The sequence below is a fragment of the Aquarana catesbeiana genome, linkage group LG03 (assembly GCF_042186555.1).
Source record: "Aquarana catesbeiana isolate 2022-GZ linkage group LG03, ASM4218655v1, whole genome shotgun sequence".
In the NCBI taxonomy this organism is placed as follows: Eukaryota; Metazoa; Chordata; class Amphibia; order Anura; family Ranidae; genus Aquarana; species Aquarana catesbeiana.
Window position 1 is genome coordinate 628361077 of NC_133326.1, and position 72089 is coordinate 628433165.

Consider the following 72089-nt stretch of genomic DNA (forward strand, 5'->3'; position numbering starts at 1 on the left):
CAGAAAAGCATCTGGAACACATCGGGACTGCGTTTCTATGGTGTGAACTACTCCTAATACCGCTTTAAGCTAGACTTTCAATCCAAAAGCATCCACCCGTATCCAGAATGTTCATTTTTGACCATGCTGACCCTTTAATCGCAGTAGGACGAGCCTCCTTGTAGGGTGAACGTAGCATTACTGCTCGATGGCGGTTTCAGGGTTCATTTTTCCATATATGTGTATATAGAGGAACACAATGCACACCCTGTATAACGCACTATAGTGCTGTGTAATGCGACTAGGAGGGAGGTGAGCCGCCTTTGTGCTGAGCTCTGAGGGTTTGAGCATTTTGGTTGCCAGGCAGAGAGTTTGCCCATGCTGTGTTCTCAGACGGCGTGTTCCTTTATCAGATGAGTCATGTCGGGGGCCGCTGTGAGAGGCTGGCATAGGAAATAATGCTGAGTGATTGCAAGCTCTTAGTTCACATGGAGTATATCATCAACATCCTAGGACGGGGTCTGGGGGGGAAGTTGCACAATCAGAGCTTAGTGGACTGACTCACTTGGGCCTCATTCACACCAGCACTGCCAAACCTGTGTTTCTATACAGGACATTTCTAAACGCATATGAATGCATGGAATGATTATCTGCCATTCACACTCAGAAAAGAGATTTCTGTGCATCCAGGTTTTGATTAGAAACTCTACATTACTTAGACCCCTTTCACACTGGAGGCGTTTTTATTCAGGGGCTTTAGCGCTAAAAAATAGCGCCTGAAAAAAGCGAGTGCTTTCACACTGGAGCGCTGCGCTGGCAGGAGGTCAAAAACAGTCCTTAAGTTTCTTAACCTCGACAGGCACTTTTAACCCTTTATTCAGCCGCTAGTGGGGGTTAAAAGTACCCCGCTTGCGTCCGAAAAGCGCTGCAAAAAGGACGGTAAATCGCCGCTAAAACTAGCAGCACTAGTACAATAGGTTGTCACCATTCCATGGGCGTGCGCAATTTTAAAGCGTGACACGTTTGCTATCTATTTACTTGGGATAAGATCATCTTTTATTAATTATTTTACCAATAAATGGGTATTACTTTAATTATTGTGTGCACTAAATTTCATTGAAGTGTATTTTGTGTTTGATAAACGGCTGCGTAAATATCATGCAACATTAAAAATTGCAACAGTGACCATTTTATTCTCCAGGGCCTCTGCTTTCAGAAAATATACAATGTTTGGGGATTCCAAGTAATTTTCTAGCAAAAAAAGTGCTATTTTTTATTTATTTATTTTTTTGTCAGAATTGCCATAGACGGCAAGTGGTTAATCATCATTATATTATTACAGTATTATTATTATTATTATTATTATACAGGATTTATATAGCAGCAACAGTTTGTGCAGCACTTTACAACATGAGGGCAGACATAACAGTTACAATACAATGCAATAAACTTTTATTATATTAATGAAAGGAATGTATTTCAGCTCGAAATGATCTCGTGAAACAAACGGGAACAGGGTTAACCTTACCGAGCTGGCTAATCACGGCACAGGCTGCAGACATACTGTAACACCCAACCAATCACCAGCGCCCCCAACATTCGATTCCTCTCTCATCTCCTGAGTATAAGCCAAATCCACTTATCAAATATTTGCAGGCAGTGCAGGCCCAATGACTGGGCCCGGGGCAGCTGCCCCTTTTGCCCCACATTAAAGATAGCCCTGTCTTTACTGCCATTGTATTAAAAAAATATTTAAAGAGCTGTTTTTTAATTACAGAGACCTGGGTGCGGATAAAACGTTTTTGCATGGATTGGGATCCTCTGAGATTGCCAAAGAAGGAATCATGCTGGAATCGGGTACCACTACCTGCTAAGGTGTGCGCTCCTAGACTACAAGTCCGATTGCATTGTAGTCATAATAGTAATAATATTCTGTTTTAACAAGCTGAATATTGCCAAATCATACTGGTTTAATCACGCTTCCCTTCATTCCGTTCAGTTGTCCTTGGAGCAAAAGCTTGGAACTCTAGGGCTGGTAGACAATGGCAGTCAATTTAATATCTTCCACCATCCCCGTCTTTGTATGTTTACTCTTCTAAAGTTCCTGCACCTGCACTGTGAATGAGCTCATTATAGACTGCTTTACATGTGTCCGCCATAACAGAGCGCGATAAGAAGGGTGATTTGCATAGCAGATCAAGGATTTGCAATGTAGCTTCCAAAGAACAAGTGTAAATCCTTCATCTTAAAGAGCCAGTAACATCGATATGAGTTCATCTTTTTAAAAGCATGAGAACTGAAGATCAGTAAAGTTCAGTAGTGGGTGGAAGTGCCACAGAATAAATACTGTTGTCTCAGGCAGGAAAAATAGCACTTGTTTGACTAGAAAATCATGGCTAGACTAATGCTAGCCATACACTATACGAAAAATCGGCCGAACCCATTTTCGAAAAAGAACGTTCCGTCGTGACCGCAAACGATTGTGCCATCATGTAATGACCGATAAATCGTTCAGTGGACATAAATAAATACAGTTTTGTTCATTTTTTTTACATATACCTAGCGCAGACAGTTCGGACGGGAAACATATTAACATTTCAATTTATTGTTCGTTCGGCATAAAATTTCCAACCTTGTCCTTAGTTTTTTCGTCTCAAAAACGTCTCAACGATTATCGATTTTGTGCCCATTAACTAGCCGAAAAAAAACGAACGAACGGTCTAAATGACCGATTTTCGGACGATTTTTCGTATAGTGTATGGCCAGCATAACTAGTCTAAAATGGAAGGAGACGTTTTAAAATGGCAAACAACTTATGCTGCAATTATATATTCTGTACAATTATCATACATCCGCTTAAAGCTGAAGTTTTAGGTATGGCATTTTTCCATTTGTCCATTCTGTATATACCATACTTGTGGGATCCCTCTAGAACAGGGATATGCAATTAGCGGACCTCCAACTGTTGCAAAACTACAAGTCCCATCGTGTCACTGCCTCTGGGTGTCATGCTTGTGGCTGTCAGAGACTTGCTATGCCTCATGGGACTTGTAGTTCTGCAACAGCTGGAGGTCTGCTAATTGCATATCCCTGCTCTAGAAGCTGGAAATCACTGTAGTAGACCCAGCTACTCCAGTGATCTCCATAGCACCCTCCTAGCAGGGTTCTGGGATGTTAGGTAAATTTAGTTCTTTTTGGGGCTCCTCTGTAATCAGTGAAGCAGTTGATTGTTTTGGTCGGATTTGGATTTTATTGGCTGCTGGTTTGATTGCTTCCCCCTGCCTTCTGGAAGGCTCCAGAACATAGAAGTGGAGCAAGTCAAGTGAGCAGCCTGAATATATATGGGGCATCAGCTAATCCCTGGGGAGGTGTGCCGAATAGGTGGCTGAAGAGCAAATAAATAGCCTGAGGTTTGGAGCAGTGGTGTCTTGTCCAGGAGGTCATAGCCTAAAGGGCTGCTGCCCTTCTGGGCAGCACAGCTGAAGTTATACATGTGTTCATTGAGGTCCCAGCTAGGACAGTACTGGGGGGGCTAACTTTTCTAAGAATCCTTGGAGCTGTTCGATGAATTACACTAATGCCGCGTACACATGAGTGGACTTCTCGTCGGACTGAACTCTGAAGGACTTTTTGTCGAAGTTCCGACGAAATGGACTTGCCTACACACAATCCCACCAAAGTCCGATCGTTTTGAACGTGATGACGTACGACCAGACTAGAATAAGGAAGTTCATAGCCAGTAGCCAATAGCTGCCCTTGTCATCTTCGGTCCGTCTGACTAGCACGCAGATGAACGTTTTTTTCGATAGGAATCAAGTCCGTCTGAAAGATTTGAAACATGTTCTATTTCTAGGTCCATCAGATTTTTTGACAGATTTTTCTGCCGGAAAGTCCGGTCATGTGTACGCGACATAAGAATCTGGTCTGGGGAAACTTATGGGTGAATGTCTGGCTGAAATTGAAAGGGGGCAACCAATAATCCAGGGGCATTGTGAGCACAGACCTGAGACTAGAGTACTAGTGACTGTTTTGCTGCTCTCCTGCATGAGTACCAGTGATTGCCTGGATTGAGACAAAGCTTACAACCAGGCCCGGATTTACTCCCTTTGCCGCCCCAAGGCCGGTCCTTCAATGCCGCCCCCCCCCACACACACACACAAACACATACACACACACCACCATTCTCGTCCTTTATCGATGATTGCTACAATAGATCAATTAAAAACATATCTCCACACACGAGAACACTGAAAATAACTGGCTTTAATTGTACAGACTGAAAATACTTCAGGGTAAGCGCGCGAGGGGGAAGGATTTTTTGCGAGCAATGGCTGGTGATAGTGCTTCAATCATCCCCGGCACCATTGTTGTTATGGTGTCAGGATGATTGAAACGCATTATTTCTATCATTACATTGTAATATAAAATGAAATAGTTCAACTCACCATAATGCAGAATCATTGGAAGCCCTGAGCGTGTCACCTGCCACCATCGCTTGTCACTTGCCACCATGCCTGCCACCAGATGGGGATGTCACTTGCCACCATGCCTGCCACCAGATGGGGATGTCACTTGCCACTCTGCCTGCCACCAGATGGGGATGTCACTTGCCACCATGCCTGCCACCAGATGGGGATGTCACTTGCCACTATGCCTGCCACCAGATGGGGATGTCACTTGCCTCTATGCCTCCCACTAGATGGGGATGTCACTTGCCACCATGCCTGCCACCAGATGGGGATGTCACTTGCCACCATGCCTGCCACCAGATGGGGATGTCACTTGCCACGCTGCCTGCCACCAGATGGGGGTGTCACTTGCCACCATGCCTGTCACCAGATGGGGGTGTCACTTGCCACCATGCCTGCCACCAGATGGGGGTGTCACTTGCCACCATGCCTGCCACCAGATGGGGGTGTCACTTGCCACCATGCCTGCCACCAGATGGGGGTGTCACTTGCCACCATGCCTGCCACCAGATGGGGGTGTCACTTGCCACCATGCCTGCCACCAGATGGGGGTGTCACTTGCCACCATGCCTGCCACCAGATGGGGTAATGTCACTTGCCATGCTGCCTTCTATCAGATGGAGGAGGGCGGAACAGCGGTGCGGGCAATGAGAGATGTCATCTCTCTCCCCCGCTGTCGCACCGCTGACATTACATTGATTTTTTCAAAAATGGCGCCGGGCTGCGCAATCACGCTACTGCGCATGCGCCGCCCGGCCGAGCGCGTACGAGCTTTCCCGAGCCCGGCCGGCTTCGGAACGGCGCATGCGCAGTTGCGTGGTTGGCTCGCGGGCCATCTTTTCTACGGGCACCGGTGCCCCTAATAGAGTTTAATGGGCAGCCCGAATAGGGGGGCGGCCACGAAGTCGCCGCAGGAGCGGCGCCGCCCCTGCACCACTGCCGCCCCGAGGCCTGGCCTCGGTGGCCTTGTGGCAAATCCAGCCCTGCTTACAACGCTTCGGTGTTGCCTCTGAGGATTCCTCCATCTACCTCGCTTGTGTGGATGGAAGAATCCTGCTGGCTGATCAAAAAAAAAAATGGAACTGTCTGTGGCAAGCTTAATAGTTTCTTTTAAAGCTGGCCTCACATCTATAGATTTATTTTGCTAATCTAAGGCTGCGTACACACAGGCGGACTTTTCGACCAGACTAGTCCGACAGACTTTCCAGCGGACTTTCGATGGACTTTTGACGGACTTCCGACGGACTTTTTAACGAACGGACTTGCCTACACACGATCACACCAAAGTCTCACGGATTCATACGTGATGACGTACACCGGAGTAAAATAAGGAAGTTGATAGCCAGTAGCCAATAGCTGCCCTAGCGTGGGTTTTTGTCCATTGGACTAGCATACAGACGAGTGGATTTCTGGGTCCGGCGGAGTTACGACGTAAAGATTTGAAGCATGTTCCAAATCTAAAGTCTGTCAGATTTGCGACTGGAAAAGCCCACACGCGATCGGATTGTCCGCCGGATTTGGTCCGTCGGCGTCCGTCGGACAACTCCGGTCAAAAAGTCCGACCGTGTGTACGCTACATAACAGGTTTCTCTATCCATCCTAAACAGCGTGGATGGATAAATCTTCCATTGTGGGCTATTGTATACTACAGCTGGTATTGTCGTCTGTCAAAATGCCCAAACAGTGCCCACATCTGAAATAATGCACACACTATTCAGCAGACAATTTTCTACTCGGCTACTTCAACAAAAGTTGAACGAAAAATGAAAATTGTTTTCATCCAGGTGTTGCCGGTGGAGCCTCCCATAGCGCAAATTAAAATTTGATGCTTGTAAGGCCAGCTTAAGACTACCCTGCTCAGGAAGAAAGTAAGGAATATACACTGTAGAACAGCGGTCGTCAACCTTTTGGACCTCACAGACCACTAAACTCCCAATTTTTGAAACGGGCGGACCACTAACATGAATTTTACATGCCTTATTATACACACAATGCTCAGGCTCTCTACCCCCGTCTACCCCCGTCGCACTCTGCATCACACTGCTGCCTTACACAGACTCATCATTGGATCTCACCTCCTTATCCAGCCATGTGCTGGAGCTCAGTGCTCCCTCCCATAGTCTGTGATGGGCTCTGCCATTGAAAGTCCCCTCCTTCACCTCCCGCTTGCTGTACTACTCCCGGCACCTCACTCTGAGTTCACAGGAGTCGGAACTACAGAGGAGGCATCGGGTATCAATGCGCACTGAAACAACACTGGTATTCTGTCAGCGAGCACTGTTTAGCATGAATGCAGGTATTTGCAGGTGGAACAAAAGAATTCTATACATGTATGGACAATTTTAGTATAAACCAGGGGGCTCCAAACTTTCTAAACAAAGGACTAGTTTATTGTCCTCCAGACTATAGGAGGGCCGGACTGTGGCCAGTAGGTGCAGAAAATGCCTTACGCTTGGGTGAAAGTAAAAACAATGACATAGTGCCCCATCTCGGGTGTCAGTGGTAGAGCGGGTGCCCCAATGTTTGCATTCATGGCACCCTTTGAGAATATGCAAGATCTGGAGGCACCTCAGTCTAAAATGGGGTCCCCTATCATATCAGAACCCTCACTCTCCACACCCCCTTCACATCAGAGCCCTCAGTCCTCTCATAGAGTCCTCGTTCCCTCTGCTTTCACGTCACGTCATAATACTCCCATCCCTCTTTTTCACGAGGGAGTCTTGGCCTACATAAAAAGAGTCCTTCTTCCCAATCTTTACCACAGTGTGCCTAAGGCAGCATGGCAGTGAGTGGGAGACGAAATAAGATAAATAAAGGTGGACATTCATCCCCTTCTGAATGCTGGGTCTGCCAGCGGCCTCCAAACTGCAGCCCGCGGACTTGATGCGGCCCTTTGTCTGCCTTTATACGGCCCTTGGGACACTATAACTTCCTGTCATTGATATGAGGCATTATTCCTTCAACTGACACCAACAACGAGGCACCATTCTTTCCATTGACACCAACAATAAGGCACTATTCCTTCCACCGACACCAAACATGGGGCACTATTTCTTCCACTTGCTTTTATCAAGCCGTTTATGGGTAGCTCAACTTTGTTGACAGATTAGAAGTCACAGGGGGCTTGGTATAAAGAGACAGCTGCTCCCCACCTCCCCACCCTGAGGACGCACAGAGGGCTTGTGTAGAACTGTCCAACATAAAAGAAAATGAAAGCTGCCACTGATAAACGCTGCTTCTATTTCACACTATTACATTCATCCTTCAAATCCTCTTATTTAAGACAGACCAGACACCGTTGCCAAGCAGCCGACCCAGGGAGGAGGGCTGTGTACGACTACCTACAGATGGAGGGTGGCTGCGTTCTCATTGCACACATAGCCCTGAAAACTCATGTAGAAATAACTTATCTCTGTATCATGCACACTGGACTCATTTAAAAAAAAAAATGTATTATGTTTAGAAAGTTAAAATAACCAGAATTAAAGTTGACCACTAAGCAAACAACTGAATATGCAGTTGAAAAATATATACAGTATGTGCATTTCCTTACCTGCTGAAAGATTTTTCTGTTCAGCCGGTCTTATGATCCAAGTACCCCTACTAGACAGTACAGACAGACCCAACCCTACTAACGGGACAAAAAATGCATGTTACCACAGTATGTTACCATTCTGCTCCTTGTATTGTGCTTGTGTATTGCAGTGAAGATTGTTGATGTCCCTCCCTGCTATGTAGGGATAACACAATTCTAATATAAAGACAGATATCAAGCAGGTACAATAGCAGTGTGATATGGTATTAAATACAAGGTTTTTTAAGACATGAAATGGTAATTGCGATTTCTGTCTGGAGTTCAGATTTAAATAAAAAAGACAAACTAAACATTACAGATAAAACATATCTTATGTTTTATTTATTATAGATATGAAGAATACCAGCAACAGAAAATAGCATCTAGTTTTTTTTCATATAAGGAAAGGCATAATATTACAATAAATAAAATAATACATTTCCATTTAAATACCGGTAATTAGAATAATACCAGCGCTAGCATGTCTTAGGGCAATCAAAGACAATCCGACATGGTTTTCTGGCCTGCCTAATCTCCGAACAGTTGCAGGAGACTGTTGGTGCTCCATAGATGTTAGACTGCTGTCTGGGTGTCTGAAACCATGAAATCAGACCAAGAGAGAAGTACAGTTAAATCGCACTTGTTTAATAGCAAAAGTAAATAGAACAAACGTAGTCAAAACAGAGCCAGAGTTCAGGAACCGGAACGGATAGTCAGACAAACCAAACGTCAGGGAGCCAGAGATGAGTGTAGAAAAACAGCAAGCAGGATCTGGAGCCAGTAGGGATGTCAGCCAAGTAAGTCTTTTAACAGGAATGCAGGCAAGCTCCTCTGGACTGGATGGCTTAAATAGGCAGGACTGATGAGCAGGATATCATCAACAGCTGAGTAACTGTGGAGAGATAGGAGCTGGCAATTAGCCGACAGCTGAGCAGCCAGCTCAGAGAAGGAAGGGCTGAACCCAGCCCTGACACTGGGTGAAAACAGCCAACCCAGAAGGCTATCACTCATTGCCTATGGAAACATACAAACATAGAAGAGAGACAACAGAAATAGACCAGGAGGTCAATTGAGTCCTCAAGTGGGGAATAGGGTTAAGCTTTTTGTCTGCGTGTAGATCTATAATTAGGCCAAGCAAGTGTAAATTCACTGGCAGGCGCAGTTTGCCCTCCCCACTGCGGGTGGCACTGTTTAGCTGGATGCTGTGCAGAAGGGAATGGGGGTTGAGAGGAGCTTTATTCCTCTGAAGCCTCCTTAGGTGTCATCAGGGTGTAGCGTCACATATGTCGACCCATCACATTTGGCTACCCGCTGGAGTGCGCATGCGCGATGCCGCCATATGCGTTCCAACACTTCTACGACAAAACACAGTTATTATGTGGCTCCACCCCTAAGTCCAGGTTCAAGCCCCACCATCCAAGTGGACATAGAGTTAGAATATAATAATGCCGAGTGAAGCAAGGCCGTGCCCAAAGTGTGGTGAGCGAAGCGAGCCCGCGAGGGGCCCTGTTGCACTATCTGACAGTTTTAGTGTGATGTTTTGTCCTTAAAGTGTTGGAACGCATATTGCGTTGTCGCGTATACACACTCCAGCGGGTAGCCAAATGTGATGGGTCGCCATATGTGATGGTACAGGGGCAGCAGTGGTCTGATTAGAGACTGCTGCCCTGGCCATCTTTTGTGAGGGCAATGCTAATATACAGCACTTTTTCACAGTGGTTGGTGCGCATTTGCGAAGTTGATAGTGTTGGACTTGGGACGGATCCCCACTGACTAGGGATAGTGCATTTAGCGCAAGGAGAGGTTTCAGTTAAGGAAGTATAGCATGCCTGGCTCCGCTATCTGGGATCTGCAGGGAGTTGGGTCAAGGACCTTCCTTTCAGTTTATTAATGCCGTGTACACACTGGTCCAATGGAACAAATCCGTCGGACAATCCGACCGTGTGGGGGCTTTATCGGACCTTCAGCTGACTTTTTCTGTCGAAAATCAGACGGACTTTAGATTTGGAACACACTTCAAATCTTTCCGACGGACTCGAGTCCAGTCGAAAAATACGTTCATCTGTATACTAGTCCGATGGGCAAAAAAGGACGCAAGAGCAGCTATTGGCTACTGGCTATGAACTTCCTTATTCTAGTCCCCTAATTCTAGTTCGTACGTCATCACGTTCATACCAACGGACTTTTGAATGGACTTTAGTCCATTCGTGTGTGGGCAGGTCCGGTCTTCCGAAAGTCCGTCGTAACTCCGTCAAAGGTCCGTCGGAAAGACCGTCGGACATTTGAAAAGTCCGCCCGTGTGTACATGGCTTAAGGATTCTGCACTGCTGTTTTTCCTATCAGTCACCCCCTTCATCATATGCTGCTCTTGTAACGTAAGCCTATCAAATTGCAGAGACTGTGTTAAAGTACCGCCAACATTGTTCAGAACTATTGTATCCAGGTTGCCTGTGATATTAAGGCTCCATTGTCACATTGTCTGGAACTGTAAAGTGAGTATCTTGCCACTGCCGTCCACGTGTCATTTGTTATCTCTACATATCCAAATAATTGTGCCACCTCCCTTGGTCTTGGCGTACCATTACTCTATCTTGGGTGCCAATCAACTGGCCCCGCCCACACACTTACTATTGACCGATGCAGTACCTCTACTGAAAGTCTATTACATGCATCCACTACTCTTTGTGTAAAGTAATATTTTCTCTTTTTCTGTAAAGTAATACTTTCTAAGATTAGTTGTGAACTTTCCTCCTGCTAGTTTGAGGTCATGTTCCCGTGTTCTTGATCTCAGCTACATATTGAAAATACTGCCCTCCTGAGCCTCATGCACACCTTCAATGTATTTGAAGGATTCAACCATGTCTCCCCTTTCCATTAATTTCCAGTGGTCTCTATTGATATGTTTTATCCCTTTCATCATTCTTGTTACCCGTCTCTGGACTTGTTCTATCTCATCAATATCTTTCTGTAAGTGAGGTCTCCAGAACTGGTATTCTAAATGAGGTCTCACTAAAGCTCTATTATACAGAAATCAGGACCTCCTTCCTCCTGCTGGTGACTCTTCTAGTGATAAGATAACTAAAGGTCTATATAGACTAGGAATCAGGAACTCCTTCGTCCTGTTGGTGACCCCTCTATTGATAACCAAAGATCTATGTAGGGAAATCAGGACCTCCTTCCTCATTCTGGCGACCCCTCTATTGATAACTAATAGTCTTACTAAATTCAAGTCAAAGTCAGTTGCCCTTCCTTGTATGGTCCACTTTTCAGCACAGTTCTTGTACTAAGTAGCTTATTGAGCAATAAAGTGTGCTTCCTCTGCCTATGATAATCAATAAGTCCTAGCACAGAAGATCTCCAACCAAAAATAACAAGATAAAACTTAATAGCCCATTAATTGACAAAATAGCAATATTCACCTTCAATCCAAAGATTTAACCTGCAGTTCTTCTTTCTGTTGCTAGATGTCCTCAGTCTGATGGCCAGCATAATTTAACTCACTTGCTCTGAGCCTAGGTTGTCCTCGACCCATGCCAGCCTTTGACTGGGTAGTGAAAGGAGAAAGTAAAAGCAGCACAGTGATGAGCCCATTTCTCTGCTTTCTCCTCCTATCAGCATGCTTCTTGTCAGCACATGAACTGATGGGTCCTTGTGCTGCTTCTTTCTCTTACACTTCAGCCATGCTGTACAGAAATTGCAAGAGGCTGATACTGGGTCAAATTCAGGTGCTTACAACGCTTGTATTTAAAAAATGCATTTAAAGTTGGTCTAAACCCACATACAAATTTTTCATGATATAGATCTCTTAGCTACACTAAGCATACATCTGTGATTATTTATTTTAAATAATCTGTCTAACATCTTATACTACTACCTCTTATGCCGAGTACACACGATCAGACTTCTCGTCGGAAAAAGATATGACGGTTTTTCCGACGGGATTCCACTCAAGTTTGCCTTGCATACACACGGTCACGCAAAAGTTCGCTGAACTTACAACTGTCAAGAACGCGGTGACGTACAACACTACGACGAGCCGAAAAAATGAAGTTCAATGCTTCCATGCATGCGTCGAATTGTTTGAGAGCATGCGTAGGAATTTTGCGCGTCGGAATTGCCACAGACAATCGCATTTTCGGATAGGAACTTTTTCTGACTGAAAAATTGAGAACCTGCTCTCAATCTTTTGCTGCCTGGAATTCGGCCAGAAAAAGTCCAACGGAGCATACACACGGTCGCATTTTCCGAGGAAAAACTATCATCGGTCTTTTGCGGGCCGAAATTCCGATCGCGTGTACGCGGCATTACGGTGCTTTTTTCAGCCGAAAATTGGCGGAACTCTGTTCCGCTACCTCCAGCGCCTGTCCTGTGCTTGTAAGTCACTATTGGCGCTTGTAAACACAGAAGACCCGCTTCTGTGCCTAGAAGCAATGGCGCTCCCCTTCTGCAACCGCCAGCGGCTCCAGAGAGTCCTCGCTGCTCTACCTCTCCCCCCAGCACTCCACTGCTATTGCTCAGCACCTCTAGTGCTTAGAGGTGGAGGCAGATGACGTTGACAATAGTTTGTTCCAAGATGTGTTTGGGGAGGTAAGCTGGCAGGAAGTTTTGGAATGTCAAGAGAGTAGAAAGGGAGGATTATGGTGGGGGGTTATTTTTCAGGGGTTGGGCTTGGCTCCTTAGTTCCAGTGAAGGAAACTCTTAAGGCATCAGCATACCAAGACATTTTGGACAATTTCATGCTTCTAACTTTGTGGAAACAGTTTGGGGATGGCCCCTTCCTGTGACTGCGCACCAGTGCACAAAGCAAGGTCCATAAAGACATGGATGAGCAAGTTTGGGGTGGAGGAACTTGACTGGCCTGCACAGAGTCCTGATCTCAACCCCACAGAACACCTTTGAGATGAATTAGAGTGGAGACTGTGAGCCAAGCCTTCTCGTCCAACATCCCTGCTCGCGCGCAGAAGCAAATGCATACGCAAGTCGTGCACACATATGTAAATGGTGTTCGCACCACACATGTGATGCATCGCCCTGAACGTTAGAGCGAGAGCAATAATTCTAGTGCTAGACCTCCTCTCTAACTCTAAACAGGTAACTTATAAGGGTGTTTAAAGCGCCGCCTATAGAGATTTTTAAGTACCGTAGTTTGCCGCCATTCCTCAAGCGTGACATGTTAGGTATCTATATACACGGCATAACATCATCTTTCACATTTTACAAAAAAACTGGGGTATATATTTTGTGTTTTTTTTTTGTTAATCTTTTCAACAAAAAAAAAAAAAGGCTTTTGAAAAACCGCTGCGCAAATACCAAATAGCAACAATTGCCGTTTTATTCCCTAGGGTCTCTGCTAAAATGTATACTGTTTGGGGGTTAGAAGGAATTTTCTAGCAAAAATACTTATTTAGGCCGGGTTCACATATGTGCGAATTGGATGGGGGTCCCCTCCTATTCGATTCGCAATGAGAGGCGAATGTGACCGGCTCTCAATGGAGGTTCACAAAAGTCCGGGGTGGTCGCAGGGCAGATTGCAAAAGGGTCTTGTGCATGTTTTGGGTCCGGTTCAGGTGCAAAATCAGGCAAAAATTAGGACCTGAATCGCACTTGAACCAGTGAACAGACACGCTTCGGAACCCCCCCGGGCATGAACCCGCGGCCGCACATATGTAAACCTGGCCTTAACCTCTTCCTGTCCGCGCTATAGCCGAAAGACAGCTGCAGCGTGGACCTACTTTGCCGGGAGGGCGTCCATAGACTTCCTGCCGTGCTCGAGCGGCCTGCGCAGGGTGTGTGCGGCTTGCTCTGTGATCGGCGAGTCAATGAGACTCGGCTGATCACAGATCGGAGTAAGAAGTCGATCCCGACCCCTTACCACGTGATCAGCTGTCAGCCAATGACAGCTGATCATGTGATGTAAACAGAGCCGATCACTGGCGGCTGTGAGAGGGACATCAGTCCCGATCGTGGAGAGCCTCTGCAGAGGCTTCTGTGCCCACCTGTGCCACCTACCAGTGCACAATAGTGCCGCCTACCAGTGCCCACCAGCGCCACCTACCAGTGCCCACAGTAACACCCATCAGTGCCCACAGTGCCACCTATAAATGTCACCAATCAGTGCCTCATCACCAGTGCTGCCTATCAATACCACATTACCTATCAGTGCCCACAGTGCCACCTATAAATGTCACCAATCAGTGCCTCATCACCAGTGCTGCCCATCAGTGCCACCTACCAGTGCCCATCAGTGCCACCCATCAGTGCCATCTTATCAGTGCCCATCAGTGTCACCTTATCTGTGCCTATCAGTACAGCCTCATCAGCGAATATCAATGAAGGAGAAAAATTACCCGTTTGCAAAATTTTATAACAAACTATAAAACATGTTTTTTTTTTCAAAAAATTCTGTCTTTTTTTGTTTGTTTAGCAAAAAATAAAAACCCAAGTGGTGATTAAATACCACCAAATAAAAGCTCCATTTGTGTGAAAAAATGATAAAAATGTCATTTGAGTACAGTGTAGCATGACCGCGCAATTGTCATTCAAAGTGTGACAGCGCTGAAAGTTGGTCTGGGCAGGTGGGCAGGAGGGGGGTTTAAGTGCCCTGTAACAAAAAGTGCCAGGAAAAGCCTGGTCTTCAAGTGGCTTTAAGGATTACAGTGGTGCCTAGGGTTCGGCTTGAACTTGGTAACCAGTCCTACCAATCCGACACCTGCCATGCAACCGGTCGCTATGGGCTGGGAAGACTCTTCTGCCCCAGTCTTCATACACGGGCCCCTGTGTGTGGTGAAATTAGCCCCCTCTCTGTGCTGTACACAGTGTGCCAGGGAGGCAGCTCCGGCTGCTGCTGGTCCTTTCAATGAGTGCACAGTGTATTGTTGTGTAGTTGGAGGGAGTTCTATTGATCTGCTCTGCCGTCTACTTGTGACGGATAATAGAAAGCGTTAATCTTCCCCTGGGAGGGTATGAATATTCACATCAACCCTTAGCCTGGGGAGTGAGGAGGAGAGGGAGGAGGAGGAGGAGGAGGGGGGGGAGAGCTAGTTTCCAAATGCTCTGTGTTCTCTCCTCCTATTGGTGGCTTCCTCCTCCCTGGTACCCTGTCCCCATCCATCTCCTCTTCTTCCCCTGACACTTGTCTGTGTGCGAGGAGAGAGGAGGGACGCAGGGAGTGAAGAGCTACGAGGAGGTGAGTGCCGAGGTTTACCATTGTCTCATCTACCTGTCTGTAATATTATCCTGCATTATGTCTCCGGCTCTGTGGATGAATGCCAGGATCTCCTCGCACATCCCGGCCTTGCGTCAGTAATTCTAGAGGATAATAGCGGCGTGTTTGGCGTATTTCTGTAGGAAGCTTCGCACCAGTCTTTGTGCCACAACCAAATGCAACCGATCAGCGTTCCGACTGCTCCAGACCGACAAAACATGTAATGTTGGGAAAAGTACGAGGGTCCGCTGCCCCCAAGTCCAGAATCGGGTCCCCCACCCCCACCCCCCTTTGGAAGATCGGGCGCTGAACGCCAGCAGGGGCTCATCCCATGCCCCACTTGTTCTGGAAAGGCGTGATCTGGTTGGATATGGGTTACCGCTCTTGGCATACCTCATTGCCCAGCTTTATCAAACCCCCAATGAGGGTTCCTTCAACCGAGCAGGAGAAGAGCGCAAAGTGCGCAAACCCATAAATCATCGTTTTATAGCTGTCAGAACACCCAAGGAGGACTGCTGATTGGTTGCTGGGGGGGATATGTGTTAGGATACAAGGCAGGATGTGTTCTTCTAATGTGTGATAGAAGTGCTTGTCTGGAGGACCTCTGTCCCAGTGCATTGTGCTGCCATTGGGGAGGGGGGGAAGGGCGCTCCTTTTCAAATGCTAACTACCCCAAATCTGAATGGGAAAGCTTCTGATGGACGCTTGTGACTCTGGCTGCCATTTCTGGGGAGAGTTGATTAAATTCATATTGTACATTGATACAAAGATGCGTGTGATGAGCTTGTATATTTTAAAACAAATTTCTCTGTATTAAGCTGTATTTAACCACTTCAGCCCCTTCCTGACCAGGCTATTTTTTGAGATACGGCACTGTGTCACTTTAACTGACAATTGCGCGGTTGTGCGATCTTGTACCCAAACAAATTGATTTCTTTTGTTTTCCCACAAATAGAGCTTTCTTTTGGTGGTATTTGATCACCTCTGCGGTTTTTATTTTTGCGCTATAAACAAAAAAAGAGCGTCAATTTTGAAAAAAAAATATATTTTTTACTTTTTGTTATAATAATTATATCCCCAAAAAATGTAAAAAAAAACTAATTTCTTCCTCAGTTTAGGCCAATATGTATTCTTCTGCATATTTGTGGTAAAAAAAAATCCCAGTATATTGATTGGTTTGCGCAAAATTGATCACGTCTACAAAATAGTGGATAGATTTATGACATTTTTTTTTTAATTACTAATAATGGAGGTAATCTGCGATTTTTTTAGCGGGACTGCAACATTACGGCGGACAAATCTGACACTTTTGAAACTTTTTTGGGACCAGTGACATTTATACAGTGATCAGTGCTATAAAAATGCACTGATTACTGTGTAAATGACACTGGCAGGGAAGGGGTTAACACTAGGGGGCGATCAAAGGGTTAAATGTGGGAGGTGTTTCTAACTGTAGGGGGAGGGGACTGACAGGGAGTACAGAGATCGCTGTTCCTAATTTCTAGGAAAAGACAATCTCGCTCTACTCCCTTGACAGAACGGGGATCTGTTTGTTTGTGGCATGATCGCGGGTGAACCGTGGACATCGAGTCCGCCGGACCCGCTGATTGGCTCCCCCACTAGTGAATGGGCAGGCACGTGCGCCCACAGATCGCCACGTACGCACTTGACGTACAATGACGGTTATTCGCACAGGAGAGCCAACCTGCCGCAGTACAATTGCGGCGGCTGGTCGTTAAGTAGTTAAGGCCGTAATAAACCCAAAACCATAAATATAATATATTGCATTGCAACGTGATAATCCCCTCCCAACTTCTCCCCCTTCTAGTAATATATTTTGCAGCTTACCAATCATTAGATGTGGTGGCTGCATTCGTTTTTTGTTAGGCTTTTTCTCTCTCTGTTTTCACCTGGTCATCTGGCCTGTAAAACACCTCCTGTACTAGCGCGCCTCCACGCTAGATGAAGTTTTTTTTGTTTTTTGTGGGAGGGGGGTAAAGATTTTACATGTGTAGCACTGACCCCCGAAGGAGGTCACCATATCAGAGACTTAGAGTCTATACTGGGACTTGCGCCCATCAATGGACGCACCAGTCACTTAGTTCTTTTTTTCTTCAATGCTTTAATGCAGGGATATGCAATTAGCGGACTTCCAGCTGTTGCAGAACTACAAGTCCCATGAGGCATAGCAAGACTCTGACAGCCACAAGCATGACACCCAGAGGCATGATGGAACTTGTAGTTTTGCAACAGCTGGAGATCCGCTAATTGCATATCCCTGCTTTAATGAAAAGAACTTGAAGGAAGTAGCAGTAAAGAGGTTGAAGGGGAGTTGCAGATACCTTTTTCTCTCTTTTAACAGATCACTTACAGACTCTTCAGAATAGAGGACAAAACACCGCTTTCTCTCTATAAATCTTGCATGGCTGGGTAGATCTCTACCACAGATCTAGCAACCTGCAAGATGTCTGGATAAGCCTCTCTCACAGACGTAGCAGCCAGCGTACGCCTGGATAAGTCTCTCTCAGAAACTTAGCAGCCAGACAGTTAGTTACCTTGATTGAATTATAGAGCAGCTTCTTCACAGTACCAGAACCTTTAAGCCGACCTGGCAGTACTGTGAGGGTAGGTTGGAGATAGGTGCATCCTCCAAGTAAGTCACAAGGCCATTCTGAGGGACCAGCCTTCATCCTGGCTTTCTCCAGCAAGGGTCCTCCCCTGGATCTCCTCTGCGGTAGTAGGCCCCAGACAGGCTTCTGGGCCTGCTGGCACAGCTGCAGTGACGTATCCCTCCAGCCTGGAGGGCCACAAGGTAAGAACTCCCTAAGCACATGGCATCTGTCACATAAATACTCTCTCCCAGAACGCACAGCCGGAACCTCCTACTGGGCTGTTTCTGAAAAAAGAATATTCATTACAGTTTCACCAAGTTGTTATTCGCACACTGCCCTGTGGTACCAGTGACACCTACTGGCAACAGTGGGAACTGCACAACCAAGTCAATTCCAGAACAGATCCAGTAAACTATATACATTCAATCTGAGTTGGTTACAGCTCAGCCAAAAACTAAATTTACATACGAGCGCCTGGTCAACAGGAGCAGGGCGCTACACATGAATACATTTTAAAAAAGCTTATCATTGTAAGCACCCCTGTCAGTGGTAAATGGTTTGTCTCAACACTTTAAACTGCTGCATTTGCGATCTCCTCTGGAAACAGCCAGCACTCCAAGAGATTGTTAACCTGGAACTCCGGATATGTTAGAAAGGAAAGAAGACCATATAGTGTAGTATAAATATACCGTATAAATGTAGTATATATACTGTATAAATCTACAAAGAATACAACATCCGTGTGTATAGTGCCACTTCAAGAGAGAAACCGTAACCACCAATCACTAGCCTCCGTCCACATGCAACGCGCACTCACCACCGCAAATGCTGGCAGGTGACTGTGCAGCAACAGAACTTGTGTGGATGGGAACACAGGTATCAGTACAGAACATCTTTAATCACCTTTAAAATCCTTTGAAATCCTCCAGGGGGCAACACTCCAGTTAAAATCCGTAACACGCCACAGACCAGGGGTAGGCAACCTGGGGCCCTCCAGCTGTTGTAGGCTATCATGCCTTTGGGAGTAATTGTAACTGCCAGCCTTGCAATGCCTCATGGGAAATGTAGTTCCACAACAGCCGGAGGGCCCCAGGTTGCCTACCCCTGCCATAGATAAATAAAAAGGTGACATAGTGTAGTATTTATTGTACGGCGGATGTAAGCAGATAAAACAGCATATCAACATGTAAAAAGAGCCTTCAGCACTCACATCTAACGCCGCCACCCGGGCTTCCAGTGTGGTGGCGTCACGTGTCAAGCTCCACCCAACGCGTTTCACACTTTTTCGCACTGCTTTGTTTGGATTAACGCCTGAAGCAATGTGCTGTTACCCAGAGCAGCCAATCAGTGATTCGTTTTCTTTTCAATCGGCTTTCGGGGGCTGCTGCCGCCATCTCAGCCAGTCCCCTATTGCGCATGCGCGAAGTGGGCTGCGCTTTGTGAATGGCCTGGTGGCGGGGAAGGAGGAGGGGGGCCGAACTTCCGGCTGAGTTCGCAGCGGCGAAGTCAGCCGGAAGTGGAAGCGGGTACCTGTCAAAACCAGGTACCGCCCCCCCTACCCTGAAAAAATGCCAAATGTGGCAGCGGAGGGGGGGGATAAGAGCTTCCCCTTTTAGGAGGAGCTCCACTCCAATTTTCAAATATCTTGGCCATCCCTCTGGACCCCGCTGCATATAGTGGCCTTGGTGCCTTGTACTGCTGGCATAGCGGTCTTTACACTGTACATCATAGTACACAGCCCCAGAGTGAGTATATATCTTAAAGCGGAACTAAACCCTCCTATAGTTTTCAGCCAAGGAAGCTGCCATCTTGGCCTTTATTTAATTTGCAATTGCCATGATGCTGCGCATGTGATCCGTTATGACACCAGTCACTGGATGGTTTGACAGTTTGGTTGAGAGCACAACCAATATGACAGCTAGTATTTCCGGCATGCCGGGAATGTTAACTGTTTTTGAAACTATTAAATTGATGGGTTTACTTCCACTTTAACTGCCATGGTGCTGCACATGTGATCAGGTATGACATCAGCTATTTGATAATTGGACAGTTTGGTTGAGAGCACAACCAATGTGACAGTTGGCATCTCTTGCATGCCAGGAATGTAACTGTTTTTTTAAAACTTTTCAAATCTGTGGGTTTAGTTCCTCTTTAATGTACTCATTGGTCAGCACAGCAACGTAATTCTGATGACCAATGAGAAGCATATCTAAGGCTCCTTCCTTCAGTAAGGTGTCTCAGAAGAAAGAAGTACTTTTTATTGATCAGCATGGTCACATGGTTGCGCTGATCATTGAACGCTTACCATTTTGAGCATTATGATGGATATTAATTCCGGGGGGTTGTATATTGTGGTGTACAGTCCACCAATAGCATGGGCCACCATGGGTGCTACGTGCAGCAGGGTCCAGAATATTTGGAATTCACCTTTTCATTTTTTGTGTACCCTTTAACCACAAACGCCCAGAGATGGAGAGAAGAGTGAAAAAAAAAAACCTGTGTATTTTGAGGTTTTGGCTGCCTCCTCTAATCCTGCTTCTCTAGGCAGTGGCCCGTAAAGTCCACATACATACTTTATCCATACATACTGGATATTTTTAAAGCAAGCATAAAAATAACACAAACCAAAACATATAGACAGGTTATAGGGATTATTGTAAAATTTCCCAGCATGCTGGGAAATTTGTGATTATAGGCAACAAAGTCACATTGGCGGTATACAACCCACACCATATAATGATGCATACTCCTACTATTACAGAGCTGTCTACCTCCACAACGTGTTGCTGTGACCCTGTGAAACATATATGAGCTTTGGGCACATGCACACTTCCCTACCTCCTACAACACAGGGTTTGGTGAATGGCCAGTATATGGCTTAAAGCAGAAGTCACGTCATCTTTAAAAAAAAAAAAAAAAAAAAAAAAAACAGAATGAAGAAACTCTATCCTTTTTTACATCATATCTGCTTCTCTCTACCTGTCAGCATTTATTTGTGTACACTGAGCCGTGCGTACGAGGCCCAGTGTGTAATCTTGGCATAGATCTGTACCAGGTGTAGAAGACTCTGAACCCCAGCTGGCTGGCAGCTGGCAGCCCAGATCTCGTGCTATCAGTTTACAGTTGTTGTCATGTACAACCCTGACTTTATTGCCAGCACACAAACCCTGATGAAGGAGGAGTTTTGAGCCCTGAAATGTGTTGGAATTTTGTTAATATAAATTCTTACTGGACTGAATCTAGCTTTGTGGCACTCTCATCCTTCTAATGCTCTGAAGACATCGAACCTCGAAGAAGATGGAAGATAGAAGAGCTGGTGACAGTATGGGCCAGTGGCGGCCCATCCATTAGGGGCGCCCAGGCGCCACCCCCTCTATCCTCGCCACCCCTATATTAATAATGGATAGATTCATGCATAGCATGAATCTATCCATGGCCGCCGCGGCCACCCCCTATTCAGGCATCCGGCCTCTTTTAGGATGCCTGGCACCTGAATTACAGAGGCGGGTTGTTTTTTTGAAGCACCTGATTAGAGTCATAGGCTCTAATAGGCTTCAAAATAGGGTGGCTCGTGGCACAGAGCATTGCCCCACTAGCCCACTGAAGTGTTACTACGGTGAATTAATATTTGCTGTTGTAACACTGATCCTCAATCCGGCCAATCAGAAGTGGGTGTGAGACCTGTTTTCTGATTGGCCAAAAAGAGAAGACTCCAGATTGGCCACCAAGAAACGGGAAACCCCTGCCACCGTGGAGACCAGGGGAACAATGTCATGATGAAGCCCCAAGGTGCACATGGAATACGTTGCACTGAATGGCTCAGTATATATGAGTGCTAAGCACTGCTGCATATCTGACCATGTGCTAGTAATATTTTGTTCAAAATGTTTTATCTTAAGAATATTTATTCAATTTTCTAATCATTAGTGGGGTCAAATCAATGTTTGTATTTGACTATAGTGACAAGAAAATTCGAAAGAGCCAGATGGAAAATGTTTGTAGGTGGTTTTCATACGAGAAAGCCAAGTCATTCCAGTATTCAACACAACATTTTGAAGTACCTCTAAATACCAGCTTGTTCCTGCAGGGAAAATCAATTTAAATATCTTTTTTTTTTTTCTTTATAAATGTCAGTTTTGCTGCAGCATGTTCTATACAGATGCGCCACTTTACAGGCAGACTAAGGGGACCCCCAGGCACTATATTTAAAAGAATTTTTCATTTTTATTGTTTCACTTTATGCATCATTAAAATCACTGCTCCTTTACGCTGGGTTCACACTGGAACACGCAGCGGCTCGTAGCAGGAGTCCGCTGCGTCTCCATTTACCGTTTCAGGTCTGATTTCAGCCTGAATTTTGGGCTGAATTCGGACCTGAAATGGACCAAAACATGCACAGGAGTCCTGTGCAATTTGCTCCGGAGCCGCTGCAGAGTTGTGTGAACCGGCTCCATAGAGAGCCAGGCACAATCTCCTGCTATGCGAACTGGATACGGGGAAACCCGCATCCAATTTACATAAATGTGAAACCATCTTTTTTAAAAGTTTGTTTTGCATTGATACATGTCCCGTGGGGCAGTACCCGGCCCCCCATACCCTTTCTATGGCTAATAACTTGAATATAAGTCTTCAAAATGGGGACTTTTGATTTTTCACATTCAGGTCCCATAGACTTCAGTGGGGTTCATGGTACGGGTCCGAACTTTTGCGATGTTCGAGAGTTCTAGGGCAAACTGAACCGGGGGGTGTTTGGCCCATCTCTACTTCACAGCGATGGCACAACCTCCTGTTGTGATCGTCGGGCATTACTGCCAAATGTGACCCATTCATGATAATAGAGCCACAATTTTTCGTGTGGCATTTAGGGGGTTAAAACAGGTGGTGAGAAGGCAACATATTGCCTCCTCACCTCCTGTCAAATGTCTCTAAAACCAATCCAATTTCTTCCTATCACATATGTAAATGAACCCTAAAGCAAGCCCCAACTGCCCTTTTTAGCTGCGGGTACTTAACAGAAGCAGTGCGGCAGGTACAGCCGGGTGTTAACATTTACCTGCAGTACAAATCCTTGACAGGCTGAGAGGCTCTGCAGCTGTCTGCATGTAGTCGCATATAGAGCGATTACCTGCAGTTAGGCTCAGTTCACACCAGTGCCATGCGGGAACCTTGTGAATCCACTGCAGGTTCTCGCATCGCACCTGACTCACAAGGCAGTTCACACTGCGCTATGCGAACTTCAGGAGTGTCAATAGAAAGTTAATGACACCCCCAAATCAGTTTGCATATCGCAGTGTGAACTGTCAGTTCAGACATGAATCGGATCACATGGGATCCGATTCTGGTGCAGACCAAAAAAAGGGTCCTGTACGAGTTTGGTCCGAATGCGATGCAAATTCAGCCATACTATGTGTATGGCTGAAATCGCATCGCACAGACATCGCATGTGATTTGCACTGCAGTGTAGTGAGAATCACATGCAATATCGCACAGCGCACTGGTGTGAACCGGGACTTAGGGACAGATGAGTGTCCCTGGAGACAAACAGTCTATGTACATAACTGATCATTTGTATCTAGCCATATACAGTATCTCACAAAAGTGAGTACACCCCTCACATTTTTGTAAATATTTTATTATATCTTTTCATGTGACAACACTGAAGAAATGACACTTTGCTACAATGTAAAGTAGTGAGTGTACAGCTTGCATAACAGTGGAAATTTGCTGTCCCCTCAAAATAACTCAACACACAGCCATTAATGTCTAAACTGCTGGCAACAAAAGTGAGTACACCCCTAAGTGAAAATGTCCAAATTGGGCCCAAAGTTTCAATATTTTGTGTGACCACCATTATTTTCCAGCACTGCCTTAACCCTCTTGGGCATGAAGTTCACCAGAGCTTCACAGGTTTCCACTGGAGTCCTCTTCCACTCCTCCATGATGACATCACAGAGCTGGATGTTAGAGACCTTGCACTCTTCCACCTTCCATTTGAGAATGCCTCACAGATGTTCAATAGGGTTTAGGTCTGGAGACATGCTTGGCCAGTCCATCACCTTTACCCTCAGCTTCTTTAGCAAGGCAGTGGTCATCTTTGAGGTGTATTTGGGGTCGTTATCATGTTGGAATACTGCCCTGTGGCCCAGTCTCTGAAGGGAGGGGATCATGATCTGCTTCAGTATGTCACAGTACATTTTGGCATTCATGGTTCTCATAATGAACTGTAGCTCCCCGGTGCTGGCAGCACTCATGCAGCCCCAGACCATGACACTCCCACCACCATGCTTGACTGACAAGGCAAGACACACTTGTCTTTGTACTCCTCACCTGGTTACCACCACACACGCTTGACACCATCTGAACCAAATAAGTTTATCTTGGTCTCATCAAACCACAGGACATGGTTCCAGTAATCCATGTCCTTAGTCTGCTTGTCTTCAGCAAACTGTTTGTGGGTTTTCTTGTGCAACATCTTTAGAAGAGGCTTCCTTCTGGGATGACAGCCATGCAGACCAGATTGATACAGTGTGCGGCGTATGGTCTGAGCACTGACAGGCTGACCCCCCACCCCTTCAACTTCTGCAACAATGCTGGCAGCACTCATACGTCTATTTCCCAAAGACAACCTCTGGATATGATGCTGAGCACGTGCACTCAACTTCTTTGATCGATCACGGCGCGGCCTGTTGTGAGTGGAACCTGTCCTGTTAAACCGCTGTATGGTCTTGGCCACCGTACTGCAGCTCAGTTTCAGGGTCTTGGCAATCTTCTTATAGCCTAGGCCATCTTTATGTAGAGCAAAAATTCTTTTTTTCAGTTCCTCGGATTTCTTTGCCATGAGGTACCATGTTGAACTTCCAGTGACCAGTATGAGAGAGTGAGAGTGATAACACCAAATTTAACACACCTGCTCCCCATTCACAGCTGAGACCTTGTAACGAGTCACATGACACCAGGGAGGGAAAAATGGCTAATTGGGCCCAATTTGGACATTTTCACTTAGGGGTGTACTCACTTTTGTTGCCAGCGGTTTAGACATTAATGGCTGTGTGTTGAGTTATTTTGAGGGGACAGCAAATTTACACTGTTATACAAGCTGTACACTCACTACTTTACATTGTAGCAAAGTGTCATTTCTTCAGTGTTGTCACATGAAAAATAGAATAAAATATTTACAAAAATGTGAGGGGTGTACTGACTTTTGTGAGATACTGTATAGTTGTTCCTTGATTACTTGGGAACAGCTATGGACAGTGTCAGCCTGTCATTGATCTGTACAGGAGAACTGTCTGCAGCTGAATGTAAATTCCTTGGCTGAACCCGCTGCAGAAACATGCTGATCTGGGCAATGTATAAATAATAAATGAATGCTGCTCTATCACCAATAGTTTATCTGTGAGTTATAACCACTGTCTGTGAAATGATGTTGTTTGTGTTTTCAGCAATCATCAAATAATCAGAAAAAAAACTATCAATGACTCATGAACAATAAAAGTCCATTGAATTGTGAATGTGGGAGTCCAATACAACTTGTAATATACACTCACCGGCCACTTTATTAGGTACACCTTCCTAGTACCGGGTTGGACCCCCTTTTGTCTTCAGAACTGTCTTATTTCTCCATGGCACAGATTCAACAAGGTGTTGGAAACATTCCTCAAAAATTTTGGTCTATATTGACATGATGGCATCACACAGTTGCTGCAGATTTGTCAGCTGCACATCCATGATGCAAATCTCCCGTTCCACCACATCCCAAAGGTGCTCTATTGGATGAGATCTGGTGACTGTGGAGGCCATTGGAGTACAGTGACCTCATTGTCATGTTCAAGGAACCAGTGGTGAGATGATTTGAGCTTTGTGACATGGTGCATTATCCTTCTGGAAGGAGCCATCAGAAGATGGGTACACTGTAGTCATAAAGGGATGGACATGATCAGCAACAATACTCAGGTAGACCATGGTATTTAAATGATGATCAACTGGTACTAAGGGGCCCAAGTAAATATCTCCCACATCCCCCACGTGAAAATCCCAGTAGGTCCGCAGTTTTTGAAATATTCAGACCAGCCCATCTGGCAACAACAACCATGCCATGTTCAAAGTCACTTAAATCCCCTTTCTTCCCCATTCTGATGCTCGGTTTGAACTTCAGCAAGTCGTCTTCACCACATCTAGATGTCTAAATGCATTGAGTTTCTGCCATGTGATTGGCTGATTAGCAATTTGTGGTACCAAGCAACTGAACATGTGTACCTAATAATGTGGCCGGTGTGTATATCACTCCTAGGTAAGTGCTGCAAAAATGTGCAAGTAGAAAACACCTCCACCACAGTGAATCACTTTTGGGCAAACTCTCACCTCACTGTATTGACCCCCAAGACAAAGGTCAGTATGTACTCAAACACTAAACAGACGGACTCCTTTCCTGCAAGGACTCTCAGTGTCTCAGGTGGGTGGATGGATAGATGATACAAGACAATGAGAACCTGTATAGTGCTCACTGTTATTTTATTTAAAAAAGCATAAAAATAAAAAAGCCAATCACATGTATTATGTCCAAACATGAGCCTATACAGCTTTAAAAAGTTCCCATCTGCAACCTTTTATGCTTTTGTATGCTTTTTTAAAAAATAAAATAACAGTGAGCACTATATAGGTTCTCATTGTCTTCTAACATATAAATACACACTGAATTGTCCATCCACCCACCTGGGCTGCTGACATTCTCCAAGAGCCAAAGTCCTTGCTGATTAGGAAGGAAAGGAGTCCATTTATTTGCTGACCTTTGTCTTGGGGGTCAATACAGTGAGGTGAGAATTTGCCCAAAAGTGATTCACTGTGGTGGAGTTGTTTTCTACTTGCACATTTTTGCAGCACTTACCTAGGAGTAATATATATATATTTAACCACTTCAATACAGGGCACTTTCCCCCCTTCCTGCCCAGGCCAATTTTAAGCTCTCAGCACTGTTGCATTGTAAATGACAATTGCGCGGTCATGCAACGCTCTACCCAAACTATTTTTTTTTCTTCCCACAAATAGAGCTTTTTTTGTGGTCTTTGGTCACCTCTGGGGTTTTTATTTTTTGCTAAACAAATAAAAAAATACCAAAAATTTGTAAAAAAAAAGTTTTTCTTTGTTTCTGTTAAAAAATTTTGTAAATAAGTAAGTTTTCTCCTTCACTGATGGGCACTGATGAAGCTACACTGATGAGGTGGCACTGATGGGCACTGATGATAAGGCACTAATATGCAGCACTGATGGGCACTGATAGGCGGCACTGATGGTCACTCATAGATGGCACTGTTGGGCACTGATAGGCGACACTGATGGACGCTGAAAGGCTGCACTGATAGGGCACTTATAGGTGGCACTGATGGGCACTTATAGGCATGACTGATGTGCACTGATGGGTGACAGTGATAGATGGCACTGATAGGCAGCACTGATGAGGAGGCACTGATTGGCATCTATAATGGGCACTGATTGGCACCTCTAATAGGCACTGATTGGCATCCCTGGTGGTCACGGGTGGGCACACCTAGTGGGCACCCTCGGTGGGTCTCAACTAATACTCAATCAGCGCAGACCCCCCTGTCAGGAGAGCAGGCGATCGGCTCTCCTCTACTCGCGTCTGGCAGTGCGAGTGGAGTAAAAGCCGATAAAGGGCTCTTCCTGTTTACACCGTGATCAGCTGTGATTGGACACAGCTGATCACATGATAAAGAGCCTACGTCAGAGGCTCTTAACCAAGATCAGAGATGCAGTGTGTCAGACTGACACACCACACCAACGATCCACAGTACACAGTGTACAACTATGAACAGCCGTGTGAGCCTTTACACCGGACTTTCACTTCAAAAGAGTACTTTTCGTACTCCTCAACCCTCCCACCTTCACAATATAGAAAGCTGCCTTTTCCTTTTTACCATTTTTTTTTTTTACATTTATTATTCAGCCCACCCCCTGCCTAGACAAAATGATGTGTTTTTTGTTCCAGTAGCCTCCTGGGATATCCAAGTCCGATATCCCAGGAGGCATTAGCTTAGAGACAGCAGATGAAGGAGGGAGGACCTTGCAGCACATCATCGGGGCCTGCGGTATGAACCCCCGAAAAGACAACAGGCTCCTGATGACGTAAGAAAAGAAGATGGCGGTGCAGGACCTGGCATGTGGCAGATTACAGCAGGACAGTGCTGCATTTACTGGACATGTGACTATGTTTTTTTGTGTCAAGGAAAGAGAGGACTGGAAAAAAAAATGAATAAAGGGAAGTGAAGTTCCTCTTAAGGGTTGATTCACCTTTAAGGAAAACATGTAAAGATGAATTAACTCCATATACCCTCCCCACTCCCCAGTCACCACTGTATTTACCTCCTACCTGGTCCAGTGGTCTGGGGATTTGAAATCCCCCCTGTAGCGCACCCCACGTAAGAGCCACGGGTGAACTGGGATCCCCCACCCTGCACAGCCAGGCACACCGAATTTCCACGGGCACACTTGATTCAGGAAACAGACCAGCACTTTGTTTTTTGTGTTTTATTGAGGGGATAAAACTTGGATGGGGGTAGGGGTATTATAGGATGCCCACTTCTTTGGGGACAACTGAAGGGACAACTCCTAGTATATACAGTCCTATATACAGCTCCTTTCCTTCCTTGAGCACTTCACTTGCTTGCAGAATCGCCAGTGGTGACACTACCCTGTTTCCCCGAAAATAAGACCTAGCGTGATTGTCAGTGATGGCTGCAATATAAGCCCTACCCCCCAAATAAGCCCTACCCTGTTTCCCCAAAAATAAGCCCTACCCTGAAAATAAGACCTACAAGGACTTTAACTAGGGCTTATTTGGGGGGGTAGGGCTTCTATTGCAGCCATCATCAACAATCACGCTAGGTCTTATTTTCAGGGAAACAGGGTATGTAAAAATCTGTAGCACTGGCCCATTACAAGTAGGGACTCACAGCCCTTATACTTTTAGGATGTAGGATGAGTGACAGCACTAACATACTCTATTTACTGCACTTCCTCCTGTGATCACTGGTCCCAGAGCCACCTCTTCAGGCCCTGTCCTCCTGGCTACTTCACCACAGTCCTCCAGACTGGCACTCATCAGTCCTCCTAGACTGACTCAGGAGATCTTCCAGACATGCTGACTTTCTCTTGCTGTCCTCACACCTGTCCGTTCATCCAGGAAAGGATTCCTCTGTGTGTTGTGGAGGGCCCCTCCAGCACCTGAGCCCCTGGACTGAGGTCACCCCCCCCCCCCCAGGGGGCACCCTCAAGGGCCAATGACAGCCAACCTCAGCACTCCACGTCAATCTTCCGACTAACACTGCTGGCATAAGCCCAGAGTATTTGAGAGGTGCCCGTCCCCTGCCAGCCCACTTGCTACGGATTGGCTGGGGCCCTCCTCAATACTCTAAGCAGCTTCTCCTAGACTCCACCCACTACTTCTGGAAACTCTCCAAGGTTCCGGAGAGGAGGGGGAGTTGCCAGAGGTGCTGCTTGTTAAATCATCCAGCCTCTCTCAGCCCTGACCCAGATTCAATCAAGGCCTAGCTCTCAGGCAGGCCAAATGTACCTACACTACAGCTTACAAAAAAACTATCTACATCTAGCATACTAAGCTAGAGGATGCTACACCCCTCCCCGCACTGTCTGCCAGTTCACCGGCACTTACCCAATCGGTGCGCACATCATGCAGGGGTACAGGCTGCGGCGGGTATCTGGGGGTAGCAGGGGTACAGGCTGCGGCGGGTAGCAAGGGTACAGGCTGCGGCGGCTCCGTGTCCTCTTCCATTCTGATGACACGGCAGCTTCCGCCATGTATCTTCACCCCTCCTCCTAGGCGTCCAATGGGAGCCAACAAAGTCTGGGGAATGCCCAGGAAAAAGCCAAAGCCTACTTACCACCAGCTTGCAGACAACCAAATTGACCTATCTAACAGTAAGCGTTAAAAAAGGGGTTTAGTCCGCACGCATTTGCAAACGCATGCGTGAGCCACAGGGCCACGTCACAGCACCCTTGTATCTGTGGTCCTAACACTAAACTATGAGTGTCCTCACAGTGGAGGCACATGTATTTTAATGGATAAATGAGAGCAGGTGGACTGAAGGGGAGCCCACCCTTCCTTAAAGGTACAGGGGCACACCAAACACTCAGCAACAGCACAATGGCTGCAAAGGTGTTGGTGCGCTGCTGGACCAATACAAACACATACGTGATAACAAAAGCTTGCCACCACTCTCATTTATAGCTGGCTATAGCAGTAAGCAGCATTGGGAGGCTAAAACAAACCAACAAAGTCTGGGGAATGCCCAGAAAAAAGCCAAAGCCTACTTACCACCAGCTTGCAGACAACCAAATTGACCTATCTAACAGTAAGCGGAGCGCCTGACCTTTCCGCCAATCGGGAAATGAGTAACAGACCCGCGCTTCCTGATCGGCAGAGAAGCGATTCAGTGTTAGAAAAGCAAATAGTGATTTGCTTTTCTAACACATTTGGGTGGACTGGGAGCGCAATGCTTTGCGCTCCAAGTCCATCTTTTTTTAAGCCTTTTAGAGCCTGTGGCTCTAATCAGGTGCTTCAAAAAAATATACCCCTGCAGTTGTAATTCAGGCGCCCGGCGTCAGAAAAGGGGCCGGACGCCTGAATAGAGGGTGGCAGTGGCAGCCAAGGATAGATTCATGCAATGCATGAATCTATCCATTATGCATATAGGGGGTGGCTGGAGAGAAGGGGTTGCGCCCGTGTGCCCTTAATGGACGGGCCGCCCCTGTTGATGATAACTGTTTGATGCTCTGGCAGTATAGGGTGCAGAGCTGGGACAAGTAGTGGGCAGGGGGGAGGCTGCCCTGGACACTGTGGTATCATGTGAGGTGGGGGGGGACCACAATAACATTGAGGGAGAGGGGATTTGTGTTAGAAGGGGGAATTTGGGGGGCTGCGGGGGGCAAGTATTCCTCTAGGAGAGGGAATTTCGTGGAGGTGTTAAGAGTGGTGATTTAGGGAGATTTGTGTTGGGAGGGGGATGGGGAAAGAAGATTTGTGCTAGGTGGGGGATTTGGGGGCAATTTGTGCTGGGGGGCTTGAAGTGGGGGAGAAGATTTGTACTAGGAGGGGAACTTTAGGGGTAGAGAATTTGTGCTAGGTGGGGGTGAATTTTTTTGGGGGAGGGGGAAAAAAGATTTGTGCTGAGATGGCGGATTTCAGCAGGGGGGGCAGATTTGTACAGGGAGGAGGGGGAATTTAAACTCAGGGGGTAAGCATGAAGATTAGTGCTCAGTGTTTTTGTTGGAGATTTTTGCTGACACATAGTACTCCTACATCTTGGGGGGGGGCACAGTTTGGCATGTTCGCCCTGGGCTCTAGATGACCTTGTCCCTGCTCCTGCACCAGTGGCTTAAAGGGCTAGATCATCCTTACCAAAAAAATGCTTATAGAGGTAAAGGTAGCCTGTAGATAAAAACAAACTGTGCAGTCTTGCCCAAACATAAATAATGCCCTTGTTTTAGGTGTAGGCCATTTAGGTACCTAATGAGGCCTGGTTGAAAAACTCAAAACAACTTTCTGTCCTGCCTTGTTGCGCTCCTAGCCCCCTTTGCATACACTCTCTTTTCCCTTTCTGAGTAGCTCTAAGCTCAGTGATGCTGCAATGGAGGAGATCGTGAACCACACATGTGCGGGGGTTTGAGAGCTCACTCCCATGATGGTGAACAGTAACGGATGGTAGTGTCTTAGCAGTGTCCTAGCAACAAGGCAAGACAAAATGATGTAATCTCTGGGAGTTTTTCAGCCATGCTTTGGGATACATAAATGGCCTACACCTATAGCACACACGTGTGAGGGTTTGAGATCTCACTTCTGTGATGGTTGGGGTGAGCAGTAATGGCTGTCAGTGTCTTAGCAACAAGGCAGGATGGGATGGTGCCATCTTCAGGAGTTTTTTGGCCAGGCTTAAAGAGGAAGTAAACCCTGATGGGTTTTTCTTCCTTTCTTTTTCTAGTAAAGTAAAGTAAAGGCATAATGTGCTAGTACGTTTCCTTATTCTAGGCTTACCTATAGGTACAAATGTTACAGGGAGGTTTACAATCTCTTAAAGGAGGTACATACAGTGCCTTGCAAAAGTATTGACCCCCCTTGGCATTTTTTCATGTTTTTCTGCCTCAAAACCTGGAATTAACATGGATTGTTTGAGGATTTGCATCATTTACATTTACAGAACATGCCCACAACTTTGAAGATTTTTTTTTTTTTTTATTGTGAAGAAAACAACAAATAGGACAAAATAACAAAAAAGTCAATGTGCATAACTATTCACCCCCCCTAAAGTCAATACTTTGTAGAGCCACCTTTTGCGGCTATCACAGCTCCAAGTCACTTTGGATAAGTCCCTCTATGAGCTTGCCACATCTTACCACTGGGATTTTTGCCCATTCCTCCTTGCAAAACTGCTCCAGCTTCTTCAAGTTGGATGGTTTGCGCTTGTGAACAGCAATCTTTAAGTCTGACCACAGATTTTCTATTGGATTGAGGTCTGGGCTTTGACTAGGTCATTCCAACACATTTACATGTTTCCCCTAAACCACTCAAGTGTTGCTTTAGCAGTGTGTTTGGGATCATTGTCCTGCTGGAAGGTGAACCTCCGTCCTAGCCTCAAATCACACACAGAGTGGTACAGATTTTGCTCAAGAATATCCCTGTATTTAGCACCATCCATCTTTCCCTCAACTCTGACCAGTTTCCCAGTCCCGACTGCAAAAAAACATCCCCACAGCATGATGCTGCCACCGCCATGTTTCACTGTGGGGATGGTGTTCTTTGGGTGATGTGATGTGTTGGGTTTGCGCCAGACATAGCGTTTTCTTGGATGGCCAAAAAGTTCAATTTCAGTCTCATCAGACCAGAGCACCTTCCTCCATACATTTTGTGAGTCTCCCACATGCCTTTTCGCAAACTCAAAACGTTCCATTTTGTTTTTTTTCTGAAAGTAAAGGCTTTCTTCTGGCCACTCTGCCATAAAGCCCAACTCTATGGAGCGTACGGCTTATTGTCGTCCTATGTACAGATACTCCAGTCTCTACTGTGGAACTCTGCAGCTCCTCCAGTGTTACCTTAGGTCTCTGTGCTGCCTCTCTGAATAATGCCCTCCTTACCCGGTCCATGAGTTTTGGTGTGTGGCCATCTCTTGGCAGGTTTTCTGTTGTGCCATGTTCTTTCTATTTGGTTATGATAGATTTGATGGTGCTCCTAGGGATCATCAAAGATTTGGGTATTTTTTTATAACCTAACCTTGACTTGTACTTTTCAACAACATTGTCCCTTACTTGTTTGGAGAGTTCCTTGGTCTTCATGGCTGTGTTTGGTTAGTGGTGCCTCTTGCTTAGGTGTTCCAGCCTCTGGGGCCTTTCAAAAAGGTGTGTATATGTAATGACAGATCATGTGACTCTTATATTGCACACAGGTGGACATCATTTCACTAATTATGTGACTTCTAAAGGTAATTGGTTGCACCAGAGCTTTTTCTGGGCTTCATAACAAAGGGGGTGAATACATACGCACATGCCAATTATTTTTTTATTTCTGAAAAATAGTTTTATGTATTATATATATTTTTCTAATTTTACTTCACAAACTTAGACTATTGTGTTCTGATCCATCACATATAATTCAGACTAAAAAAAAATTTAACCAAAGACTGTAATGTAACAAAATAGGTAAAAGGCCAAGGGGGGTGAATACTTTTGCAAGGCACTGTACATGTTCTACACCTATAGCAAGGGCATTACCCAACCTCGGTCAAAGCTGCACAGTTTGTTTTTATCTACAGGCGCTCCTTACTTGCATTGACAGTTTTTTGGAAAAGGTGAACTAACCCTTTAATATGGACAGATCATCGAGAAACTATTTAATTTTTGCTGTTTCTAGATGACTCAGCCTTCACATCAACACTACAGCTATCTATTCTTTCATTAGCTCCCTGGTTGGCCTTCTACCGGGTTCATTGTTAAAACATTCGCCAACAGAGGAGCATCAGGTGCATGCCCACACCCAATATTCTATTCTCACTTACTGTATATAAAGCTTTCTGTGTTTACCATCCTTCGTTTTGTCTTTTGTCTTTGTACATCTTGTGTCTCCTTGTACCTCCGTGGTGATGAGCATGTAGGAGTGGAGGCGAAGCACGGCACATTTGTGAAGGATTCACGGTGTGGGTGGTGGGTAGGAGGTGTAGGCAGCAGCTGGCGTTCTTTGCATAATTAATACCTCAAGGACCACAGAGCCCAAAATACAGAAACCTGGGCTATTCAGACAAATGAGATCACCATTTTCTAGATTCACGCTTGTCTTGGCTTTGGCTGTAAAGCCCCAGGAAATGGGGAGGAGGGCTTGGCTGGGCCACCACAAAGGAGCTGTCTATGGAAGAGAGGGGCCCATATACTGGACACCACATACAGCTGGCATGTCTAGCTCTAATCAAACAGGCAGCCAAACTAAGGACAATGGACAGAGGCCACTGGGCATCACAATTATTTACCTAAATTAATAGGAATAAAAACCTGTATTCATAGATTTTGTGTATTAGAGGATTTGTTTAAGACTACACGTTCAGATTTAGATGAGTGTTTTCCTATTTATGATAAAAAATTATGCAAAGAGTTTCTCAAAGTAAATTTATAATACTTTCCCATACAGATGATATTGCAGTCGATCTTTGCTGTCTTGCAGAACTTAAAGTGGACCTTTATTCCAGAACTTCAAGTGATTCTAAGGGTCCATTAATACCAGGTCGATTTGAATCGCAAGCAGAATCGCAGAGTATCTGACTGCGATTCGGAATCGTGGTAGAATGTGGGATGCGTTTGCAATGCCATTGTTTCTCAATGGCATCCTAAACGCAGGTCATCTTAAACCCCAGACCCCTGCACTATGTACGTTACGCACCCCAGACCCCTTCCCTATGTACGTTACCCATCCCAGACCCCTGCACTATGTACGTTATCTAACCCAGACCCCTGCACTATGTACGTTATCTAACCCAGACCCCTGCACTATGTACGTTACCTAACCCAGACTCCTGCACTATGTACGTTACCTAACCCAGACCCCTGCACTATGTATGTTAACCAACCCAGACCCACGCACTATGTATGCTACCCAACCCAGACCCAGCACTATGTACGTTACCCACTCCAGACCCTTGCAATACAGTCTGTACATTACCCACCCCAGACCCCCGAACTATGTACGTTACCCACTACAGACCCCCGCACTATGTATGTTGCCCACCCTAGACCTCGCACTACATACGTTCCCCCCCAGACCCTTGCACTATGTACGTTACACACCCCAGACTCCTGCAGTATGTACGTTACCCAACCCAGACCCTGCACTATGTACGTTACCCACCCCAGACCCTTGAACAATGTACGTTACCCACCCCAGACCCTTGCACTATGTACGTTACCCACCCCAGACCCTTGAACAATGTACGTTACCCACCCCAGACCCTTGCACTATGTACGTTACCCACCCCAGACCCTTGCACTATGAACGTTACCCACCCCAGACCCTTGCACTATGTACGTTACCTACCCCAGACCCCTGCACTATGTACATTACGTACCCCAGACCCCTGCACTATGTTCTTTACCCACCCCAGACCCCTGCACTATGTATTTTACCCAACCCAGTCCCCTGCACTATGTACGTTACCCAACCCCAGACCCCGCACTATGTACGTTACCCACCCCGGACCCCTGCACTATGTACGTTACCTACCCCAGACCCCTGCACTATGTACTTTACCCACCCCAGACCCTTGCACTATGTACGTTACCTACCCCAGACCCCTGCACTATGTACGTTACCCACCCCAGACCCCTGCACTATGTACGTTACCCACCCCAGACCCCTGCACTATGTACTTTACCCACCCCAGACCCTTGCACTATGTACGTTACCTACCCCAGACCCCTGCACTATGTACGTTACCTACCCCCAGACCCCTGCACTATGTACGTTACCTACCCCAGACCTCTTCACTATGTACGTTATCCACCCCAGACCCCTGCACTATGTATGCTACCCAACCCCAGACCCCGCACTATGTACGTTACCCACCCCAGACCCCGCACTATGTACGTTACCCACCCCAGACCCCGCACTATGTACGTTACCCACCCCAGACCCTAGCACTGTACAGTATATGTTACATAATTCTGACTCCTGGACTCTGTACGTAGGCTCAAGTTTTAAGCATCTCACACTGTTTTGCCACACCCATCATTTGTCGCTCCACTAATAGCCCTCTACTCAGAAGTTCCCAGGTACTCAGACCTAACAAACACTTTTAGTGTAAAATTATCAGCCCAAATAGTACCAAATAGGAGATCATTGTTAGGGCTTATGTTCCCTTTAACGAGTCCTGTCACCACCTAAATTAATTTCTTTATAACACTGCATGGAAAAAAAAAAAAGAGTCTTCTACATTCACACCTAAACATCACATTTTCAAGTGTTTTTTAAAGCATTTTTTGGAGCAGAATTGCAAGTTTTTGCAGCTTTGGTCAGATGTTTTTTCAGGCGTTTTTCAACTAAAAGGTGTGGAGTGCTGCTGAGAAAGGGATGGAAAGCTGCTGTTTATGCAGAAAATGCATGACAAAACGCTTGAAAAAACGTTTAAAAAAAAGCTCATGTCGCTGTTTTCAGGTGTTTCCATTGAAATCTGTGGGCACAAAAAAAAGTTCTGGCGAGTAGCTCATGTAGTTTTTTGAGGGACAGGCATTTTGCTACAAGTGAAGTGACAAGACGCTCAGATGTGAACAAGGGCTACTGGGAACAATAGGTTTTTTGCTTGTTGAGCGTTCTTGAGCTTTGAACTACAAGCTACAAAACGCTCAAGTGTGAACGGGGCTCATCCGGCTCTACCTTGTGGATACCATATCTAGGGATATATTTTAAGGATTCACAAAGGACTGTTTTTGAATGTTTATTTCTGATTTAAGGACATTAATATATTGTATGCATGTGTATACATAATTTTTTTATTAAATATTTTTTTAATGAAATTCCACAATTGGAGGTGGTGACCAGAGACTCATGTATGTTTGATGAAAGGTCATTTATATAGATACTAGCATGGCACGTTGTTTTAATATTTACTTGGGTAATGAGAAGTATGAGTTTCATATGGTGCACAGCACCTGGTATTTTTGGGGGGGAAATTGTGCACACATTTTTATATTTTATTTTTTATTTTTATATCATACCTTCATATAATTTTTGATCTACTTCACGGTTAAGGAGTATTTATCACATAAAAACTGCATAACAAGGAATAAAATACATTGGGGCTCACCAGTCTTGCGTCCATGAATTTGAACTCTGCATGTATAGTACAAATGGTACCAACATTTCCATTACCATAGAGGTAATTACCATAAGTAATAAATAGCTGATTTTAAACATTAACAATTAAAGAGTGATGGATACCTGTTTCTAAGCAAGAATATGTATTTTATATTATTTGGAATAATCATTATACAGTTGGGTACCTCTAAAGCCCCATCTTCCTTTGTTTTGGAAATGATGTAATTGCTTTGTATTTAGAAAGTGTCCGAGGTCTGACATTCTCCTTGCTGCTATATGATAGGTGAGTTATGGATATATATATATATATATATATATATATATTCACACTATATGACCAAAAGTATTGGGACATCTGCCTTTACACACTCATGAACTTTAATGGCATCCCAGTCTTAGGCTGGCCATACACTATGCAATTTTCTTATTCAATTTATTTTAGATTTAGCTTCAAATATGCAGAGCAAGGCCCTGCCTGATTGCATAAAAATTGAAAGGGTTTAGGTTTGACCTCATATTTTATGGTTTTGGTAAATCTAAAGGAAAGTTGAACAAGAAAATTGTATAGTGTATGACCAGCCTTAGTCCGTAGGGTTTAATATTGAGTTGGTCCACCCTTTGCAGCTAGAACAGCTTCAACTCTTCTGGGAAGGCTGTCCACAAGCTTTAGGAGTGTGTCTATGGGAATGTTTGACCATTCTTCCAGAAGCGCATTTGTGAGGTCAGTCTGATGTGGACAAGAAGTCCTGGCTCGCAGTCTCCACTCCAATTCATCCCAAAGGTGTTTTATCGGGTTGAGGTCAGGACTGTCTGCAGGCTAGTCAAGTTTCTTCATCCCAAACTCACTCATCCATGTCTTTATGGGCCTTGCTTTATGCACTGGTGCAAAGTCATGTTGGAACAGGAAGGGGCCATCCCCAAACTGTTCCCACAAAGTTGGGAGCATGAAATTGTCTGAAATGTCTTGGTATTCTGACGCCTTAAGAGTTCCCTTCGCTGGAACTAGGGGGCCAAGCTCAACCCCTGAAAAACAACCCCACACCATAATCCCCCCTCCACCAAATGATTTGGACCAGTGCACAAAGCAAGGTCCATAAAGACATGAATAAGCATGTTTGGGGTGGAGGAACTTGACTGGCCTGCACAGAGTACTAAACTCAACCCGATAAAACACCTTTGGGATGAATTCAAGCGGAGACTGCGAGCCAGGCTTTCTTGTCCACATCAGTGAGTGACCTCACAAAGGTGCTTCTGGAAGAATGGTCAAACATTCCCATAGACACACTCCTAAACCTTGTGGACAGCCTTCCCAGAAGAGTTGAGGCTGTTATAGCTGCAAAGGGTGGGCGAACGTGATAATGAACCCTACGGACTAAGACTGGGATACCATTAAAGTTTATGCGCGTGTAAAGGCAGGTGTCCCAATACTTTTGGTAATATAGTGTATGTCTACATGGTAGATTATGGTGATTTTGAGCTAGTCAAACAATAATTGTAGTGTATGTGGCAAAACTGACGACTAGGCTGGACTGCTATACAGAGAAAGTACATCTGTACTACTGACTGAGCTACAGCAGGGGTACAGACATTCCTACCCGAGTTAAGGGATATTGGAACACCATACTGTATGTTAAAGGGGATACAGATAAACAATAATTGTGTTATTACTATTGACAAACTGTATCATAAAAGGTCAGTTTTTCCTTTGATCATAGTTCTACTGTTCAGAGCATTGCAGGTGAGGATGCGGATGATTAGACAAAAGCATTCAGGCTTTTTGGGCACTTCCATCTGATTCTATCAGAAGCCTATAACTAAGGACAGGGCTGTTAAGACCACCATACATGGACAGACCTGTTAAGGCCACCGTATGTGGCGCAAATTTTTCAGTATGAATCGGACGAAATTTAGGCACCCATTCTAGAGGTGGAAAATTGTCAGGCAAACAGCTTCTGCACCCAAGAAGATTCAGGCACTGTTTAAGTATTCCAAAAGCTGTGAGTTCTGGCTGTCATTGGATAGCAGGGAAGATTAGTGCATCCCCGCAGGCTTAACGAAAAAAAAATCTATAAGTGTATATCCAGTTTAAGGAGGAAAGGAGTAAGATCTGGGTAAACCTGGGAGGAAGCTGCAGAATCTGGGTTATCTGCATCATTTGCTAATGCCGTGTCCTTCATCACCATAGGTTCGGTCAAAATGGACTCCTCCACCAATGGACATGTCAAGGTGGTGCCTACAAATAAACCTGTGAATTCTAGACCCATTGCAACCAGAAACATGAAAACTGCAAGCCCATCTCAGTCTCCTAAAACAGCTACAGATAGTCCCCGACCAACAACCTCTAGAAATGCAGGTAAGTACCCCTTTTACTCCATTATTACCCATTCTATAGAGGACTAGATTTCTGTTTATTTCTGTTTCTTTAGCCTGTAGATGTGTTGACAGACTCTTTGCTTGTGCTAAAGGCATTAGTTTAAGAAGTTTCTGAGAGCATTCAAAATTCATTGACCGGTACAATTTAACTGCAGTTGACCGCCTTCTGACCTGCTTCAATCATGTTTAGAATTCCCACAGACTTGTCTGTGTCCCATTGGGGAGCTTTTTTCTTCACTTCCTGTTCCAAAACGCAACAGGAGGTGAGAGGATCTCTCTACAAAGTAAGGGAAATCTTCTCTCTGATAGTTGTCATCAGAACAAGTGTCCCAAATTAAAGATTTACCTGTTCCAATGACAATTCAAATCTTTACATTTTCCACCACTTTCTGTCCTGATGATGGTCACCAGGTCAAATAAGAGAGTGTGAATTTCCCCAGGAATAAAGATTAACTTGAACCTAACAGGTCATAACCCCTCATTACTCTAACCAAAAATAAAATACGGTATATTTTGGCTTAGGATAGACTTAAATAACTTTAAGTAAGCTGCACACAGAAGAGATAGAATTTTCCTTGAAAATTTTTGGCAATTGTGTAATATCATAATGCAAGGACAAGATTTGATGGCCAGTATCAGCAAATCAGTTTATTAGAGCTTAGATACATTACAGCTTAGAGCTGTAGATACATTATAGTGTGCCATTGAAGTTTCATCACCCCCGTTGAATAATGATTTACTGAATGTCTTGTTAGTGTAATGTCATATTTATACACTAATCAGCCATAACATTATGACCATCCACCCTAACCCATTGAGGCATGGACACCACTAGACCTCTGAAGGTATGCTGTGGTATATGGCACCAAGCGTTCAGCAGATCCTTTAAGTCCTGTAAATTGTGATCGAACTTGTTTTTCCATCAAATCCCACAGATGCTCAATCTGGAGATTGTGGAGGTCAAGTCAACACCTTGAACTTATTGTGTTTCTCAAACCACTTTTGAATTCATCAGACCAGGACACCTTCTTTCATTGCTCTGTGGTCCAGTTCTAATGCTTATGTGCCCATTGTAGGTGCTTTTGGCTGTGGACACAGGTCAGCATGGGTACCCTGACGATCACATGCCTGATGAAGGGGTCCTGCGCGGCCCCGAAACGTTGCACCTCTTTTGTGATGTAACTTCTTTTCATTAAAAACCTTCTTGGACAACTTCTTACTGATCCATGGTGTGCTGGCAAAGATGTACGTTTGTCTGATGCTTCCAGAACCCAACTGGTAATCGCTGCAGCACCCACTATTTATGTGCCATTTTACCAGGAACGTGTGCGATTGGAATATTGAATAGCATGGGTACCCTGACTGGTCTGCAACCCCATACACAACAAACTGCAATGCACTATGTGTTCTGACACCTTCTTATCAGACCAGCATTAACTTTTTCAGTAATTTGAGCTACAATAACTTTTCTATTAGATCAGACTACATGGGCCAGCTTTTGCTCCCCATGTGCACCAGTGAGCCTTGGCCACCCATGACCCTGTCGCCGGTTCACCGGTTTTCCTTCCTTGGACCACTTTTGGTAGGTCCTGACCACTGCGAAAATCCCACAAGAGCTGCAGTTTTAGAGTTGCGCTGACCGGGTCGTCTAGCCATTACAATTTGGCCCTTGTCAAAGTAATTCTTAGGCTTGCCTATTATTTCTGCTTTCAACACATCAATTTCAGGGTCAACATGTTCACTTGGTGCCTAATCTATCCTACCCATTTTCAGATGCCAATAAAATAATCAGTGTTATTCATGTAATCTGTGCGTGGTCATAATGGTATGGTTTATTTATGTATTACATAAATTACATTTACTACAGAGACCTGGCTCCCAAGTGTCTTATTACAAAATGGTATTACTGGCTCTTAACTGTTGTCTTACCCCCCCCAAAAAATACAGCTCCAAAGCAACATAACACATACTACTGCAATATCATATAACAGTAACACAGCCCAAGCGTCTTATTACGTTATAGTAGTTCAGTTCCAAAGCGACATACTGTTGTGATATCATATAACTGTAACCCAGCCCTCAGGAGTCCTATTACCCTATAGTAATTCAGTTCCAAAGCAACATACCACTGCAATATAATGTAACAGTAACATAGCTCCCAAGTGTCTTATTACCCCACAGAAATTCAGCTCCAAAGTGATATTACACTGTAATATTTACCACTAGCACAGCTCCCAAATGTCTAATGCAGTCATTCTCAACCAGGGTTTCATGGACCTCTGGGGTTGCTCCAGAGGTTGCTAGGGGTTCCATCAGCTGTGGCTGATGGCAGCTGGATAATTCTAGGACCAATGACACTTGGCAGAGCCAGCAGTATTATACAAATACTTTGAGCGATCTGTAAGGGTGGTTTTCTTACTATCAATACAAGAAGGACATTCTTCCCTGACCACCAATGTAGGGGGCAATATTCCCACTGACCCCCATGAATTATTTTAGCAGGGCTTCTCTGAGACCTGAAAGTTATTATAGGAGTTCCTCTGGGATAGAAAGGTTGAGAAAAGCTGCCCCATAGTAATTCACCTCCCAATCTATATACTGCTGCAGGGCTGCCATCAGGGAGGAGGACAGCCCATACACATGTAGGGGGCCCGGGCTCCAACTAGGGCCATCATTAACATGGGGCAGCTGCTGTTAGCAGGGGACCTGCCAGGATGCAGAGGAGGGTGGAGTGGTGGGCAGATCCCGGGTTTGTGCAGGGCACGCTTGGGGCCCACTGTCAGGCAGGCTCCAGTCAGGAAAAGTGGTGTGCGCCCAGCTGTGTGGGGTGGGTCAGGCCAAGGGGTGCCAGCAGAGGTCTCTGTGGAGGAAGAGGAGGAGGCTGCCACCAGAGATCCTGATGGAGATGGGTGTATCAGAGTAAAACTGCCCAACTCCTGTGACACCCCCACCCTTTTCTCCCCCTGCCCCCCTCCTGAGGGAGGAAGAGATGGGACTGGAGGAGGGAGAGGACATGGGATAAAACAGATGGGACTGGAGGAGGATGGCATAGGATGGAAGAAATGGGATTGCAGGAGAAGGAGGTGGAATGGAGAAGATGGCACTGGAGGAGGAGGAGGATGTGGGATGGAGCAGATGAGACCGAAGGAGGATGAGGACGTAGGATGGAGGAGATGGGAATGGAGGAGGACATGTGATGGAGGAGATGGGACTGGAGGAGGAAGAGGACATGGGATACAGCCAATGGGACTGGAGAAGGAGGACAACATGGGATGCAGAACAAAGAGGGTGGGGGATATGAGACTGGAAGAGGAGGAAATGGGATGTTGGAGATGGGACTAGAGGAGGAGGAGGACATGGGATGGAGAAGGAGGAGGACATGGGATGGGACAGCCAGCGGCCCAAAAATTTGTGATATCATATAACAGTAACACAGCTCTCATATGCCCTATTACACTATAGTAATTCAGTCACAGAGGAATATACTCCTGTGATATCATATAACAACCCAGCTCCCAAGTGTCCTTATTCGTACGAAAGACAAAGGAGGATTTGAATCAACTGACACGTTTCACACCAATCGGGTGCTTTCTGCTTGCAGCAAGGACCACACCACTACACAAGATAGAGGTTGGAGGAACAGGGTGAGGGTTCAGCCCTTGAGCGGTGCACATTGTTTAAAATCACGGACTTGTCCTAGCTCCTAATTTACCTATTACCCTACAGAAAGTCATCACCATAGCATAACGCCTCTTTAATATCACATAACAGAAACCCAGATCCTGAATGTCCTAATACTTATAGTAATTCAGCTTCAAAGTGACCTACCACTGTGATATCATACAAGAGTAAAACAGCTCCTGGGTGTCTCATTACTGTACAGTAATCCATCTCCAAAGGTGTCATACCCATTTGATATCTTATAACAGAAACACAGCTACTATGAGCCTTAAGATCAAATGACAACAACCCAACTCCCAAGTGTCTTATTACTATTGTAACATCATATCAGTATCAGTAATACTTTATTACTCCTTTAAAATCATATTACAGTAACAAAGCTTTCCAGTGTCATATTGTGGTAACCAAGTTTCCAAGGGTCCTATTTACCCTGTAATATTGTATTTCAGTAACCCAACTCCCAAGTGTCTTATTATTTTGTAACATCATATCACAGTAATGCTTTATTACTCCTGTAAAATTATATTACAGTAAGAAAGCTTTTCAGGGTCATATTACAGTAACCCAGCTTCCAAGTGTCCTATTACTCATGTAACATTGTATTTCAGTAACCCAACTCCCAAGTGTCTTATTACTTTGTAACATATCACAGTAACTCGATTCTTGAGTGTTTTATTGCCCCTGTAATTTTATATATCAGTTACCTAGCTTTCTGGTGTCATATTACCATAGCTCCCAACTGTCCCTGATTTCGAGGGACTGTCCCTGATTTGGAACAATGTCCCTCTGTCCCTCATTCCTCCTCCTTTCGGTTTGATCTATATAGCTGTATATAAAATTTACTTTTTATCTATCAAAAAGTGTTTTCCAGCGCTAAACTTTTCATCTGATTTCTAAATTGCAGCATTTGTAAATTCCAAAAGCCAATATAAAGGAATAGTAGTGGAGTGGAAAAAAAACACTTGTGGGTTTAACCAATCTTGTTTTTTTGTACAATGCTCCTTTAAGGGGGCGTGGCAAGGGGTGTGTCCTATGCCTGCATACTTTTGCTGATGGGTGTCCCTCATTCTCATCCCAAAAAGTTGGTAGGTATGTATTGCGGTAACGCAGCTTCCAATTGTCTTATTACTCCTGCAATGTCATATTCCAGTAACACAGCTTTCCAGTGTCTTACTACCCTAGTAACATCATATTACAGATAACCCAGCTCCTATGAGTTCTATTACCCCTGTAGCATCATATTACATTTAGACCAGTTTCACACTGGGGCGGTGGGTGCGTCGGCGGTAAAACGCCACTATTTTTAGCGGAGCTTTACCGTCATTTTAGCGGTGCTATTCGGCTGCTAGCGGGGCGAAAAAGGGTTAAAACCGCTGGCAAAGCGCCGCCAGCAGTATAGCCGCATTGCCCCATTGATTTCAATGGGCAGGAGCGGTGAAGGAGTAGTGAACACACCGCTCCTTCACCGATCCAAAGATGCTGCTTGCAGGAGTTTTTTTTTCCACACTGGAGACACAGCAGCGGCTGTTTCGGGGCACTTTGCAGGCGCTATTTTTAGCGCTGTAGCGCCTGCAAAGCGCCCCAGTGTGAAAGGGGCCTAACCCAGCCTCCGTGGGTATTATTACGCCAGTAAAATCATATGAGTTACCCAGCTTTCCACTGCAGCATATAATTGCAACACAGCTCCTGTATATCCTGAGTACATTCTTACCTTTAATTACTGTATTTTGCTTACCTAATAATCTTTCTTACTTGCCAAATTCTTCAGTCTTCTATCGCTACGTGAAGTGCAGTGTATGACATGAGCACATTAATAATCTGTGACATTTTATTGGATGTAATTGATTTTTTTGGTGTCATGCAGGGATGGCTTTCACAGGTTACACTAGGTCAGCAAAATACCCCCTTCTACGTACACTCACATTTTTTTTTTTTTTTTTCATCAAGAAACCAAACACCAGACCATATGTACAACATGATTGTATTATTCTGTGACTTTCAACCTTTTTTTATTGCACATAAAGGGCCACCTTCCAAATCTGCAAGTGCCAAAGTGACCCCTGGAGCAAAAGAAGTAACTAATGCAAAGAACAGCATGGTCAGGTAAGTCTGCTGGGAAATATGGAAAAGAAACGTTACGAAGAATGTAGTAATAATTTGCTATATTTGCACCAATGTGCAAAATTGCCATTAAAAAGAGTTAAAACTGCACCTCAAATGAATATCTAACTATTGGATGGGCTTTATTTATGTAGCAGAAACTCCAACTGTGAGGTTTACCTACAGCCGATTGTGTAGCTACTCCTTTCCATTAGGCTGTACAAAAATTATTATTTTGTAAGCCAATTCTCCAGTTATTTTATTTTTTTTATTTATTGTGTAATGTGTATTTCTTTTACAGGACAGCAGCTGCCTCCCCCAACAAACTCAAATCAGTAACACAAAAAGGTAAGGATTTATAATTTTTGCTGTCCTTTACCCTCCCCTGATACGCTGGGTAAGGCCCCATGCACACCTGAGCATTTTGTAGCTTGAAGCCTGAAGCTACAAAACGCTGGAGGGGAAAAAATCAATTATTCTCTATGGAGATGGTTCACATCTCCACTCCGGAGATGTGAAACGCCGGAAACGCCAGAAGCCAGAAGCCCTGAAGCTCAAACAAGTTCTGGAACTTTTTTTTTAGGCAGATTTGGGCGTTTTTCTGTTTTTTACATTGGTGACCTTTTGACCTGTACAAAATCGGGGCAAAAAACGTAGTAAAAACGTTGCAAAATCGCGTGACTTTCTGCCTAAAAACGCTATGCTCAGGTGTGAATGGGGCCTAATAGTGGGGTCATGGCCATGTCAGCTGCTCTCCAGGCATTTTGATAACATTTTTCAAAAATCCTGGGAACACATAGGGATTCAAAAACACTTCTGACCTGCAGTATCCCTATGTTTCACTTTTGCAGCCAAGCACAAGAAAACAAGGGTTTCTCGCCTACTTGGCTATGGGTCACATTGGAGTGGCAGGGCCTACACACTCCTTGTATTGAGCCAAAATATTGTAAGAAAGGAAGATAAATGATAATGTACCCCTACAATTTGAAAGGCTTTGGTGCATATGGTAAACTACTGTATTCATCAGATTTTATAATTACCATAGATATCAGCTCATGCAATTTTTCTATTACAAGACGAGATGGAAAAGGGAATTCTGCTAACTATAGGCAGTGCAGATTTATTGTTTCAGAGCCCAGCCTAATACTTGGCCTTTTCTTTCTTACTGCATTGCAAATCCCCTTTGTAAGCGCTCTTATTTTCTTTCAGATCCAGCATCTCCAGTCAAACCTCCTGCCAGCCAAATAACTCGCCAGCAGACCAGGGATAAGGGGACTCAGCAATCTTCATTGCTAGCGGTGTCAAAACCTGAAGCTGTCAAGAAGTGTGTTGCGGGTGCTCAGTCCTCCAAACCTAAAGCTGAAGGCGGAAACTCTACACCCACAAAGCAGAATGGAGCTGCTAAAAAGGATGTGGGAAGACTGACACAGCATGGGATAGTGCCAAAAGATAAGACATTGTGCCTTCAACCAGGAATTAGTGGGTCTGGGCCAACAAAACCTCTAGCATCTTCATCTAGCCCAGCCAAGCCTGTAAAGATGCCATTAACCCAGAATAAACCAGCTAAGAGCGTGCCTGCACCAAATAAGCCTGCTAACACTTCACCATTACCAGCTAAAGCTGCTAAAATCCCATCTTCATCGCCCAAATTAACTAACACAACCTCACCTACTACTAAAACATTTAAAGCTGCCTCTCCCCTAGCTAAGACCCCGAGACTGACTTCAGTGCCAACCAAAGCATCAACTCCTCCTACTTCAGCAGTTAATCAAATTCATGCCACATCATCTTCAGCAAAGTCAGGCAAGACCCCTCTGGTTAAACCGATGAACACCATATCTACATCTAACCAAGTTAAACTGGCAAAACAAACAGCTGCAATGACTAAACAGTCTTCTGTGCTAAATAAACCAACAAACCACTCTCCTGTAACATCTAAATTAGTCCCAGTAACTGGTAAAGCTACATATGATAAGCGTCCTGTACCCAAACCAGTAAAGAGTGGGGAGTCCCAGCAGATCATTAATCAACAAAAGCTGGACAGTCCTGAAATGAATATAAAGGCTGTTGAAGTGGTTCATGCTCATACAGAACAAACAGATACATGTCCAGAGCCAGTTAATGAGAGCAAGGTCCCAGAAAATATTGTTGAATCTTCAGATGGACTATTATGTGATGCTCAATCAGCATTAGAGCCTCAGCCTTGCATTGTGTCCACTGAACTATCAACTGAATCATGTCCTGTTGATTCAGAAATGCAACAGTCAGGATTGTTGGATCAATGTGAAAAGTCTCTGGGGGATCTCAATAACCACATAAAAACAAATGAAGGTGAAGAGAGGGTAGCATCAACAGAACAAACGACTACTTCAACAATTGAAATTTCACATGGAACTCTGAAACCATCTCTAGAACCAACAGAGGAACCAATCAACTCCCTAGAAGAAGGGATCAGTTCTACACTCAGTTGTCTACTAGAAGAAATATCAGCTCCTCTGGAACTAACAAAAACATTTATAGAAACAACAAGCCTTTTAGAGGAAGAAGTGAAGCCTCCAGTTGAACCTGTAGAGAATGAATTGAGTTCTCCTTTGGAATTTTCAGAAATGTTGATGGATCAGAATAAATTGTCAGAGGTAAATGTGAAAATCCCTGTAGAGGTATTACAAGGAGAATCAATTCCACCCTTAGATGAAATGGTAGAAACACCAGTGAGACCTTTTGAGCAAACTGTAAAGAGCCCAGCTGAGTCAGGCAGTAAATTCCATGACAAGGCGTTGATTTCAGAAGAAGTGCCATCCCCAGTCGAACTGACTGAACCTTTACATGTACAACAAACATCTTTATGTGAAAGAGCTATCCTTTTAAAAGAAGAATTGAACGACGCAGTGGAGCTTTCCCATCACTCAAATGAAGATGTGGAGCTTCTGGAAAAAGCAAAACCTTATGTGCATGAAGATAAAGCCTTTAAAGGTTTTTGCAGACACACCTCTTCTCCTTCAGAGGAAGAAATATATTCCCCAGTGGAGCAAGCTGAACCATCAGAGGAAGTTCAGACATCATCCTTGGAGCAGGTCACACCTTTAGAGGAAGGAGTAGAGTTATCAGAGGATGAAGTAGTATTTGTAGATGAGCCAAATACTTTAAAAGAAAAGGGTAGCATTTCACTAAGACACGCAGAAGAATCTGTAACATTACCTGCAGATTTCTGCAAACCAATAGAAATCCAGATGACCTCATCCATGGAGGAGGTTACTCCATCAGACGAAGAAATGGAACTTTCAAGGGCAGAAGATGCCACTTTACAGGAAGAAATTAAAAGTTCAGAAGAACCAGATATAGAAGACAGCAAATGTTCAACTTACCTATATAAGGCAACAGAAGAAGTAATGACTGATTCAGTAGAAGCAGCTGAAGACATACAAGAAGAGATCAAAACAGCAGGAAAACCTGAACAGCTAAGTGTGACCCTTCCAGGAAAATCTGACAAATCATTAGATGAACTGCTACAATCTCCAGCTGAACTGGCAGATAATGTTGAAAGAAAAATTGAAAGTGTAAAATGTGTAACAGGCAACACAACATTTCCAGAAGTGTCAAACTCTGCTTTAATGTTAGCAGAGCCAGTTACATATCTAGAGGGTACAGATGGCTGTAAAGATGAAACACAACAGCTTACAAAGGGACAATTAATATCAGAAAGTCCCATAGAAGACACAGAAGCAGAACTCATTCAATCATTTGAGTCTACAAAGGAGCAAGAGGAGACAACAATTTTCAAATTATCCATGACAAACTATCCAGCTGATCAGTCTAATTCTTTAACAGAGCCAGTTGGGTATGAATCAGAATGCGCCAGTGATTTTGTGGTGGAATTAGAGAAACATTTAGAACAAGGTTATACAACCATCCAGGATTTAGAACAATTTTCAGGGGAGACGTTGATTGAAACCATAAGGGATGAAGCAGAAACCGATAACAACCCAACTGACTTGAACACGTTTGAAGAACAGGAAAATACGATAGACACATCAGCAAAAGAGCCAACAAAGCCTCTCATTACAGAGGAAAAACAACTAGAATCAGCAGAGACTGAAATGGACTATATGCGTTCTCCAATAAATCCAGAGAAACCTGGCCTCAACATTGTATTGTTCCCAGAGGAACCATTAACATCTCTAAAGCAGCCTGAAATAGACTTATTGGAAACAGCTAGCTATTTAGTGGAAACACCAAAATCTTCATTAGAGCCACTGAAACATGCAAATCATGCAGTAGATGCTATGGCTTCATCAATATGTGAATTAATGGAATCACCTGGGGATCTAGTAACTGTACCAGTTGCTGCAGTGTGGCAGGCAGCAGACAAAACAGCATCTCAATTCGCAGAATATTCAGAATGTGCAGAAACAGGGCCAGTACATAGCATCTCTACAACAAATACTTTGCCAAGTCACCCAAGTGATGTTCTGTTGGAATCTGCTGAGCTAATTACCATCATGGAGATTGCAAAGAAATCTAAGCCATCAGGGAAGGAACCAGATATCAGTATGCAGGAAGCTGCGGATACCGCCACAATACAGCCCTCAGAAGAAACAGCAAACTCTTTAGTCTTTGCAGGGCAGAAGCAACCTATGAATTTAATAACTACGCCTGTGGAAGAGGAAAAGGAACCTAATGATTTAATAACCCTGCCTCTGGAAGAACAAAATGAGCCTATCAATTTAATAACTATGCCTGTGATAGAGCAAAAGGAATCTGCTGATTTAACAACTTTGCCTGTAGAGGAGGAAGAGGAACTCAGTGATTTAATAACTGTGCCTGTGGAAGAGATAAGGGAACCTATTGATATAATAACTATGACTGTGGAAGCGGAAAAGGAACCCAATGATTTAACTGTGCCTTTGGAAGAGGAAATTGAACCTACTGACGTAATAACTATGCCTGTGGAAGTGGAAGAGGAAAAGGAACCTATTGATGTAACTATGCCTGTGGAAGAGGAAAAGGAACCTATTGATGTAACTATGCCTGTGGAAGAGGAAAAGGAACCTATTGGTATAACTATGCATGTGGAAGAGGAAAAGGAACCTATTGATATAACTATGCCTGTGGAAGAGGAAAATGAACCCATTGGTATAACTATGACAGTGACAGAGGGAAAGGAACCTATTGATATAACTATGCCTGTGGAAGAGGAAAAGGAACCCAATGATTTATTAACTCTACCTGTGGAAGAGGAAAGGGAACACACTGACATGATAAGTATGCCTACGGAAGAGGAAAATGAACCTATTGATATAACTATGGCTGCAGAAAAGGAACCTATTGATATAACAATGCCTATGGAAGAGGGAAAGAAACCCAACAATGTAGTACCTGTGCCTGTGGTTGAGCAAAAGGAACCTATTGATTTAATAACTATGCCTCTGGTAGAGCAAAACAAACCTGATGATTTAATAACTGGTCCACTGGCAACACAAATGGAAAAGTGTTACCCATTAGATCTAACAGAAAAACCACTAGCAACTTTAGTAGACTTGGGCATAGATAAACAGCAGACACTAGAATTGGAGCCAATCGCTCATACTGTAGAATCAGAACAATTACCACTTATACCATTGGCTGAGACAGAGTCCCCAGGTGTTTCACATCCAACAGAAACAACATGGAGCCTCTCTACAAATAACACCGAATTTGACAATTCTCAAACAGCCATAACAGAAGCATCAACTAAGCCTCTTTCTTTGCCAGCTGATGATCATCTACAACACAAGACTGTCATCGCTGATTATCTTTCAGAGCAAACTGTGAACACAGCAGAAGCCACAGGAATTACCGCAGAGGCTATAACATTTTCAGATGAAAGAATCAAAGGAACCATTCAGCCTTTATCAAGTGAAAACCAGTGTGAGGTTAATGACAAACCGAATTTGCTTATAGGCCCTATAAAGACAGTAGATTCCTGGTTATCCTGTCAGGAGTCAGCAAAAGAACAGTGGGAGCTTGTGGAGAAAGAGGAACTTGCTGATTTCAAAGAAGAGGAAGATGATAAGCCACAAAGGCCAGCCAGCCTAAATCAAGAGGGAGATAACCAAGAGGAACCTAAGGCGGAGGAGGAAGCAGGAGAAAGGGCTTCGGTGTGCAGCACTTTGAGTGACCCACAACTGGCAGGAAAAAGTAGTAGCGAGACGAGTACCCCTGAAGAACTTAGAACTTATGAAGATTCTAGTTCTGGAGTGGAATCCCATTCAGATGATGTGGCCACATCGCCACAAATCACACTAACACCTGACCCAGATCTAGGAATCCACATGGGCCAGGAAGAAGGGTCAGAAACGCCGGCAGGAACTCCCGCCTCAAAGAGCAATCGGGCACCCCATCCTCTCCAGAATGCCAGCCTTGAGGAGCTCTCTGAAGGGACTTCTCTCTCTAGTGTCATTAAACCCTCAGAGGATAACACAATAGCCCATAAAATGGATATGACTTGTTTTACGTGCCCCCAGGTTTCATCAGTTTCCAGAGAACAAGGATATGAAGAGAGAGCAGAAGAAAGAGGTCCCCTGAGAGGTAATGATGACTGACTGTGTAATGTGTGGAGTAACGATCTACTACAATTCTAAGAAGACCAGGGGGTGATTGTAGGAGGGTGGGATACCATAAATCTGACAAGAGGGTGGTTTCAGTCTAGCAACCAAGCATCCAGTATAATAGATCAATAAAGCCACATATCACGTCATCTGTCTGTCGCCTGGTGTCTCTTTTTCCCATTCCCCAGAATCCCTTTTCTCTTTCCTTCCAGTACCTTTCATAACTTCTCCCCATTAGCTCTTAATGTTTTCATTCAGTACACAGTTTATCTGTTTTTCTTTTTTTTTTATCTAAAAATGTTATAATAAACATTGATTTATTTTGTACAATCGGTGACCTCTGTTTTTATTTAAGCATGTGCCATTTGTGTGTCTTTTATTTCAGTGCCGTGACTTGTTTAATTAATGTGTCCCTTGTGTGTAACCGGAGTGCTGTGCAGTAATGTGGTATGTGTACTGTAAATGTTCTGTTTGCCTTTATTATTTTATGGCCTGAATGTTCCTCATGCATTTTTGTATGCAGACCTGCGGCCAGGTTAAACTTCTAAATCTGAGATATTGTAAATCTGAATACTTTAATAACCATACTTGTGTACACATTTTTATTATTTGAGCATTCCTAGGAGCAATGCAAAGGTAAAAAGGCATCTGACACTTCCCAAAATGTAGGATCCTTTTATATGCCCTAGCGCCATTTCGCAACTTCCAGCAAAGTATTAAAGCGGTAGTAAACGCTGATTTAAAAAAAAAAAAAAAAACTCCCTGCAGGACAAGTCAAAATATGCTAGTATGCATACTAGCACATTGTGAAAGACTTACCCCAAAATGACCCTTGTCACTGCTGACAGGGCTTCCATCTTCACCTTGTCTTCCTTCTGGGTTCTCAGGCTGTGGCCGTTTAAATGGTCGAGCCCCGATGACGTCACTACCGCACACGGAAGCCACGATCACAGGACATTGCTCTGAAGGGACAACATACTCAATATGCCATCCTTTCAGAGCACTGGTGACAGCAGAGCTATAGAATAACTTCTAAACAATGCACATTTAGGAGATATTCCTTGTACCTACCAGGAAGCTTTATTATAAGCTTCCCGGTAGGTACAAATTAAAAAAAAATGTTTATTACCACTTTAAAGTTGGCCATGCCATACACAATTTTCCTATTCAATTTCCTTTAGATTTACCTTCAACTATGTAGTGCAAGGGCCTGGGTTTGACCTCATATTATATGGTTTTGGTAAATCTAAAGGAAGATTGTACAAGAACATTGTATGATGTATGGTCAGCTTAAGGCGGATAGTGGGAGGCAATTTGTAGACAGCTGTAATAAAAGTGACTGTCAATATGCAGCCCTGACAGCTTCAGAGAGAATCATTACAGCTATAATCAACAAAGTCCCGCTGTCAGCTCTAAGCTCTGGCAGTATCAACTGTGAGCTAAAGTTTCTACAGTGACCAATAGTCTCTCTGGAGCTATATGCAAGTGGTGGACTCCACCATTCCCAGAATTGTCGGATCTCGATTAGCTCTGCAGTGTTCCCAAACAGAGCATTAAAAAGAGTTGGGTACACAAGTATGTATTGTTACAGTAATAAATAAAGGGGTCTACAATTAGAAGTGTAACCTAGCGTAACCTAGCAGTAAGTGTAAACCAAGTTCAATAACCCCCACCCCTTCCCCATTGTTCCCTGAAAACGTGTTCATTTTTTATCGTTTTTCCATCCTGTCTCTCCTTTTAAGTTTTTCTGCATCATTCTACCTAAGTTTGCTTGCCATTGTTTTTTCTTTTATTTTTTTTACTTCATTGTGACATTGATACAAATCAAGGACACCAACTTACATCAACTGAAAGGGAAATCACACCATAAACTGAAATTTACTATTTTCAAGACACAGCCAGAATGCGTTAACTTAAAGTGTATGTTTAGCCAAAACTTTTATTTTATTTTTTAGCATTATTAGTGAAGGGTTAGAATCCCTGCTGCTTTTTTTTTTACTACCTGTGTCCCATTATTACCAGAACAGGTGTCCCCATTGAAAAATGGACAACTCAAAAATTTTGGATTTTCTGTTTCAGTGATTAAGATCACTAAGGAGTAAGGCAGCCCATACATGCTACCTTTTTTGTTCCCATTCAATCAGGTGGTTGAACAAAAAAAAAAAAAAAAAAAAAAAGACCTGATTCCCCCATCCACACACAGTAAGTAGATGGGGGAATCACTCCCGTTGAGCTGTTGTATTCTGACAGCTGGGGGACTTAACCACTGTCAACACTGATTAGTGCTGTCGGCTATAGCCAGCAGCACAGATTGATTCGGAAAAACCTGACAGGGTGGTTGATCGGTAGATTGCCTTTTGTACAACTAGCCTGCCCATACATGGATTGAAATTTAGCTAGTCCCTCCTGAACTAGTGTGCCCATATGGAAAATCTCCCCCTCTATTCCTGTTCTGGTGCCCACTCAAAATATGTGGTTTTCTTTCATTTTCAGTGATATTGGTCCCCAGGACAAATAGGAAAGATGAACCACCCCAAAGGGGACACAGACAGCAATAATAACCCGACAGGTGTTCTAATCCCTCCCCTCTCTATCCAAAACATTAAAAAGGAAATTCCTTAATTGATACTTTAACTAAACTCCCCAGCCCACTAGACTGCCCTATGCTGAACCCCTTTCCCCTACCCAAGTGTTTGTATGCCGCCATTGGAGGAATAGGCAAGTAGGCATCGGGGTGGTATAGTGTCAGCTTAGGGTAGTTTAGGGGGCTAGGGAGTTGAGGGGTTTTTAGTTAGAGATCGAAGTATCCTTTAACCAGCACAATATATGCCCATATCTGATAAGGCTAAACCACATAATCTGTATGTGAATGGCCATCCCTAGTTTAATGTTCTGGATATCCTTCTTATTGGGGTACATATGGGTTCTTAGACTACGTGTAGACATATAGGGGGAGATTTACTAAAACTGGAGCACTTAGAATCTGGTGCAGCTGTGCATGGTAGCCAATCAGCTTCTAACTTCAGCTTGTTCAATTAAGATTCGGCAAGAAAACCTGGAAGCCAATTGGTTTCTATGCAGAGCGGCACCAGATTTTGCACTCTCCCGTTTTAGTACATAACTCCCATAGATTTCTCCCAATCACTTGATTTCCCAATCCACATTAAGCAGCATGGCTGGAGAAATCGCCCCTGCTGGCTTTTGTATTCAAGTAGCCGCGTCACCCAGGGCAGCCTGAATCCCGAAGCAGTGACTGCACCTGATAGGATGCACTCACCGTTCGAGAATTTTCCACCCAACTACTATCAAGCCTGATGGTGCTGACAGGGCCACCCATGGATTGAACGTTGGTCAATACAGCAGGAGTTGGCCATGTAAGGCTAGCTTTAGGTCAATTTAAAGTGAAAGGCGGCCCACTGTAAAAGGCACAGCAACACACCATGGGTCATGTGTTATTGTGTGTCGTAGTAATGCATGCTACCATGAAATAAACAGCACACTAAACTCAGTGTACATTCCCCTTGCTAAGTGTACAGTCCTGATTTTACTGTAGTAAATCAGCCCCTAGGAGTACTGTAACAGGGGTGTTTTAGTCTTTATAAAAATAAGAATCCCATTTCTGGGAGGGGAACTTAAGTTGCATACATTTTGGCACACTGCATTTATGTGCCAATGCCTTTTACTGTGTTTTTTGCACACACACACAAAGTAACAGGGATCATCTTTAGCCATTTTCCAAACATGGATAAGACTTCAAAGAACCCCAAGGGGGGTCAATCTTCCTCAGAGCAATTAATTTTTTTACCAATCATTTGCTTCTACAGAAAGCATTCACCCAAGTCGCCCATGACCCTCTCACTTTCACACCTGGTACTCTGTGCCCCCATTAGTGGGACATAGTGGCCAACCAATTGTGATTCATAGGCTTCTACTCGCAGTAGCCACTCATTGGTCTGCATTCACTCTCTCCACAAAGATGTTAATTGGTTTCCCCTGAGCCATTTTTTTTGCAGTAATTACAGTATGTACAGTATTCAAAAAATATAAATTGACGATTGGGGACTAAAATGGCAACTGCAAAATAGCAATAGTTGTGTGTTTCACTGCAGCTCAGCATTCTGAAATGACAGTAGTGTCATCATAAAGAACCATCCAGTCAGATTCAACCTGCTAAAGTGTATCTATAACCAAAACGTTTTTTTTTTTTTTTCTTTTGATAGAATAGGTTAGAAAGGATAAGAACTCTTGTCAGGTTTTTTGGCTATCCAGGGCTCCATTAGAGAGATCCCCCCACTTTCTGTTCTGGAGGGCAATTGGACATTTATTTAAAGCCTGTCTCTAGGTTTACTGTCACTTTAACTAGTCCCAAAGAAACTTTTTCTACACTAAAAGGTGCACCCACTGGGCACATTGTATAAACTGTATGCAGCCTCAGCTATATACAGTATAAAGCTCTGTGGTCCAGCTGTGACATGGGAACTGTCCCACACCCGGAACAAAATTGACTCGGGCTAAGTGCTGCTCAGCCATTCATAGGCAGCTTTGTATTCTCTGAATGAATCCAAAGCTTCCTCTAATTGACTGAAGCAGAGAGGCAGGCAAGTGCCATCACAATCTCTGCCTAAGCCAATCAGAGGAAGCTTTGTATACATTCGGAGCAGCACTTTGCCCTACAATTTTGTTCCGGTGTGGGATGAATTTTCCATCTCACTGCCGAAACATAGCGCCGTATACTGTGTGTAGGTGAGGCTACAGTTTATACAGCGCGTCCAGCGAGCGCTCCTGTTAGAGTAAAAAATAGTTTGGGCCAGTTTGCCCAAAAAACCTGTTACATGTGACAGTAAAAGTGAAGATCAGCTTTTGAAATAACTTTTTCGCGGGACCTGGCTCCGTACTTCCGGCTGCCTTGCCTAGCCAAGAATGACATCCACCAGCTGCTTGCAGCCTCCTCGGATACCACATCAAACATCCCAGGAGGCTTTGGGGTAATCTACAGCACATGCACAGTGGTGCATCATGAGGAAGGAGAGTCTGTCTCTCTCTGGTTCTTGCAGGTGGCCCACTAATGATGCGCCACCCAAGGAAGAGACAGCCAGTCCTCTGATGATGTAACAGAGGAAGATGGTGGCACAAGACAGGGTGAGCAACTGTAAAACAGGAGTTATTGCAGAGCAACGCTGATTTTGGTGGGCTACAAATACTGTTGCTGCTGAATTTTAATAAAAGACACTTACCTGTCCAGGGAACCAGCAGTGAACTCACCCGGGACAGTTCTTCGGGTCCCTGGCACCACCATGCTAACTGTGGGAAGCTGGCTGTGACTCCCTGCGGCTTCACAGCTGGCACCCCATTGCACATGTGTGAGCCGCGTTGCGCCCTGTGACTGGTTCCACAGCTGCCTGGGACATGTGATGTGCCCCAAGAGGCTGTGGGCAAAGAGGGGGAGGCTGAACTTGCTCCCCCCTGAAAAAAAAATTGTCCAAAAGTTGAATAGGAAGGGGGAGGAGGCAGAAGAGCTGACCTTCCCTTAAGGCTGGGTTCACACCTATGTAAATTGGATGCAGGTTTCCCTCGCATCCAATTTGCATAGCAGGAGAATGTGACTGGCTCCCTATGGAGCCGGTTCGGTGCGAATTGCATCTTGCATTGCGTGTTTTGGTTAGTTTCAGGTCCGAATTCAGCCCAAAATTCAGGCTGAAATCGGACCTGAAACGGTGAATGGAGACGCACTGGACTCCTACTGTGAGCCGCCACAATCTTTAGTGTGAACCCAGCCTTAGGGATGAAGTATGATGTGGCCTGGTATGGTGCCTGCTGTACATCCACAGCCCTCTATATACTATATAGCTAAAGGCAAAACTTTTTTTCATTATCGTTGAAAGTGAAAGTAAATGAAAATTCCAAATTTTGGGTTGTCCCCAGAAAAGTGATAGAGTGGAAATCTTCCATGGGGACATTAGTTCTGGTGACTCGGAGGTCCCCAAGGAATTTCCTTAATTTACAGGGATTTTCTCTCACTTCCTGTTTGGCTATGGGACAAGAAGCGAAGGAAAATCTCTGCAATGGGACACAGACGGCGAAAAAAAATCTGATAGGGGTTATAACCCTCCGTTACTCTATCCAAAATGAAAAAAAAAAGTTTTGCCTATAGTTCTACTTTAAGGGCACATTCACAACATTTGCATTGGGTAGCCCTGTTCAGCAAAGTCCCAACACACAGACAAGTCAATATGAATTGAGTCCTAATACTTCAGATAACACCACTGCGCTGCCTTGTGCGCTGAAAAAAAATAGGAAATGCTCAATGTGGTGAATAAAGATAATTCAAATGTTTTCAAAGTTAAAAAAGTAAACCACGTGATGAGTCATTTACCACGCATTGACACTGCTCCCTTCAGAGCACACACTAGCAACTGCTGTATATGTGCATGAGCCCTTAATATTATTTGATGCCGAAAGAGCCTTACTCGATGTCATGCTTGTGACCAATTCAACCTTTTGTTGGTAAACGCCTTATTAGTGGGAACACTGAAATCAATGTGCCGAAAGTTAGGCGAATGGCAACAAAAAGTTAAATTGCTCCATGGCAGGAGGTTACTTGCCTATTTAGATTAGCATTGATATAATCGGAGCAATAGATGACATCACTGGATCTGCAGATGGATTATTAAACATAATAGCTGCAAATTACTAATATACAGAAGTAAAAAGGACAAAACTTAACAATATCACATCATATGTTGGCAGGGATGAATGATTTGATCTGATTGAATCCCATTCTGCCCTGGATCAACGATTTGTGAACTTTCTCCAACCGCTCTTTGCAGTTATTGACCCAACACCTTTCTTCAGCTCATCCATTCTCCCGTATCAATGACCTCTTCTTATAGCATTACTTGATAGAGAGCTCCTTGTGCCTGGAAACCTTGTAGGAACTTACAATGCAGTGCATACTATAACAAACACAAAATGCTCTTTAAAAATACAATCACATACAAAATACTACTAGCGATGTTTAGCTTTCATTACCATTTTTACAAATACAATCACATACAAAATACTACAAGTGATGTTTAGCTTTCACGACCATTTTTTCTAGGTGAACCCATCCCTATTCCCTCTCCTGCAGACGGGTTATACACTATCTACGAGACCGACCAAGGACCTCAGGAGCGCAGTCCCAGAGGGGCGGAACTGGGGCTGGTGGAGCATATCATTGGAAGAACTTTGTTCCTGGCTGCCTCAGAAGGAGGGTTAAAGGGAGGAGTCAAGGGTCAGGTTGAACTGGGAAAGTGGGCAGAACTGTTGTCTCCCTTGGATGAATCACGTGCTAGCATCACATCTGTCACCAGCTTTTCTCCTGAAGGTGATGTGTCTTCACAAGGCGACTGGACAGTAGTGGAGGTGGAAACATTCCATTGAGAGGCCCCACCCTTGCGGGGCATTGTGATGAATGAATGTTTAGGGTAGGAGCTCCACCTATAAGAAGCATAGCAAATATGCAGGGCTTGAGCTCCACCTGTATGGTGCACTGTGAAACCATATAGAACAGCAGGAACAAGCTGTATGCATCAATGTGCAATATGTGAGTATTGTATGAGTGTGGAGCTTTGCACTATTTAAGGTTTTTTGAGGTTCATGTGAATTTATGTCAATTATGAAAACTGTTTTTACAAATAAATACTTCTACTTATTAAACATCTTAGTGTGTCCAGTTAAGATTCAAAAGGCCATTGTACTCGTGTCAAAACAAAGAAAAGTGAAAGGGAATCAAAAGAAAAAATAAAACAGGCAGACGCTGAAACCCTTATTCACCAAAAAGGAGAAAATATTAAAATGGGGATAAACTATGCAAGTGTTCCAAAAACTGACAAACCTGAGAGCATAGAAAATTGAATTTTTGTACTCCCAATGAGGGAAACAGGAAGTCTTAAACCTTGAGGTTACTGTCACCTACAGGAGGATGGCACAATGACAAAAAAATGTAGGCCAGCCATGGGTATAACCCCTCTTGCTACCCAAATGCCTTGAGCTGTTTTTCTAGTGTCCTAGGAGGATGGACATCTTTTCTTCAGCCCTACAGTTTTAAAGAGTAGCCTGTGGTTTTTTTTTTTCCAGAAATGTTCTTCTCTATTCAGTCAAGACTCTTCTTTGGACAGCTGCAGATGGTTTTCCCACCAACTCACAGCCATCTGTCAGTCATCCTCAGTCTGCCTTTTGGACAGGATGAGCCTAGAGGTGACCTTCATGCACTGGGTTCCTCTGTGCAAGCGCTCCAAAGCTAAATTAACCAGTGCTAATGGCTAAGTTAGCTGTGGAGTGCTCTTCGTGTCCAAAGCCACTAGTATTGTGTTGCGCTGCCCTGTCTCTGAAGACTCCGTGATTAGGAAATTGGAACCACGCACCAGGACTCCCCTAATATTTTTTTTATTGGCCACTGGGCACCAAATTTCGCCCATTTTCCACCGCTATGCTTTGGAAGGGGTTAACGCTGTAAGACAGCCTGCCAATGTTTTTCCGCTGAGTTGCATGTTGTTCACTCTTTCCTACCAAACAAGTGTCCAAGAAGAATCTCCCTGCTGCTGCTCCTAAATTATTGAGTAATTTATTTTTAAGCAGTCATTCCCACTGTTATCGTGATTTGAAATGTCAGCTGGTGTGCAGAGTTAATGGAAATGTATTGACTGAGCATTATAATAAAAGTAAATGGAGGGACTCAGCATATTAAGCCAGACTGTTAATAGTAGAGTGCTATATTAAAAAAAACTAACAAATTATTTATAAAAAAACAAATTAGTTGAGATTGTTGATTTTCTATTCAGTGCAAAGTGACAGGTTTTCTTTGACAGGGTCCCCTCTCCCAGTTATATTTACATTCACTGTGCTCCCTTGCCACAGCTGCTTCAAAATACCCAGTCTAGGTAAGTGGGAGCATGTGGCCTTAAACTAGGGTTGCCACCTCATCCCTTTAAACCCAAACACATATGAATTACACTGGTTCTGAGGCTAATTTATTGCAGATAAGGCACTAAGTGAGTTTAATTACCATCTTACTCAGCCACAGAACCTGTGTACTTAATATGTGTTCCGTTTTAAAGGGATGAGGTGGCAACCATACGGCTTAACCTCTAATGCAGAGCTTAGGCCTAGCTGTCAATTTCTAGGCCCAAACACATGATGGAGGGGGTGACAGCATTGCTCCCTGTAAGCTCCAACATTGAGTATTTTTTCTGCTGCGATAGGGTCACTTTACCCTTAATAGCACATAAGGGTTGTTAAAATGACCACTTAGCATTTTTTTCACTTTAGCATACCTTATAGAAACTTTCCATATTCTAATAGTAATGTAAAAGCCACAGCCCTACAATGCAGGCCCCTACTGGTGTTTGCACATACTGTACCTTCTTTAATGTCTCAGATCCAGGGGTGTCATAATATGCACATTTCGACCCTTCTTGATAGTGTCACAAGATCATTCACCTCCTCCCTCTTGTCACTATTGGCCCATGTCTATAATGGATGCCAGGCAGCCTAACTGGCTCATAGGAACACATGGGAGGAGGCAGAAGAGCACCCAGCACTATGAGAAAGTGTGGGAATTTCCTTTCACAACCTGTTCTAGTGACAAATGTAAACTTCTAGATTTACCATCACTTTTAGTCCCAATAAGAAAGGTCTGTACAAATAGAGGTTGAATGCTCCCACCAAGGAAAATGGCAAAGAAAAAAAAACTTGACAGAGGTTCTAGCCTCTAACTACCCTAAAAAAGTTCTGCTTGTAAATATACTTTAAAAACCCAACTTCAGCCCAAACTTTTCATTTAATTTGGATAGAGTAGGGCTCTTGTCAAGTTCTACTGCCAACCCATTAGGGAGATTCCCTCACTTCCTGGCAGATCAGGAAGTGGTGGGAAATCTCTCCAACACTGAAGTTTGAAAAGTTTAATACTATACAACAAATACATTTCAAATGCAATTTCTGGTTTCCTTACAGTTTTATGGTAGAACAAATACTATTTTGGAAACCTATGAATGGGGAGGTTACAGTAGCAGTCCAGTGCATGGTAACCCAGACTCTCCTGTTCATGTTGCTGGCCCCTAATCAGGGTCCAGGCCTTGCCCATCACAGTGGGCATACCCCCAAAGAGATCTTCAGGGTCTGGGTTTTATAAGGATGGACCACAGCCCTGGACCTGTATAGCACTCAATACACATTGCACCAAGTGCTGAGGTGAGCGCCTAAGTAGGATCCAATGCTTAAAGGTTGCACCGATCTGGATGAACTACTTCTATTGTTGAATCAGAAGGCAACAGGGAGTTGATTGAGGAGTGAGAGTAAAATAAAACTACTGAAGCACATTATTTCTCTGTAAGGGAGAAGAGCTTCATCACCTTAGAACACTAGCAAAAAAATAGGCTCTCATGGAGTGGGGTAGAGCTATAGGAGTGCCCAGAGGGGCTTGCTTGGCAAAGTTTTGTGAGTGTCCAATCATCTGAAGGTACCAGTCTAAAACCCAGGATCTATGAATGTCCAGCCTGTACTTTACAATTACGATATACACTCACGGGGCACTTTATTTGGTACACCTGTTTAATTGCTTGGTATCATGAATTGCTAATCAGCCAATCACTTGGCAGCAACTCAATGCATTTAATTATTTAGATGTGGTGAAGATGACTTGTGGACGTTCAAACCGAGCATCAGTATGAGAAAGAAAGGCGATTTAAGTGACTTTGAATGTGGCATGGTTGTTGGCGCGGTTTGTGTATTTCAAAAACCGCTGATCTACTGGGATTTTCACGCACAACCATCACTAAGGTTTACAGAAAATGGTCAGAAAAAGAGAAAATATCCAGTGAGTGACAGTTGTGTGGCGGAAAATGCCTTGTTGCTGTCACAGGTCAGAGGAGAATTGGCAGACTGGTTCGAGATGACAGAAAGGTAACAGTAACTCAAATAACCACTCGTTACAACCAAGGTATGAAGAATACCATCTCTGAATGCACAACACATCGAACCTTGCAGTAGATGGGCTACAGCAGCAGAAGACCATGCCGGGTACCACTCCTGTCAGCTAAGAACAGGAAACTGAGGCTACAATTCGCACAGGCTCAGCAAAATTTGACAATAGAAGATTGGAAAAACATTGCCTGGTCTGATGGGTCTCGATTTCAGCTGTGACATTCAGATGGTGGGGTCAGAATTTGGCGTAAACAACATGAAAACATGGATCATCCTGCTTTGTATCAACAGTTTAGGCTGGTGGTGGTGGGGTAATGGTGTGGGGGATATTTTATTGACACACTTTGGGCCCCTTAGTATCAATTGAGCATCGTTTAAACACCACGGCCTACCTGAGTATTGTTGCTGACCATGTCCATCCCTTTATGACGTGTACACATCTTCTGATGGCTACTTCCAGCAGGATAATGCACCATGTCACAAAGCTCAAATCATCTCACCACTGGTTTCTTGAACAAAACAATGAGATCACTGTACTCCAATGGCCTCCACAGTCACCAGATCTCAATTCAATAGAGCACCTTTGAGATGTGGTGGAACAGGAGATTCACATCATGGATGTGCAGTCGACATATCTGCAGCAACTGCGTGACGCTATCAAGTCAATATGTACATTGTTGAATCTATGCCACGAAGAATTAACACAGTTCTGAAGGCAAAAGGGGGTCCAACCCGGTACTAGCAAGGTGTACCTAATAAAGTGGCCAGTGAGTGCATTTTTTTTAGACAACGAAATGAGAAGCAATAGGTCTGTGGAATAAAATTAAGAGAGCTGGAATTTGTCTTTTGATGGTACTCATCCAGATGTTGATTTAGTCTGGATTTTAGAAAAGTCACTATTTGTCCAACAGAGTAATTCCTGGGATGAAATTTCCCTGCCCCACACCAGACAAACTAAGCCTTCCATCTGAGATGGCAGATCTTGTGTGTGTGACCAAGTCAGATAGATCCCTATCACTTAGGACCTGTGCTTCAACAGTACCAGCAAATGTGCAGCAGGGTGGTAAACTGAATGTTTGGACAGAAGATCTGGGCAATCTGTAAGCATCTATGAAGTGGCTGCTAGGAGCCTAATAAGGTCAGAATATCACATACTCCTGTTTGGACATTGAGAATCTCCAGAATGCCCTCTATTTGGATCTGGTGGAGCAGACCAGGAAGGAGCTTCAGAGGAGAAAGGCATAGATCAGGTTGTACTGATCCCATGGAGCCATCACGGTATAGGTTACTTCAGCCAGGGAATCCTAGCATCTGGAGACAAACCTGTTCAGTCTGTTGTTGAACCAGGCCAGGAGGTCCACATCCAGTGCCCCCCACCAGAGACAGAGTTCCTGGAACATCTCTAGGTGAAGAGATCATTTGCTTGAGTCCAGGCACTGATGGCTGAGGTAATCCATTTGTCCATTGTCCATTGTCCATGCCTAGAATGTGGATGATGGATCAAGCTGAAATGCGAAGTTCCGCCCGAGTAGCGTATCAGTTCCACTTCTTTTTGCACAGAAAGACTTCCGGTTCCTCCCTGCTGATTTATGTATGCCACTGCTGTTGCATTGTCCAACAATATCCTGATTGGATGACAATGCAGCCAAGAACTTCATTGGTGAAGGTGCCGACAAATTTCTTAAAGCTCCATTAGGTTGATAGGGAGACGAGCTTCTGCTGGCAACAAAGTCTCCTGCAGTCAGGGTGTTTAGGATCCCTCCTCAGCCAATCAAGCTGGCATTTATCTTGAGTAGGACTGTCCAACCTTTTGCCCTTCGTGGGCCACATTGGAAGATGAGGAATTGTCTTGGGTCACACATAAAATTAACTAACAATAAGGAGCTGACCAGATCACAAGTTACCAGTCACTGATATAATGTACCTCTCTAAACAATAAAACTTAATTTTTTTGTAATATTTCTTATTATAAAAGTAAAATAGGGCAACATAAAACTAGTGTGATATTTGACACGGTTTTTAATAAATGAACGCATCAATTTGTGGTTTGATGGATGTAGTCGCAATTCTAAATTAATTCTCAAGGTGCTCTTCAGATATTTTGTTTCTAAGTTTGCCCTTCGTGTGCTTCATCCTTGAAAACAGTTGTTCACAAATCAAAGGACATCAAAGTTGCATGACAAGTCGTTCCCCATGTTTTCCAATGACAACCATTCATATACAGGTGCATCTAAAAAAAATTGAATATCATCAAAAAAGTAAATTTATTTCAGTAATTCAATTAAAAACATGAAACTCATATATTATATAGATTCATTACACACAGAGTGATATATTTCAAGCATTTCTTTCTTTTAACTTTGATGGGTATGACTTACAGGTAGTGAAAACCCAAAATTCGGTATCTCAGAAAATTTGAATATTGTGAAAAAGTTCAATATTGTAGACTAGACACATGTCATCGCATTCTAATCAGCTAATTAACTCAAAACATCTGTAAAGGTTTCTTGAGCCTTTAAATCAGGGGTCTCAAACTGGTGGCCCTCCAGCTGTTGTGGAACTACAAGTCCCACCATGCCTCTGCCTGAGGGAGACATGCTTGTAACTGTCAGCCTTGCAATAACTCATGGGACTTGTAGTTTCGCAACAGCTGAAGGGCCACCAGTTTGAGACCCCTACTTTAAATAGTCTCAGTCTGGTTCAGTAGATTACACAACCATGGGGAAGACTGCTGACTTGACAGTTGTCCAGCAGACAGTCATTGACACCCTCCACGAGGAGGGTAAGTCACAAAAGGTCATTGCTAAAGAAGCTGGCTGTTCACAGAGTGCTGTATCCAAGCATATTAATGGAAAGTTGAGTGGAAGGAAAAAGTGTGGTAGAAAAAGGTGCACAACAACAGGGATAACCGCAGATATCCAGAGAGGATTTTGAAGCAAAGGTTATTTAAGAATTTGGGGGAGATTTACAAGACATATCCAGGACATGGGCTACAACTGTCTCATTCCTTGTGTCAAGCCACTCCTGAACCAGAGACGTCAGAAGCGTCTTGCCTGGGCTAAGGAAAAAAAAGGACTGGACAGTTACTTAATGGTGCAAATTCCTCTTTGAAAGTAATAGTAGGAGGAAAGTAAATTTTGCATTTCATTTGGAAATCAAGGTCCCAGAGTCTGGAGGAAGAGTGCAGAGGCACAGAATCCAAGTTGCATGAAGTCCAATGTGAAGTTTCCAGTCAGTGATGATTTGAGGAACCATGACTTCTGCTGGTGTTGGTCCACTGTGTTTTATCAAGTCCAACGTCAGCGAAATCCTCTACCAGGAAATTCTAGAGCACTTTATGCTTCCCTCTGCTGACCAACTTTGTGGAGATACTTGGTTTAATGATCATGGTATCATTGTGCTTGATTGTCCAGCAAACTCACCTGAACAAAACCCCATAGAGAATCTGCGAGGCATTGTCAAGAGGAAGATGAGAGACACCAGACCCAACAATGCAGACGAGCTGAAGGTTGCTATCAAAGCAACCCAGGCTTCCATATAACACCTCAGTAGTGCCACAGGCCTGATTGCCTCCACGCCACGCCGCATTGATGTAGTATTTCATGCAAAAGGAGCCCCAGCCAAGTATTGAGTGCATACTATACTGCATATGAACATACTTTTCATTAAGCCAACATTTCTGTATTAAAAATCCTTTTTTTATTGGTCTTATGTAATATTCTAATTTTCTGAGATACTGAATTTTGGGTTTTCACTAGCTGTAAGCCATAATCATCAAATAAAAAAAAAAAAAAGAAATGCTTGAAAAATATCACACTGATATTCACATTTTTTTAGAAGGAGCTGTATGTGCCACCCTCCTTCATTTTCCTTTTTTTCTGTTTATGTGCCACTTAAAGTTGCAGCAACTTCAAAGTCGTTCATGCACTACTTTGGTCCGACTTTCATGCAACTTGAGGGCCATAGACTTCAATGTTAACCCTCAAATGTTGCATGAAAGTCATACCTGAATGTTATACAATGCAACAGTTGTGCAACTTTTGTCCATTATCACTGGTCAAAGTCAGTCATATCCAAGTTGCACCCATCCAAAGTTGCATCAAAGTTGAACTCCAAAGTTGGTGCAATTTTGGAGTCATACAAGTGTGAATGAAGCCTCGGGGCCAGTTCACACCACATGCAGTCCAGTGTGTTTATTTTCTGCATCAAAAACGCATGGACAGTAGGTTATATGGTTTTCAATGGCATAGTTCAATCACACCAATGCTTGCAGCTCCAGTGCGTTCCAGTTCCAGAAAAAAAAAGTAGAAAAAGTGGAATGCTGTAAAACACATCAAAAACTCACTGGAACACACCCGAACACACATGTCCTTATTTAAGGTTAAGAAAATAGAGGGGGAAAAATGCACTGGATTGCATCATGCAGAGAACCATCTGGAACGCATCTGGACTGCATTTCTATGGTGTGAACTGGCCCTAAAGGCAAAACTTTCTTTAGTTTTGGATAGAGTGGAGAGCGATTAGAACACCTATCAGTTTTTATTGCTGTCTGTGCCCCCTGTTGGGGAGATTCACCCTCTCCATTTGTCTTGTTTATCATTATCATTGAAAGTGAAAGTAAAAGAAAATCCCAAATTTTGGATTGTCCACAGAAAAGTAATAGAGGGGAAAACTTCCAATGGGGACACCAGTTTTGGTGACCTAGGGGACCCCAAGGAATTCCCTTAATTTGCAGAGATTTCCTCTCACTTCCTGTTTGGCTATGGGACAGGAAGTGAAGGGAAATGTCCGCAATGGGACACAGATGGTGTAAAAAAAATCTTTCAGGCCTTACAACCCTCCTTTGCGCTATCCAAAATGAAAAAAAAAAGTTTTGCCTTCAGTTCTACTTTAATCATCTGGACAGTCCGTCTGAGCAAGCGCTGTCTGCGGGTCATGCGCAGTGCGCTCTGTGATCACCAAGTCTATGAGACTTGGCTGATCACAGATCCGAGTAAGGGGTCAATCCCGGCCCCTTACCACATGATCAGCTGTCAGCCAATGACAGCTGATCACGTGATGTAAACAGAAACTCGGTAATCGCTATATTTCTTTCCCTCATGCTGTCAGCGTGAGGGGAAAAAAAAGCCGATCACCGGCTTCTGTCAGAGGTACATTGGTCCCTCACACAGAAAGCCGCGACTGCATTTTCTGTGCCCACCAGTGTCAGCTGCCAGTGCCCACTGTGCCACCTACCAGTACCCACCAGTGCCACCCACCAGTGCCCCCCATCAATGCCCACCAGTGCTGCCAATCAATGCCCATCAGTGTCTCATAATCAATCTGTGTCACCTACTAGTGCCCATCAATGCCACCCATCAGTGATCACCAGTGCCCATCAGTGCCACCTATCAGTGCCCTTTAGTGCCAACCATCAATGCCCATCAGTGCTTATCAGTGCCATCTATCAGTGCCCATTAGTGCTCATCAGTGCAGCCTCAACAGCGCACATCAGTGAAGGAGAAAAATTACCTGTTTTCAAAATTTTATAACAAACTATGAAACAGTTATGTTTTTTTTTTTTTAAATATTCGGTCCCTTTTTGTTTTATTTAGAAAAAAATAAAAAACCCAGCAGCAAATAAATACCACCAAAAGAAAGCTCTATCTGTGTGAAAAAAATAATAAAAATGTAATCTGGGTAAACTGTAGCATGACTGCGCAATTGTCATTCAAAGAGTGACAGCGCTGAAAGCTGAAAATTGGTCTGGGCAGGAAGGGGGTTTAAGTGCCCGGTAGGCAAGTGGATAATTCTATACTGATGTCCTGTACAGGTTTTTAAATCATCACCTATGGAGTATTTAACCCTTTCCTTCCTTTTTAATCATACACGCACATTTTTGATGCGTTCCAGTGCTTTTTTTTCTCCCTCTTTTTTTCTTCAATGTAAATAAGGACAATGTGCGTTTCAGTGCGTTTTACCATGTTCCAGTACAGGCCAGTACAGGAAAAATGCAGCATGTTCAACTTTTTTTTTGGAACAAACTGAAACTGACCGCACTGGTGTGAACTATCCAATTGAAAACCTAATAACCTGCTGTCCATGCGTTTTTGATGCAGAAAAAAAAAGCACTGACCTCTACTCAGGTAACATGGCGATCTTTGCAGGACCAAGTACATCGCCTGACCGGGGCAGTGAACGGGGCCCGACAACAAGGAGGAGGAGCATGGAGCATCATCAAAGGTAAGGGGCGGGGGGGCTCTGCATGGGGGCTATGGATGGATCGTCACTGTCAATGGGAGCCGGGCATGATCTATGTCATCTAATTGGCCAGGACACAGCAATACCCTGCAATAACGAAGGGTAGCCTGGCATTGTGATCTGTGCTGCGGATCCAGGGCTGGCATCCTTTACCCATGTCACAGCAATGGGATCATTATGAATGGGAGCCTGGCATGGCCATTGTGCTGTCATCACCTGCCCAGGACATAGATCATAATGCCTGCACCTCATATGATGCACTGCTAGGAGATCTGTATCAATAGAAGCCTTGCTATTGTGATCTGTGCTGAGTATCCAGGGTTGTCATGTTCTGTCCAGGCTATAGTAATAGGTCTCTGGACATCCTTCGTGCCATGCCCGCAGCCTCTGGCCGTCCCTTGTACCATGCCCGCAGCCTCTGGCCGTCCCTTGTGCCATCCCAGCAGCCTGACCGTCCCTTGTGCCATGCCAGCAGCCTCTGGTCGTCCCATGTCCCATACCCGCAGTCTCAGGCCGTCCCTTGTGCTATGCCCGCAGCCTCTGGCCGTCCCTTGTGCCATATCCGCAGCTTCTGGTCCTCCCTTGTGCCATACCAGCAGCCTCTGGTCATCCCTTGCGCCATATCTGCAGCCTCTGGCCATCCCTTGTGCCATACCTGCAGTCTCTGGCCATCTCTTGTGCCATACCTGCAGTCTCTGGCCATCTCTTGTGCCATACCCGCGGTCTCTGGCCATCTCTTTTTTTTTTTTTTTTCAAATCTTTTATTTATCTCAAGAGACATAAAACACGGAACATAACATCTTCAAGTACATGGAGGAGAAACAATAGCGTACATTGGGGCGTGGCGCCATAACCCAACAGACATATTGTGTCGAGGTACAAGTAGCTGTGACAGGACAAAAATACCGTCTACTCTTAACATGTAGATTTAACCCCATATAAGGTCTGAGAAAATAGAACTGTAAGCCACAGCCTCTAGATCAGTGATGGCGAACCTTGGCACCCCAGATGTTTTGGAACATTTCCCATGATGCTCATGCACTCTGCAGTGTAGTTGAGCATCATGGGAAATGTAGTTCCAAAACATCTGGGGTGCTCTAGATCATGCGAGTGTTATTCCCTCAGATGGTAGAATGTTGTAGTGGATGTCCTCGTGTTCCCTGCCTCATTTTTTTCAGGGGTGTTGTAACTATAGTAAGTGGAATATCTATAGGGGAACTACAAGATGGGTATAGAGGGCCAGAAGAAGGGGGGGGGGGGGAGTAGCAGAGACAGTTAAGGTATCCCCAGAGATGTGGGGTAGAGGGAAGGGATAAGGGGAGAATGGAGTGGAAAGGTGGTCTGGTACAGGGGAGGGTCCCATAATGAGGGAGGGGGCGATTAATGCGCGTCTCTCAAGTTGCAATGCCAGCCGGAAGATTCGGCGAATAGCCGCAACTGACCGCAGCTTGACTATATTAGGTGGACTGATCTGCCGTGTCGCTATCAAAGAGGGTGCACCTCTCGTCAGAGTAGACAAACAAGTTCCACAGTGTCCATGTCTTAGTGTATTGTTCACATTGTTGGCGGGCTGTGAGGATGAGATCCTCCATTTTGTTAATTTCCTCCACCTTTCTGAGCCATAGTCCTATGGATGAAGGTTGTGTGGATTTCCAGCATAAAGGGATGCACAACTTAGCTGTGTCAAGGAGGTGGTGGATTATGGAATTTTTGTAGGTTTTTTGTTGGAGGCGTGGAGTAGAAAGAAGGCCGGGTCATTCAGGATAGTCCGCTTTGTGAATTTTTTGGGCGACTTGTTGGATCGTCTTCCAGAACTGCTCTAGTTTAGGGCAGGACCAGGAGCTGTGAAGAATTGTCCCCCTATCTTCCTGACATCTCAGCATCAATCTGAGGAGGAGGGGAAGATCTTTTGTAGTGTTGTGGTGACTATTTTAAAGTTTGTCTCCTGTATCCTAGTACATATGGAGGACTTGTAGGTAAAATGGAGGATATTTTGCCTCTGCCGGGGTGAGAGCTTGCTTTTAATATCGTTCTCCCATGCCCTAAGGCAGTGATGGCGAACCTTGGCACCCCAGATGTTTTGAAACTACATTTCCCATGATGCTCAACTACACTGCAGAGTGCATGAGCATCATGGGAAATGTAGTTCCAAAACATCTGGGGTGCCAAGGTTCACCATCACTGCCCTAAGGTGAGGTGACTGATAGTTGTTGGGTGTGATCAGCAGCTGGTAGGTGGCCGATAGAGTGTGGGACATTGTACTTTCCTCTGAGCAATAATTCTCCAAGGTGGTAAGGGTTTGGCAAAAGTTGTCCGGCGGGGGCAGTGACATGAAGTGGCGTATTTGGAGGGCTCTCCGGTAGTCTATCCGAAAAGGACCTGCTGGATCCATAAGTTCAGACAGTGATGGCCATTTACTGTGGGCTAGGAAGTGAGAGGCTTGAAAGCTGCCAGAGTGCCTGAGGACGTGGAAGACTAGATCTTGATACCCTGGGGTAAAATGGGGGTTTCCCAGTATCGGATACAAAGGAGAATGGGTTGACGTAAGTGAGAATTTAAGAAAGAGGGATCAGCAGATTCAAAGTCAGCCCCACCAGCAGATGATTCTTTATTTTGCTTTGGAATAACCAGTAGCACCAAGGAGCTCTGTTTAGTGGAACGTTGCATTGGGATTGTTGGCCATCTCTTTTTTACCTCAGAATTCTCCTTTACATCATGGTCCACAGAGTTCTCCCTAACACTGTAAGGGGGAACTCTGTGCTGGGTTATTTTAACCTGACCTGCATGTAAGTGGAGAAATATGTTTTTTTGCCTTTTGTTATACCTTTCTGACAACACTGCAACATGCTATGTATCCCGGGTTCTGCAGCCATCAATGGGAGGAAGTATGAGGGGGTCACCAATATGCACCTTCACCTGTGTGGACAAAA

General features: G+C 44.4%; 1 protein-coding gene across 1 annotated transcript; it reads left to right on the forward strand.

Annotated features, from left to right (window-relative positions):
- The first annotated feature begins 15064 nt into the window (after positions 1-15064).
- On the forward strand, positions 15065-59659 carry PRR36 (proline rich 36). Its single transcript, XM_073622436.1, has 6 exons — positions 15065-15208; positions 39402-39569; positions 45295-45373; positions 45672-45718; positions 46580-51937; positions 59087-59659. The coding sequence occupies exons 2-6, from the start codon at positions 39413-39415 to the stop codon at positions 59377-59379; spliced, it is 5934 nt and encodes a 1977-aa protein (XP_073478537.1). The 5' UTR covers positions 15065-15208; positions 39402-39412; the 3' UTR covers positions 59380-59659.
- The last annotated feature ends 12430 nt before the right edge of the window (positions 59660-72089 follow it).

What these genes read in the sequence shown, in the direction of transcription:
- PRR36 (XM_073622436.1), top strand. Translation starts at nt 39,413, where the DNA reads ATGGACTCCTCCACCAATGGACATGTCAAGGTGGTGCCTACAAATAAA. An exon ending in AACAACCTCTAGAAATGCAG is followed by an intron (nt 39,570 to 45,294) that starts GTAAGTACCCCT and finishes TTGCACATAAAG; the next exon opens with GGCCACCTTCCAAATCTGCA. An exon ending in AGAAAGAGGTCCCCTGAGAG is followed by an intron (nt 51,938 to 59,086) that starts GTAATGATGACT and finishes CCTCTCCTGCAG; the next exon opens with ACGGGTTATACACTATCTAC.